The sequence below is a fragment of the Rhea americana genome, unplaced genomic scaffold (assembly GCF_003343005.1).
Source record: "Rhea americana isolate MKP2758 unplaced genomic scaffold, rheAme1 scaffold_95, whole genome shotgun sequence".
NCBI lineage: Eukaryota > Metazoa > Chordata > Aves > Rheiformes > Rheidae > Rhea > Rhea americana.
The window spans coordinates 983,657-1,055,745 of NW_028187144.1; the positions used below are offsets into that span (position 1 = coordinate 983,657).

Consider the following 72,089-nt stretch of genomic DNA (forward strand, 5'->3'; position numbering starts at 1 on the left):
ACCTAATTGTATCAGACATTGGAACCAGTGCAGATTTCTCAGCTTTTGACTTATGTATCTGGCTGGTAAAACTATGTTAAACTATGTAAAATTGAGCAATGTAAAAAGGTCTTCTGTGACCAATCCACCTTCATTAGGAATTAGATTAAGGAATAGACTGTGAATTTACTGAATTTGGCTAGACTCTTTAGGCAGCAGCTGGCTTATTAATGGAAGAAAAGAGTTAAGCAGTTTGGCCCATAAAATGAACGTTTGCATGACTGTGTCGTGCATAACTGCATAACTATAAAATAAAACTCAAATTTTAAATTTTAGCCATCAAAGTGGCTATCATTCTTACTTCTGTCCATATACGACCGTGTATGTGAATTTTCTACTGTCAAAATCTGAGGAGTCTGCAAATCATGGAAAACTGAAAATGGTTAGCATAAAAAAGGGTGCTATTTGTAGAGGCTTACCACATATTTATCACCTTACCACATAAGGCAGAGATGCCAATAGTGTGACATCATCCATGATTCCGTGCTGATACCATTATCCATGAAACTTTTGCTTCTTTTCTCTAAGTAGCTTTTGTTCACACTAAATAACAGTTCTAAAGGGACACTGTCAACCTGAAATACACTTAGTTTCAGAAATTAATTCAAGGTAATTTTAGATAGTACAGTCACTAGTCCATATTGGTAACCTGCTCCTTGATACCACTATGGCTTGTGTTAACCAGAACTCCCTTCAACAGTGCCTGGCACAATTTGGGCAACAGCACAAGCCAGAGATCTGTCCAATTGGCAAAAAGGACAAAACCACATATTCTGAGGGAAAACAGCATTTATTCAGGTGGACATTATCCATACCCTATCCATTGCCCTCAGAGCCAGAGATCAGGCTTTATAATGTTTGACGTTCCTGTACACATGTAGCCTCAGATGCCACTGGTTGACATACACACCATCTTATGTAAAATGCTCTGCAGTTCAGTGTCTCTACAGAAATGACAGTTGTAGTACTATGTGTGAGAACAATTGTAGAGATAAAGACTGGAGTATATAAAGTTTTTGCATTTTATTCAAAATTAAAGAGCAAGAAACAAGGAACTTCTTACCTTTGCCTCCAGATATTTCTGTAGCCTTATAAAAATGAGAACTAGAGACACATGAATATCAGAAATTCTTTTCATAAATAGCCTTCTGAGTTTTTAAGCAAATTTCTATAAACTGTGTTTCCTGTTAGCTTTGTCTGAGTATCGGAGTGAATTTGCTATTTACTGAAACAGTTCTCAGGATCTGATTTAGTACTCAGGACAAAGAACATCTCCTATTGATTTCACTGACATTGGCTATATGAGCCAATATGAGTTTTCTTCAAAAGCAAATTTTATGTTCATAGTCATGAGTATTCAGTAGTTCACCTCCCATTATTAAAAGATAGTTACCCACACAGAGAATACATCTCATGTCCTGAACATCTCAAATTTTGAACGTAACTCACAGTGAGCTGCTTAGAAATAAAAAGTGTTAATTCTTAAGGCGTATTTGGTGAGTAATTTCTTATAATAAATAAAAATTGAAAACTCACACTTTGTTAATGTTAAGCAGGAAACCTTTTGGGAAACTCAGTATATAGCCACCATTTATGTATCAGGGACATCAGTAGTGCGATGGGGAGCTTAATGCTAATAAAAGGAACAGCAACCTTAAGTGTATACCATTGGCGACCACCCTCTGTGAAGAGGCCGATGGGAAGATTTACATAGTCCTCATAGTTTATAGGGTTTAATCTGTGAATACCTGGGAGGTTCATGCAGTCTTATGCCTTCCATGTAAGATTTCAGTAATCTACAGAAATGCCTGAGCACAGCTAATTCTTACTTAAATATCTAACTATATATAGATAAACAACTCTTCAAGAAACTTGCGTATACAATTAAATGGTTAGGAAGCTAACAGAATAACGCTGGAGGCCAAGGCTTCCATCTAGTGGTAAAACATAAAGGTGCAAAAGTAGTTGTTCATGGGAGTGAGAACTGTCTGAGGTCCTTCTAAACAGCCACATGAGTATATAGACAGTGCAGCATCTTAGTAGATCAAGGAAGAGACTGTTGGAGAAACTGCTCCCACGGGGTTGGACCTGAGGACTACTATTACTAGGTCTCCATTCAGATATTAGTTATGGATATACTTGAAATTAGCATGCAGTCATTGAAGTAAATCACATGCTATGTTTCCCTTCCGAATAGGAGTGTTCTGTGCCTCTAACCTAGCAGGGAAGCTTTAGGAGAAACAGTGGCAAGCTTCTATTGTGAGTAGAGCTAATGGCTGAGGTACTGAGTTGATCAATATATCACTACATCACAGAGGAGACACTTGCTTAGAGGTGTTGCTGACTAAGGCGCTAGTATTACAGATTTATTAGGCTTGAGATTGCTGTTCCAAATTATAACTGATTGAGGAGAACAGCAAGAAAATAAACAGCAGAAAAAACTACAAAAAGCAGACAGACAATTCACAGTATCACTGAGGTTCAGGAGGAGCAGTGTAGTTCAAGGAGAAAGGGATTACAATTCTCTAGAGTGAGAATTGTCTTTTATTTAAAAACAAGATGACATTTTAAAGAAGTCCTGGCAGTCAAGTATACTGAATGAGCTATAAGCATGACCTGTGGCCTCAGGCATATGGCATAAAGCAACACTGATCTCTGCATGTTAATCCTGTATTTTCAAATTTCCTTTCAGAAAAATGGCACTGTCATGGAGGGTGAGGAGTATATTTTCCAAGTTAAGGTCATCCTGTCAAGAGTCGTTGATAATCTTTTCTCTCTCACATGGTTTAGAACTATAATCAGGCTCATAATCTCTTCTACAAGGATATGTGAGAGATGTAACAAATAGAGCTTTCGTGGAAACTGTAATGTCATTATGGGCTCTGGGACAGGCAGTGGATAAATGAAGAGGTTTGCAACCTTGTARAGTGTGCTTTTGCAGTATTAACCAACTTTTTTCCACTCTTCCTCCCTAAAACCAAACACCACAGGACAATTCTTGATATCCACAGACACAAATCTAGACACAGTGTGCAGGAATCTAATTGCATGTTAGATATGCATATCAATAGCCATAACCATATTCATATTCAAAGAATGAACTGTCACACAGTGATGGTTGAATGGTAAAATATAGTGTTCTGCATACTGCTGAAGTCAGTAAGGGGAGCTGAAGTGAATTGAAGTATCAAATTATTCAGTTCCTGCTGCCTCTTATTTTCAAGCAACTGGCTCTCTCTGTATGCAGGAAGAATAGGCTACAGTTCATTTCCACTGCAGCAGCTTCTTGTGGATGATTCTGTTTTATCCACTTAAATCCAGTGGATAAGTAAAGGATCCTCAATGAAGTCCTTGCTTACTGTGTTTTGAATCAGAAATCCAGTGACCTTTGCTTGCTGCCAGCTCTGACCATGATTTCATGTGTTGTTTTGGCCTGTGCACTTCCATAACTACTTCAGTTTCCTGGAGAATTTTTTTTATTAATAATAATTGTAAAAAAAAAATCTCGAGAGAAATGCTGGTTACCTCAGTCTTTTCTTTCCATTGTGATGGTCTCTTTCAGTTTGTGATAATCTCCAATGTACATACCTGTAAGTCTTGGCTGTTTCAGTTTACCAAGGTTCACATAAATATTTCCTTCAGTTTCAGTTAACCTAGCCTCACATTCCCTTGCGCCTGACCTAAAGGTCTCAAAGAAAAATATATTTAGAATCATATTTTGATCACTTTGGGGTCAAAGGCTCATGTTCTACCTGATTTTAGAGAGAAGGTGTAAATCTCTGTGTTCTTTTGAGCACCACACAAACGTACTTCAAAGATTTATAAATTTAATGAGATTATAGCTCAGCCTGGAAAGTGCCATTTGGCTTTGCAGTTTTCTGTAACCATCTTGCAACCAGCCTGGCATGCATGCCCACCACACCTACATGTCTTTTTGGTTCTCTGGCCTGACTGGAATCTTATGCATGAACCTTTTCTGAGACTTTTCAGGTTGCTTAAAGAACATGAATAGACAAAGATTTGGTAAATATTTTATTACTTCCTTTGTTACAACTATTGAGCCATCTCAGAGTTTCTTAACTCTGAGTTTCTTAAAATTCCTGAACCCATTGCAAACAGTGTGACATCTCATGTGTCCACTTTTGCATGTTGCCAAAAGGGCCTTGTACAGTCCTTCTTAATCCGGGTATTCCAGCAGCACTACACTGTGTCTTTCAAATTGAGGAATTAAAGCGATAGCTGAGGCTGGATAGCTACTTCTTCTTCTCCTTCCCACACCTTTTAAGTGTATCCTATTAGATATAGGCTGGTTTATAATAGTAGCTGAAAAGTAGGTAAGAAATGGACAGGGACAAAAAATCAAGCTAGTTAAACAACTTGTGTTTATCAGCAACAGTATTTCCTGTTAACGTTAACGTATCAGCAAGAGCAATATGAGATCTTAATTCTCCTACTCTTTTACTGAGCACTCAGTTAGCAGGGAGAAGCAACAAAAACTGCTCTTGCCCATCCTGGGAAATAATCATGGTTTTGTATATTTTGGTAGCTCCTCTTCAAAAAGAGCTACTTAGTGTTTACTCATGTAAACACTTTCCCTTTCTATTCCAGCGATGCTCGGAGTGATAGCAGCAGTAGCTGGAGCAGGCGCGTGCCGATGTGCACTCCAGTAATGATGGTAATGTAGGATTCATTCCCTGTAAGTTGTCAGTGGAGGTTGAACTTGCATTTCATCCAAAAGTGTTCTGGTTGGCTCCTTCTGCTCCTCAGTATGAGCAGTGTTGCTCCAACTGAAAATTGCTTCTGCAGATGCTAAACAGGCCATACTAGGAGATACGCTCAAGCAATGTACATGAAAGAGAATCATTCCTTTTGTTAGTTATGTCAGCCATTAATCAGGACAGGACCACTGCCCTGGTCCTGGCAGGCACTATACAGATGTATTTTTCCCAGAAACCTTGTGGTCAAAGCATAAAAATGCTTAAATTAATATGCTCAAAAGCACTATTAGAAAAGTGCTCAAGATGTATTTCTTCTTTTTTTCCACCCTGCCCAGTATTCATATAATATCTCCCTGGTACTCAATGCCTCTTTCTCAGACATCTCAGCCAGGCTCCTCCTCCTTTACTGCTCCAGCTTAGCTAGTCTTTACCATGTTTTATTGGGTCAGCAGAGTAAGGAGGAGATACGAATGGAAGGTAGGCATCCAAGGCTACCTACGAACATGTCTCTAGGTGTCCTGAGTGGGCCTTGCCTGGAGAAGACTGATAAGGTCCGGCCACTCTGTAACTTACTGAAGGGCTAGGAATCCAGACTCTCCCTTCTCATAAATCCTCCTAGGGGCTTCCTTTATTGGAAGGTTGAATAATATATTAGAATTTAATTGGAGTGAGAAACAGATCATCCAGTTAAAGATCAAGACAGACAGGTCATTAAAAAGTTTGTCTTCTATAAACTAATTTGAAGAACTGCTGCTTACAATATCCATTCTTCACTGAGCTATCTCACAAGAATCTTAACTATTTATCACCTTCTCTTGGCAAAGACTTTATCAATGGTTGATGGATGTGACAGGCAACAAGCTAGACATCACAATAATTCTTCACCCATCCTTGGAGCAAAAGACTCAAGAGGCCAGAGAATAACTAATTCTACAGAGACTAACAAAGCTTAGAAAGGTTCTAACAATGTTTATACTGAAAGGACATGAATTCTTCCAATGAAGCAAGCAACACCAACTGGTTGTCCCCTGACCCTGTGTGACAGAAGACAAGACAAAGTTCCCTTGTCAGGCTTGTCACAGAGATGGAGCTTTTACTGACAGCAGGGTTATTCTGGGAAACAAAGGGGAAGAGAAGGCTAGATACAACAGTGGATAAGTGTGGTAACCTTTCACCCTCTGAAAATGCTGCCAGGCAACAGCTATAGAATTAGCACTAAAGCAGCGGTGTTTCACTAGAGTGGATTTTATTGCTTTGTGATAAAACGAACACAAAACATTACCAAATAGAGATATCAAGGTAACTTAAATTAAAAAAAGATATTGACTGATATCTCATTTGTATAATAATTTCCTAAGCATTTCTCATACGTAAATGGCATTTCCATACATAAATGACATTTCTGAATCTTCCATACATAAATGGCATTTCTTAATCTTTTCATGCTTACTGGAAATGCAGTCACTCCTTTTGTTGGTTGAAATCAGTGCTAATGGTGCAACAAGTCCTATTCAATGAATGTAAGTGTTGCTTGCAGTGAAAATTTTTGGAGAATGTGCAGAGTCTAAGTCAAATGGAAATACTCAGATTCAAATGTAGCCTAGATGGAAAGGTGATGCTCCAGCCTAACAAAAACATTCTGTTCATCCTCTGACAAACAGAGGCCTTAATTTTATGACTCAGATGGTTTTGCAGGTCAGTGTTGCCATGGCAACAGCATGACTCAAGTGTGTACCCCCAGGAGAAAAAAAAATCACCATTAAATCTGACATGTGCAACACACCTAGATTTTACTGGGTTTACATCTAAATCAGTTTAAATGAATATCTCATATTGTAACATCTCCATTCTTAAGAAACTCATTTCTCCAGATTCATAGCTTAGAGAAGCAATAGTATCTATTTCAATTGCATGGTACTGGAATTGCTTTCTCTTCCTAAACTTTGGGAACTCCAGAAAGACAAAGAACTTTTTTCACATAAGGTGATCTATGCAATTTTCTAGGATATATCCGTGACTTGTTCTTGATAGCAATTCTGAAGAGGTGTAACTCCTCCAGACTGTTGTTTTTACAGACTGACAGAGAAGAAGAAACAATTATTTCAGAGGATTTTTGTTTGCTTGATAACAAGGTCCATTCTTCTTTTATATTCTCCTTTAGTCAATGGAAGGCAGGAATCCTGCGGTATTGTACCTCGAATATCTACTGTTTCTCACTGCCTCCAAAAAGCAATGACATTCAGCACCTGATCTATGGCTTGAGACTATCCTTCTGAAGGTGGTCCTTTCAAGTATATATAGATTTTGAAACAGTAAGAGTCATGTTAGCCGCTGTATACCTGTATCAGACTTCTTTTTAGTATTCGATTGTGGCCTCAGCATTCCTCCATTTTTTATTTTTTCATGTATCTCTGGGAGATTGTATATTTGTGTGTATGTGGTTTTGCAGAACTTAAAGGAAATATATGAAGCAGTAAGTAGTAAAGAACCAGGGAGCAAACGGAAATAGTAGATACGTATTGTGCACAGTGCTTAATTGTTCGCTGATGCTTTGGGTCTGTTTTGGACAGTTTCAACTAGGTCTGTTCTAGACAATCTGTTCTTTTATTTAGCTATATAGATGTAGCCAGAGTTTAACAGAGATTGACAACTGCACTTTAGTTTCTGAAACATATAAAATAGTACCAGGCTCAATAACTGACATTCTTTTGTATCAGTCTTTTGGGTGAAATGTTACTATTAAGAAGAATTTGTATGCATGATATCATGTTATTCTGGAGATAAGTCTAAGATCTGACAGATTATAAAATAAAAAAAGATAAAGAAGTGTGATTTTATGATTTAAGCCAGCTGACAATCAGGAAAATTTTCTATCAACCTATTATAATTTAATTGTATTTGTTTATATATTGGATTTTATGGTTTTATTCAACTGTATAGTTAATATAGCTAAACAGGACAAATCCATTTGACTGGAAACATCTAATTGGATTTTCTTCCCCAGACATGAGGGCTCAGGAAGTGCCAAAATATTCAGGGCAGATAACAAAGGCAATTCTGTGAGCTATTGGTAGGTGATCTATGTTGCTTAGACCACTCCATTAGCTACAAAGCAAAACAGAAACATTGAAAACAATAGAAGAAGGAAAGTCACTTTAAATATAAAAAATATTCAGTAAGTTAATTCAAAATCAAGTAGCCAAATGAACAAATAAGATATGAGTATTGTCTTGTCAAAGTTAGTAATCTTAGATGCCATTAAATATTTAGTGTGGTCCATCTGATCTGCTTCTCACAAGCTCCTTCTATGGGAGATCTTTATTTATGATTTAAAAGCTGCCTGTAAATTTGGTACTTAAAATTAACAGACTAAATATTCTTCAGCCATATTTGTTGCTTGATGAGTGTCTTTGTGCAGAAAGAAATGACTCTGAAATAAGAACTTGGTTTTTAATTACCAGCAGGCTTAGATGCGGTACTATATTCAGTCCCTGGCAGTAAGACTAGGGAGAGAACAGTGATATCTGCTGGCTGAATTACAAATACAAGGGGACTAGAGTTTGACCTTAAATAAGTACAATGCTATTTAAGAAACATGTTTGAATGCAAATACCTCATAAAAAAATATCTTGAAAAAATACAGCGCATTCATTTTCTCACAAAACACACAAGACAACTGTGACCTTTAAAAATATCCATAGTTTTGCCATTTAACTTCCTGAATCCATGGAGTTATTTAAATTACACTAGACTGAAGAATACAAATTGATTTTCATTTTTACAATAGAAGAAGATCCTGTATTCCCACTGCCCTTAAGCAATGTACAGAATAAAATACTAATGTCTGAAATAATTGTAAATGACCTTTTATTTACTTCAAGGGAAATTCTAGTATATAATTCAGTTACTCTATTGTCTCATGGGTTTATTAAGCTCTCCTTCTTTTAAAACCAGTGACCAGCAGGAACCACACACATGTTGGGACAGAATGAATCTGGCACAGCAAGCTTTTCTAAAAATTGAGAATGAGCTTACTTGAAATTGAGAACCCTCTTAAGAGTCTGAAAGCTTTTGAAATCAGTAAGATGTCAGCATTAGTTGTAAATATTTTGTTGAAGCAGGATAGGAAAACTTATGACTCATATTAAAAGTTTTTCAAATTGTGGTGTATAACATCAGATTTACTCTTCACAGTACATGATGCATTTTTTTTGTTGCTTAGATTTTTTTTGCTATTCTCTGTAGCTCTTGGTAAATCTAGATGAGCTTAGAAATCAATCTACTATTGAAAGGCAATGTCTGTCCTATAAGCAGTTTCTCTATGGAGTTTCCATTGCCATTACTAATTCCAGTCTTTCTTTGTCAATAATTCCTTGAGCTCCCAGTGGTTATCTTGAATCACAGGTTTCGTGGTTTAAGTGACTACAAGATCAGTTAGAGAGTTCCTCTCTAAGGCTCACTGGTACACTCTCTGGCACTTCAGTGGAGTCTGCAGGGTCATATGCACGGGCTTTCAAAATAAAGACTTTTTTTCTCAAGCTGCCAAAGCTTGAACAATATGATTTATCAAAACTCTTTTGCACATGTTGATCCTGGACATTCCTGCTTAGTTTAAAGAAGTTCTTGACTGTCTTAGCAGTGAGAGTTGACCACATTCACTGTACTTCTGCCTGATGCATTCATCGTGGTGTTCTGCTATCACATGTATTAGCAGTGCTTGAATATACCAATAATACTTAATGTTCTCTGTATATGTACATACCCTGCATATGCTGGCAAAATTACAAAAATGGGATTGTTCCAGAACATCTCTGTTAAAAAAGACTTCAATTTGCTATACTTGCTGCTGGCTTTGGCTATAGACAATGTTAATGTTCTCTGTAGTTTTCAGTCAAAAACCAGTCATCAGAACCGCTTATTAAAGTGCTCGCAAAAAGAACTAATGTGGAAAGATACGAATGCATTGGTTTCTTCTCATTATTTTGACAGCTGAGTGTTTTGGAACAGTGTTTTATTTTACAGCATCTCTTACACAGTGAAGCTTTGTATTGAGTGTAATAGATCCTGATATCTGAATCCACGTCGTTCCTAGCAATGTGGTGGTGTCGGGTAGCTGTAACCTTCTCCTGGTTACCACAGGGTGAAACCCAGAACGGCTGCTCTCAGCAGCCGAATTCCACCCGACAGAAGCGATTCCCCCGCAGTCAGTCGCTTGCCCCTGTTGATCGAGGCTGATCTCAGCAAGCTCTTCCGGGAAAATACCCGGCCGAGGCCTGCCGCGCCGCCCGCGCGGGGCTCGCAGGGGCCGCGGGACGGCGGAGGCGCTTCAGCACCACGGCCAGCGCCAGGAGAGCGAGACCGCAGCGCGGCGCTGAGGCGGACCGAGAAAGGCGAGGGACGCGCTGAGGAGCGGAGTTCCGACGGGTGCCGATGTTTTGTCTGGGGAGCAATCAAAGAAAAGGACGCAGAATGACATTTCACCTCCTCTACTCTATTTTAATCCGAGAAAAGGGCAAAGCTTTTTAACTGTCACAAATGGAATGGAAAGCTCACTTCTGAGCTGCCATCATGCTTTTCACAATGTACTAGATTGAAAGCAGTTGAACAGTATTAGATATTTCATCCTCGTTTAGTAAGTGACAAAGTTCCCTGTCAGTTGAAGGCAAGAGTTTCAGCTACTGGATACCAGGTCTTTGGTTAAAATTAAGAAGCTCGAAGAGAGGAGGTACAAAGAGGAGGAAGTGACACTATGTTCAAAAAGATCCATTCTATATTTCACCCCAACTCCCACCGAAGAAATGTGACAGACAACATCCCATACTGCGATGGTACAGGTTCTGCAGTGAGACTGATCCGCAGCACTTCCATGTACATTCTTGGTGGTGAGCAGGAGAAAATTAGTGAACCACTGAAAAAATGCAAAAGTACAACCAGCATAGACTCCTGTGCTTACTTCCAGCCAAAAGAGGAAGACAGAGATTGGATGTACTCCAAGACTCAGGACTGCTTGAAGTACTTACAGGATCTGTTAGCCTTGAGGAAAAAATACCTTGACAGTATCAATAACTTAAAATCCATGCATATGGCTACAGATTCTCCAATGTCCACAAAATCATCTAAAACAGGAAAAAAGTTATTACCTCCTCTTCCTTCCAAAGAGTCTTCTAAGGTAATTCCTAAGAACTTTTGCCATGTGATTCATCTTAAGTTGTGAAGCACTTAGTTGTGTAACCTGTGATTTTCTGCCTTATTGGTCTCCTGCTGATTGTCTTCTTACTGTCACATCATCTGAAATGCTACTAAATACCTTAAAGATTCTTTTAGCTTAGTGTGAAGTCAAATATGAATGACTGATCATGGAAAGATATGTCTCTGTGTGTGAGAGAAAAAAAGAGGAGAAGAAAACAGGTCTGAGACTATGCGAAGTATGTGAAAACACTCTCTGAAAGATAGCTGTTTTCTCAGTACTCTGACTGGCTACAGAATTCTATGCTATGGTTATTTATAGCTGTTACTGACTGACAAACATAGTAATCCCTGGGTTTATGGGCAGCCCTTTTATTGGCTTTAAAATTACTTACACAAAGCAGTTTTAAATACATTGAAACAAGTAGGATTTCCTATGACTCATCAGATAGCTTGTCAATGCTACTTTTATCGTGAGTGCAAGCTTAACTGATAGGTGGTAGGACACAAAGCATTCTTAGGGCTCCCTTCTCTGTTAGTTAAGAAACTGACAGGAAGTCTTGAGACAGACAGTGTGGTTCCTCACCCTTTAGTATAGCGACACCACAAATAGCTTTGAAATATTGTCTTTGAGATCTCCATATATGCTAGAGAGGAAATGACTGCAAAACTTCCTCCTAACTGCATTTTATGAAATGCGTGTGGCTGGAAAGTTCAGAGGCTGATCTGACTCTGGACATGATTCAGTGGGGACAAAGGAAGGAATTCCAGCAGGAGGGGTGATCTGTTTGGTTACATGATCACAAACATGTCTTTGACAGCAGACTCACAGCTTATTCAGTGCAGCCCTTAAACTGCATACCAATAGGGATAATAGGAAGAAGGGACATATGGCTGATTTTCTGAATAGCCCAGGTAGGCATTACCAAAAAGGTATTGCTGCACTTATATGTTCTTTTACTGCAGAATCTCAAAATAGCTGAAAGAGAGCTCTGTTACAGACATTGATTAGCCAAAGCACAAGCCTCATATTTTTAGGACTAAACATCACGTATTTTATTTTAAATTTTGATCTACTACACATTTAGTCAATAGGAATCTTCCATTTAGTTTTATTGAGCTTTGTGTCATCTTTATAATGCTTTGAACAGTGACTCTCAGAATCTAGGAATAATAGTAGGAAACAATGTTTAGCTTTCTGGACTGGAGGAGATAGTTTTTATAAAGATGTTTTATAAAAAGTTTTACAAGTTTTATAAGTAAAGTTTTTACAATTTATAAAATTATTTAGGGCTAGGGAAACATCTAGAGGAATGACTGATATATAGAAGAGTGGCTTGCATGGTGGTGCTAGGTGCCAGGAGATGATTCTTACACTATCAGTACAGTGTTTGTGAACTGCCATTGTGTCCTGTTATGCAAAGATGGGCGTGATGAAGAGGAGATTTACAGCATGCCAGTTCCCCTGGTGAGCTCAGTGGTAATATATCAGAGCAGTATGTGACTAACCAAAGGGCCAGGTGGAGAAGAAAGAGTGGGAAAGGATACTCAAACTATGGGCCAAGATCCTGTAAAACAGACTGTGCACATCTAGGCTTCATGAAGAATTGTAACTTCCTGAGGTTTGCTACTGAAAATTCCACTTAAAAAATGCCAAAACCTTCAGTTTAGCAAACAAATGAATATCCCAGAGGCTGCGGCTGTCATCTAACTATGGTTGATTAGCTCTTATGTGTGAACAGCCCTGATACAGGCTGGCACTGTAACTCCAGCAGCCTACCCCTCTGGAACAGAGAGGAACATCAGCAAGATATGCCGTACAGTGAGTCATTCTTGCTGACACACATAGCAAGTCCAGAGCAGCACAGTGCTAGCTTTGCAAAAATTAGAGAGAGATTAAGAATACTTCCAGAATATCTAGATGTCTCACTTGATTCCTAACTGCAAATTTGTTTTACATTCACAGATTGCAAGGTTCATTTTATCAACAGGCTTGAATGGTTTTGTACCTAACTACCTGTTTGTGTTAAATTACCTGTCAGTAGAAATTCACTTGTTCTCTATACCTGCTGCATGATTAATAGGAATGTACTTTGTCCAGATATCCCTATCCTCAGGTCCCCAAGATTTTACTCCATAAAAAATGAGCTGAACTAAACCCTGGGTTCTGAATGGGGCCTGGGCTTCAAGGCTAACTGTAGCTTCAAAATTTGCTACTTGGGTCTAGTGAGAGAGAGAAATAGAGAGTTGTATCAGATTCTTGAAAGCGTTTCTTTGAAATGTCTTTTAATCAATAAGGGCTTAGTTGTGATAGCAGTCACTATTCTCAGTGTGGTAACAATTATCTTTTAGCACTTCTGAGAATGCCAATCAACGTGTAATAGTAGGAGGGGAATAAGCTAGTTCATCTCTCTGCCCCCATCATCTCACAGAATGGGGAGCAAGCTGATCCTTCTGAGATGTGATACAGCACGTACCTTTTCCTTGTAGGTTTGAAACTCAAGGCAGTAATTTTCTGACTTCATATTTCTGTCTGGCAATTTGCCTGGCTTGGACTCTCAGAGAAAATATACAGCCCTTTATTAGGTAGAACCCCTGTGAATGGCAGAAAGAGTTCATCCTACATGGACCCACAGAATTGCTAATCAAGGCTTTATGACTGTTTCAGAGTTTATAGACAGGCCTTTGCTTTTTTATTAAGACAGGCTCCTAATTTTAAACCCCATGGCTTTCCTGTAGGAATTACCATTGCAGAGTTGAATGACTTGTATTTAATGTACACAGTGTTTTTCCATTTCAAAAAGATTCCAGCAATTTAGATCTGGATTCATTTCACCTAACCTAGGCATTTTAATGAGGTGCTTAAATTAGTAACCAAGTTACCCTACAATTCCTCTGCAGTTAACAGAAAGAGCTGCCTGCAGAGGGGAATTCAGCCTACTAAGGCCTGACTCATCTGCTGAGGTACTGGAGCCTTGCATTAATTACAGAAGAAACCCTGTGTAACTACAGTTCTAATATGTGTATCTCATTAGGTACCTACTGCTAGGCAGAATAAATTTGGCCACAAAGCTCAGCTGTCACTTAGGCACCCAATTAAATGGCCTGGTATTGGGATTTGGGGGGATTTTAGAAAACCTGTTCAGCAATGTTCAAGTGGAAAATGTTTGGTGTCAAGCATGTGACAAGATGGACTGCTCTACTGCTTTCTTTGATGGCTACAAACTGGAGTAGTCTGTGTATCATTTTCTGACAGCTTAAAATACAGAATCAAATACAATTTTTGCAACTTCTTTGTACAGTTCACTCACTTTGCCCGACTGTCAGCTAACTCTTACCTATCTGTTCAACAGACACCTATGGAAAGAAAAGTCCCACAGTCCAGTTCAGATGTAAGAGAAGCAATAGCTTTCTTCGACTCAGTTATTGCAGACCTGGATTCAGAGAGATGGCGGAGAGTTCCTGACATGGATCTGCCAAATGTGGATGTTGATTTTGATGGTGCAGTATAAAACAGCCAAAATATGATTACTCTTGCTGAGCAGAGAGTAGAGGGAGGGGTGGTAATGTGAGACCATATTTGTTTATTTAATAGAGTTATTTCTATCCTAATTTTACTTCACAAATCTAGGATCGCTATGTGGGGGCTCCCCAGGACAAGAGAGGCATGGAGCTACTGGAGAGAGTCCAGCATAGGGCTACGAAGATGATCAGAGGGCTGGAGCACCTGCCCTATGAGGAACAGCTGCGAGAGCTGGGCCTCTTCAGCCTGGGGAAGAGAAGACTTAGGGGGGATCTTATCAATGTGTATAAGTATCTGAAGGGAGGGTGTCAAGGGGACAGGGACAAACTCTTTTCAGTTGTCCCATGTGACAGGACAAGAGGCAATGGGCAGAAATTGAAGCACAGGCAGTTCTGCCTGACTGTGAGGGGGAATTTCTTCCCTGTGAGAGTGATGGAGCACTGGCACAGGTTGCCCAGAGAGGCTGTGGAGTCTCCTTCTCTGGAGATCTTCAAGGCCCACCTGGATGCAACCATGTCTACCATGCTCTAGGTGACCCTGCTGAGCAGGGAGGTTGGACTAGATGATCTCCAGAGGTCCCTTCCTTACTGATTCTATGATTCTGTGTGCATCTATGTGAAACTATAGTAGTGCACTGCTTGTTCATCACTGAAAGGGTGCACTATTTTATGTGTGGCCATTACATGAGGAAATGTAGCATATGGAATGCTGGAGTAGTGTTCACCTTCTGCCCAGGGCTGAATTCCACTCTTGCATCTCAACCCTCAGCCATCTTTGCAGAAGAGCTATAAAAAATGTAAAGATAATTTTTTCTACATCTGTTTTTCATTTTCCTCATTGAGAAATGGCTGGATAATTTCTCTCCAACCAGCAGAATAGAAGGCATTTAGAGAGTAGGTTAAATAGTGATGTATTTCTATTAGAAAGGATGAGATTTGCCTGAGTAAATGAAGATGTGCCCATCTGAGCTCTTCATCCATCCTATATAATCATTGGAGAGAAATAGTCATTTGTAAGTGCTTTGTCCTAGGCTAAAGTAGATATCTGAAATAGGTCAGATTAACTGTGCCCTAAAAGTGCCTATGAAGAGAGTAGTAGAGACTGATATACTGAAGTACATTTGTACTTCAAGCATCAAAATATTAGATAAGGTGAATCTCATCTCAAGGGGTATCCTGAACTGAAAACAGGTTGAAAGCCATTAGTAAGTGTTTGATTATTCAGTGTTACCTCGAGGAAGGTCGTAGCAGGCACCCTGTTCTTCCATGGTGCATGTAAAAATATCACTCTTGAACTCTGCTAACTCCAGATTGTCTTCTGTTTTTCAGTTGCTACTAGCACAAGTGAACATAGTTTACATTCAAACTGGATCCTTCGTGCTCCCCGGCGATACTCACAAGATACTGCCCAAACAGCAAAGGCTGCAAACCAATCTCAAGAAAACAGCCAGTGGAGAACCACTGGCTCTAGAAAGAGATTGGAAAGACATCCCATGTACTTGCCCAAAGCTGTGGAAGGGGCATATAACACTTTAAAATTTAAGCCCAAAACACATAAGAAAGAATTTTGAAAGACTATTCCATCTTCAACTGAAGATATATATGAGACTGTGTGTGTAAGACTTGCTTCTTTTTTTACCACTGGCCTGTATCTTACTCTGTAGAAGTGATACGTGCAGTCACTGAAGGTTCTTTGGGATATATTCTAAGCCATGGTTATTCCAATTTTGTACTCATATATATGAGTGTTTAACTCATCGAGTTCATTGTGCCTAACAGTATTGCTTTATCATCGAGCTTGGGGGGAACTCCAGCTTGACAAGCCTTTTTCTAGTTCTGTTATTGAAAGCAATTATTCAAAGATTGCCTGGTGCAGTAATTTTTCTTCTGATTCCAGCACTGCAAAACAATTCAGCTAATACATTGTGAGCTTTTGCATCAATGTCTCCAACTTCAGAGCAGCAAAGCAGAGTTTTCTTTTTTTTTTGCACGTGAAAATTAGAATGTGCCATCATTTACTCTGTGATCTGAGAGTATCCAGTGGCACTGACAAGAGGCTGTGGTACAAGCAGAAAGAGCTACAGTGAAGGAACCAGCAATGAGGAATATTTTTGAGGAATTTCTCCAGTGTGTTTTGAAAACACAAGGTATCTTGTACTCTACTTGCTAACAGGAAAGGTTGTGTTCTGAGATGAAACATCAAGGGAATGTAACATGCATTCATTGCATGCAAAAATTTATACAGCGTTTTTTAATATGGTTGCACCCCCTCTTAGTTTTCATTTATTTCAACACCAGAATTAACCTTATTTAAATGCTAGGAATCTAAAACATCCCAGTGTACACTAGAAAAGCTTATTAATATCTTGGAGCAGTACAGTTTTAGCAAATTGGAGCATAGGTTGTTCTCACGGACAGGAGGCAATTCACAGACAAATGCCATTACATCAGCATTAGATTATACCCAGTAGTGGATTTCTGCATAGTTCATCATTAAAGACTAAACATTAGGAAAAACACAGTCAAGAGGTGTTCCTCTTCAGGCTCTTTCATCTTAGAGGTGAGATGTCTTTGATGTGAACTTGGAATTGTTATGCCCTGTTCTCTGCCTATTTCACTGAGGTACAGCAGTTTAAAAATGCATGGACTGCGGCAAGGACCTAGAATCCTGCAGAAGTACTAACTTGCTGCCCTTCAGATAGGGCAGTACCATTTGTAAATCACTGGCATCAGTCTGAGCCAAATCCCCCAGCTCAAGCTTTGTCTTAAGAATTTGCTGAGATGTTTGGGAGCAAGCCTTTGTTTACTCAGATACATTTTTTTTTTTTCAACTGATGTTCAGTCCGTGTTGCTCTGTGGCAGAATGATCATGGCAACACTGATAAAACCAGCTAATGATTCACTGGGGATTTCCTGTTTCTATGTTCAGTAGTTTTTGTGTCCAAACACTTGGATAAATTTCTAAGGCACTAACCATTAATGTAACCCATCTGATACATCATAGTCTTCATAAACCTTGTGCCCTCTACACAGAACATTTGGCAGATGGCAATTTTTGTTGATCTATGTTCTTAATCTTTGGGACTGATTTATTCAACCAGCATTTCTGCCATTATGTGGAAGTACCTCTCTCAAATCTTGCTGATCTGGGACACTTTCTGTCATGAGATAGGAAAGTGCCAAGATAATATGTGTTCATCTATTTAGAACTGTCATCTCCTGACTGAATAAAACTTTTTGTTCTTTTTCTAGTGGTGTTCATGAAGGGGAGGGGGAAAATATTTCTGTAATTCTTGAGTTCTAAAAGTGCTCTTGCAACTCTCACTCTAGCCTATATCCTCCTCAAAATGACCAGTTTAACTAACATCATTGATACATCATGGTGAAAAGTTGAAATGAAGGTCTTGCTTCATTTGCTTTGCTTTTGCTTCCCCACCATTGGTGCTTCTCAGCTAATCAGTATTCTCTATGCAGATGGTGCTGCTGCCTTTGTAACTCCTCAGTTCTGTCCTTGCTGCCCTGAACTGAACATCATAACTGTTCTTAAAGCTGTTTCAGCTTTGACATATGTCTGTTCAAGACAACTCAGCTAGATTGGATGGTCAGAGCACAACATGCTCCAAAACCCTTGTCTTCCTGGGGTGCCTCAAGGCTGGAGCTCTGTGTATGTGAGAAGGAGGAGGGTACTTAAAGCTGCATTATTTTGGAAACTCTAACACCCTGAAATCCCTCTCAGAATCTCATGCTGAAATTTTTGAGGAACACTTTTAATGAGTCTATGGTCACCTTTCCTGCTACTAGAACCTGCAACAGGGATGTTGACAGAAAACCTCACCATCATTTTGAAGAACTATAGCAGAATTAGACATGTATAAGGTCAATTGATTTAGCTCTGTTGGTTAGAGCATGGTGCTAATAATGCCAAGGTTGCGGGTTTGATCCCCATACATGCCACTCGCTTGTGGGTTGGACTAGATGATCTCCAGAGGTCCCTTTCAGTCTTACCAATTCTATGATTCTATGTATGTCATTAAAATATTGAAGGAAGAAGGTTTCCAGTGGTGTTCTACCCTGGGCTGTGCTTCTTACTCATAGTGCCAAAGTTTTACTCATTGGAATGGTCAACCTTTTTGCTGTTGATTTAAGGATGCGCTATGACGTGCAAAACCAGACCACTCCAGCAGTTGTATCTGCCCTGCAACTTCTTGTTTGTCCTTGTAAGCTGAGGTATCTCTGGTCACTATTGCTGTGGCAGAGAGTAAGGGTCCCCCTGCTGTCCAGCACACAAATTCCAGTGTGAAATATGTGTTTACTGTTACGAATAAGAGACAGAGAAAAAAATATTTGTAATTTTATTTTGGATTCTGTGTTTCCTTGTTTTTGTTCTTTTCTTAAAGCTCACTTCAAACCTGTTATTATCTTAGGAAATTTAAATTAAGCAAGGAAAATAAATATATCTTTGAGGACATCTTCTGCATCCTAGCCCACAAACTCAGGCCTCTTTGTTTTCTATCTGGCTTCTGAACCTCTACTGCGCTCCTAGAGGGACATGGCCCAGCTCCAATAGAGCTATGGAGAGTGGCCCTAGCCTGTTAATTAGGACAGTTTCTGGAGAGTGGGAGCTGAGGGCTCAAACTAGCCAAAAAGAGCCCAGGAGGCAGGCCGCCCACTCCCGTGCTGGAATGGGGCTGCTGTGCAGAAGGGGAGTGGGGGAGAGGAAAAGGGGACAGTTCTTCTCTCATCTCCCAGACAATGTTAGCTGCCTCCTCAGAGAAGGATTTGCTGTGGATGTAAGCACCCTCTGTCTTGCCCTGAGACAGAAACATGCCTCTGCCTAACATGCTCTAGACAGCTTCCAACTACGTTTCCAGGAGCAGTCAGTTGTCCTACAAAGGTGCCTCACTTACTGCTCTGAATTGTTTCCATATGGCCTTTGGAGACTGAGGAATCTCTCTGTCTTCTAAATCACCTTGTGGTGACATGCAGCTGTTTTGAGGTATTGCAATGTTGAAATTAAGTACTTACTGCAGGTGCTCTGACTATGCAAATCATACAGCAGAATTATTCATGACCAGCAGATCTCTATATGACCTAGATCCCTTGCAGAGATCATTAGTGAGCTTTTTCATTCATATCCCCAGGCTCTGATAATGAAGTGCATAAACTAGGAGCTCTGTTGATTAAGGCTGCTGTGTGTCAGCATTCCTTGTAGCACTAATTTCCAAAAGCTGTTTCCCACAATGCATTGGAGTAATAGGCAAAATCTTTAGGAGAGCATCTCTTATTTTGTTGTTTAGAGTCCAGCTCAGCTGAAGTACTGGGATATTTCAAGTTCCTCTAGCTAGAGCACTAGCACTGGAGGGCTGCTGAGCATGAATTTCTCTCATGCCACATCTCCAACCATCTGTGAGAAACTAAAGACACTGTACACAAGAATCCAATAATTTAAAGAGAGATGAAGTCTGTTAAAGAAATCATTTCCTGAGGGATTCAAAATCATTTTATTTATAATGTCTTTTTGTGTCCAGTAACTTACTGTAACCATGATGGTGTAAGCACGCAAGTGAGCCGAAATCATAAGCGTCTCTTTGACAGAAACGAAGAAATATAGGCAGCTAATGGAAATTTGGCAACTGGACAAGATGTGCACTCTGGTTTGAATCTTTCAGTGCCATAAAGTTATAATGAAGGCAGAAGGTGTCAGCACTGCATTAAGCAATGCAGGAAGTCCTCCAAGGTAATGCATAACAAAGATATATGGTTATCTGCTGCTCAGGAGTGAGTGGGATGTGTGAAAAATATTAGATTAGCACTTAGCAGCTGTATTCAAAATTCTGTCAACTGTGGGGCCCTTCCTAATCCTTGTTGTGCACGTTCAGGAGTACACCAGTTCTGTTTCCGTGACTGGGCAAGTCCACACAGAGATGTAGGCAATACAAAGCTGGACAGCCACAGCAGCCTTTGTTTAGGGGCCTTTGTCACCTTTCAGGCCTTTAGCTCTGAGTTTTGACCATGGTGAAGTGGAACCAAGTTGCATCAAATAAGTGGAGTTACTCTTGACTTGTTTTGAGCTAGAATAGAATTCTGTTCTGAAAGAATTTTGAGGGTAGATCAGAGGATGTGAGCTCAGATGCTTCCAACTGGGCTGAGAAGGAGAGAGTAGAGTCTGTTACACAATTAGGAGTTATTTAGTGCATTGTGGGAAGTTTCCTTCTAATAAGAATGTCATATTAAAAATTCATCAGTCTTTCCTAAGCAAGACTAGGCATCATCACTTAAATGGCTCAGTGATTATGATACCTTGAAACCTGGCAAGAAGTGAAAGGACCCATTAGAGACAATATAAAAAGGATTTATAGAATAAAAGGATATACATTCCACTTCTTCAAATGAGAATAAGAAAGGAATAAGACCCCCACAAAGAAGGCTGTGGTCACTGCTAGTGAGCCACCACACAGCAAGTACTACTGAAGTGAAGTAAGTGAATAAGTAGAGATCTTTCACTAGTAAGTGCTCTGGACTGCTATTGATCTTAGAGTAACAGCTCTTGTAGATTTCTATAAAATAGCTAGAGCTGTCACTTGGCCACATGGTGGCACTTCATTCCTAGCTATTCTGTAGCCCTCCTATTTCTATGATCAGCAAGAGAACTGAAAACGATAGGGAAATTGAAGTGTTCTGTCCTGCTTCATCAACAGAAGATCAGTGTGTATGTCTATTATTCACTTCTTCATAAGTGTTTATTGGGCAGTTTGCAATTTACATTAGTTCTTTAAATGAGCTTAATCTTCCAGGGAGATGATTTCCAAAGGAAATAAATAAACATGACATCATAGGAGACACTGAGACCTCAGTAAATCATTTCCGAGATGCTGACCACTTGCCTCTGACTGTGTCTGGAAGCAAATGGAGGAAGTATTGCCACTGCCAAAAACAGTAAACTTTTTGACCCAGAAAATATGGAGATAGATTAAAAATAATGAGCAGATGATTTGAATATTCAAAAGTTCAGTCTTGAAAAAGGTCTTAGCTAAGAGTTTCTGACCTGATTCTGAAGTTCCTTCCAAAGCCCGTGAGAATCAATATCTGAGGTTTCCAGCTTCTTAGAGCCTACAATACCATTATTCCAGAATTTACTAATCCAAGCAGCTCAATTAGTCAAAAGCTAACCTGCTCCTGCGTCAGCTCCTGCTGTGGCTTCCAGGAGAATGTTTATATTTAGTGCACACCCTCTAAACTTCTTGAGGTTTTTTGCTTTGTTTTATGCCAAAATACTCATTTGCAGAAAAAAAGGAATATGCCCTGGCGCTAGTTATGACTACACACCAGCAACAGGAACTTTCATTAATTCAGACGGTTCTGTGGTCCCAAAGTGTTCAGATTAATGAGGTTCTCTGCATTAATAAGGCCCAGGTATGACCTCAGCGCTGGGACTGCTCACATGCAGGCTTTCAGCCTGGGCTTGCCTCTGGTTTGATGTATGACACTGTGTCCTTGTTAACTAACAAACACAGTACCGTTGTCTCCAGATATTTGCATGGGGAACAGCAAAGGGAGAAGGGGATTGATGAACAATAAAATACTTTGTGCTATTCATAAGTTAGAACTAGCTTTAGTATCACTTCACTGTATAGAACTGATTCATCACATTCTTATCCTTCAATAGATTCACTTTTCAGTTTCCAATATGCAGAATTAATTTTTGCCCCCTCACCACAATGGTATAAATCTTTGCTGTGCCAGGAAAGTGAGCAGTTCAATGGAAGGACTCCAGTGTGAGCAGAGCTGACCCATAATTACAGCTGAGTAAACTGACGTGAGTATACTCAGGGCCAGAATTTCAGTGGTCCTTAGTGAGATTTTTCAAAAGGCACGTAACTAGCATCAGTGGGAGTTAGGTGACTCTCACAATTACAGTGGTGCCTGACTTCTTTTGGAAAAGATGGTCTGCAGCCAGGTTTCAACAGACACAGCCCCACTTATAGGTATGAGATTGGACTCACAAGAAGTCCAGAATTAGCCCATTCTGTCTGTTTCTAAGACTGCTAATGTGAACTCTGGAGTGGTGTAATTCTGAAAGAAAGGATTATCCCACAGCTTTGCTAGATTTCCACAGACTGTACCACTTTCTTCCTGTGGTGCTGTTATTTGTTTCTGATGCTCTCGTGCAGCTTAGGCCCTACAGGATTTGCTGATAATATTCCTAGAAGTGCTATCACTCTCAAAAGCAGAACTTCTATAATGCCATGTGGATATCAGAACAGCTACTGCTCTTATATTTGCCTGTTAAGTCCAGGTGCACTTACAAAACTAACCCTCTGCCAGGAGATACTTGCATGTGGCAGCACGACATTTTCCACAGACCTGCTGTCCCATTAGGGCAATATCACCACACATCCCTTTCCTCAGGGGAAGATTTCAGACTTGTTATTCTACAGCGAAGTCAGGTATTAAGGAGCAGATTCTGATCACTGTTACTATGGTAAATCTGAATCTCTTCTGTTGCCTTCAGGAGGCTAAAAGGAAATAGAGGACAGGAAGGAATAAATACACCTAGGGAAAGATCCAAAGATGAAGAGATTCAGTGCAAATAATTGTGTTTTTAAACACAGTATTTGGTCTTTCTACTTCTCACATGATATGAGAGGCAAGTATCAACAGAACCTACCAGATGCATTTGGTGTGCATCTGCATGGCTTCTGGATAGTATCTGATCAGCTGAGAGGCTGGGCAAGCAATGACCTGCACCCACCTGGACAGACATACCCTGAGACAGGCACAAATGAACAACATTTGATCCAGCTTAACAGCAGCACTTTAAAGGATGAGCAGCATGCTTCCAGAATCCATGGATTTCCAAACAGACTATTCTATTAGTAATAGACACCATCATGAGCACAAATAACTCCTAAGTTTAGGTTTTCACCTTGAAACATTTAGTTCAAACTCAGACAAAGAGAAATACTCTTCTCTCTGTTTTCTTCAGAGCAATATGTTCTGCTTTCTTGGAAGAGGATATACAGAAAGGCAAATGCTGGGAGTTTTATATCCCTATGAATCTTTCAGTCCTGTGTACCATGGGCTCTAGACATTCAAAATTGATACACTTAAATGAAGAATAAAGAAGAAAAAAACCCTCACAGTTGGTGTGGCAGAACAGCAACAAGCAGGAGCAATTCATTTGCTGCAGAGAGCTAAGAGCACCTGCCTTGCAGAAGCTGAGAGCAGACAGCCAAACCATGGTAAGCTTCTTTCAGCATCACTGCTTAAGATGAAAATATGCAGTGAGAGAACACTTAAAAAAATTCAATAGCAAGCTTTGTAAGACAGATTTAAATGCCAATTGCAGTATGGTTTTACCAAACAAAACAGTTGCCTTTCACCCAAGTCTGATATGAGATCCATTAATTTCCCCTTTTTATCCTGTCAGAAGTTTAGCCATATTGGTTCTAAAAGGATTCAAATTGCCCAGGGATGATTTCCTTGTAACTATCTTTAATTACACTCTGTCTTCAAAATTTAATATATCTCCTCTATGGAAACTGTAATTAATTATGTGAAGAATTTAAGATTGGGTGTAAAAATGAGCAGAGCTATTAAAAAAACCCAAATGCATACAAAATGAGGACATTATTGTTTCTTTTAAAGGATTGCCATTACATTTTCTTTAACTAGCACTTAAAGAGCTCTGTTCTTTTCCCTTCTATTCCATGAGTGTAATATCTTGTTTTTCCTCCTTTTAGGAAGGATTTATCAATTTCTGTCTGAAATTTCTTATTATAGAGAGATTTGTTAGAGAGACCTGGGGAAAAAGTATTTTGTCCTTCAGAGGAGAAACACTGTTTCTGGATGAAGACTTTCAGATTGAATGGGATTAAAATCTGATTATGGTGTGAAAAGTTTTATCAATAGAATTGGGGGCCCCACAGTTCTGTACTTCACAATTATAATTAATTATGAGCAACCTGTGCCAAAATTCAGTGCTGAGTCATATCCCCACAGAAGCTGAACGGGTTGTGCTCAGCATAAATCTGGAAAGAACCAGAAGAAGCAAAGACATCCCACATCAGTGGTGACAGGTACATTTTTCCATGAGATTAATAATGCCTTTACCTTTTACCACATCTGTTTTTTCCCCTCTGGTATTAAATTTGTTGCATATCATAAAACAGACTTATTTCTTCAGATCTCCTCCTTTACAACATGCACTGGAAAGTGGTGAACAGCTGATAGAGACCCTGCTAGCTTGGTAGTGACCTTCCACTGCTGTCTTGGGTGGGGGAAAACAGTAAGCCAAGGCCACACTAAATGCAGAGCTTGTTTTAGAATTATGTGGCCATTGATGAGAAGGATTTTCTGAACCAGCGAAGCGGTAGGGGCTTCCGTGCAGATAGCCTTGCGCTGTGCCTCTAGCAGGTCTCTTACTGCCTATGCAGCTACTGGCAGAACAGAGACTCTGTGTGTGTGTGTGTGTGTGTGTGTGTAAAGCAAGGAGGATGGATCTGGAAGCCCCTGGTGGAACGGGCTAAGAAAAATTCCATAAGGGAAATCTCATGCAGTTTGCCTCCCCGCAACCTTAGTTCTTTGCCAGAAAGGATGATTTTGTTAACAAACCATGGAAAGTATATTTATAGCCCCCACCCCCCAAAAAATCACAAGGTTCACAGCATATCATTAAGAGGGCGTATTGCTTTTTTATATGTTCTTGTTCAGCAGAAATGCTATGTAACAGGCCCATGGTAATGGGCATCCTAGAAGTGCAGAAACGTGGAAAAATGAGCAGTGAGCTTTATCACTAATAGTTTTTGAAACAACAATTTCAGCGTCTCCTAGGTGGTTTGCATGGCACACGGCTCTTCCTCAGGAAAGAATTTCCATCTCAATCTGCATTTCTTGCCTTAATTATTAATATGAAGACTAAACACAGACAGATGGCAAAATAAACTCTGTTAGGTTGGTGTGAATCTGGAGTTCCTTCCACCAACATAACTGGGAGCAGATACTGAGCCAAAACATATAGAGAGCTCTTGATGTGAGTCTGAGTTGTCACAGTTTGCACAAAAAGATCCGAGAGTGAAGTTCTTGGCCTCTGGGGCCTGTATAGTAAAACGGAGTGGATACTGACATTTGTAGAGATTTCCTGGCTCCTTTCAGCATGCACACACATGCTTAGGTTGGGCCTCGCACTCATTTTTGTCTGAATCTGGCAAACTCTTTCTATGCTGAGCCGATAGTAGTTTTGTCTTTCAGATATTTACTAGTGTTGTGCCTGCAAGCATGCCAGAAACATGCAGACTGTTCTGCCTGTACTCTGATTTTCTGCTCTCAACCTCTGAAATGGGTTTACACACAGCTATTTGTATTTGATTGTGTTTTATTCTTCCTCCTTCTCCTAGTACAACTGTATTTCTCTGGTTGTGTTACAGCATTGAGGTCAGCAGAATGGGAGGGGAAATGTAATGATAGATGTAGCCAAAATAAAAGAGCGTGAAGAGAAAAAGGAGTGATTTGTATAAGCATTCTCTATTAAATATAAGAAAATGCTATGCCTGGACTCTTCTGAGCAGGGTACATGGGCCTTCTTCACATTCAGAGCTAGATGGGATTCAGCTCATCTAGCTCTGGCTGGGATGACTCTTACTACCTAACATTTTATGCACCTAGTCTAAGGGACAGGGAGCTTAGGCCCCCTGTGCAGTTACTGGAGGCTGACAGCCATTCTCACAGGCTATTCATCCTGCCTCGCTGAGGCACCTGTCTTAGGGTAGGATGAATCACCTTCTGAAAATACCTCTCTCTCACAGCCTATAAAAAGATCTGGCCAATTAGCTCAAACTATATGTATAAGCTTTAGCTAGCTACAGTTAGTTGAAACGAATGGCAAATTTGTCTTTGCAACATCTAAAGCAATGCACCATTCAGCCTGCCTGCTGCCCAGAGCTGCTCAAATCCAATCCTCTTGAGCGTAAGTAGAAAGGATGTCATATGCTTAAATTAGAACTCTGCTGTGGGTGGTCTGAATATACCTCTGTCCCTTTCTCTGTAGTTTTCATGCTGCTTTTATGATGCTTACAGGGACAGCAGTAAAGGATTGAAATTTAGATCAACCTCAGTAGCTTCCCTGGGAAGAAATACGAATTTACTGATGGCTGCTTTATGTCATTATCTGCTCAGATCTAGAGAGTAATCATGAAACTCCATCAGAAGCTTCCCTAGGAAGATATGAGTAAAATTTAATGTAGGGTAAGGCAGATGAGCATTTGATCCTGAATGTTCCCTGTGTAGAGGAAATATTAATGTTTGACTTTTGCTGATCATAACACAGTGGTATAGGTCAAGGTTTTTCAAAACTTCTAGTAATTTTGGTGGTTCAGCTTAAGACACTTGATGATCAGGGCCTTTGAAATATTTCAAACTAGGAGTCAGAGTCAGAAACCTGGTTTTGAACCTTGGTGGTAATCACTCCTCTAAACTCATGCATATCTGTCTTCTCAGCCTCTGCCTGCCCCCACCAGGCCAGAGGCTCTCTCTTATGCATGTGTTGTAGCATCTGACACACCAGTGTCAGTGTCTTCAGTGTCTTGGTTGAGCCCCCTAGATGAGTACAAGTGCAGGATATGCAGAGGAATGCAGGCTACCCAGATTCTCTGAGCAATTATTGTTTATGGCTTTCTGCCTAGTTTTCTTAACTAGAGCATCTAGGGACTTTTTTATTAATAGGGAAAGAATAGAGAGCTCTGTACACAGATGAGAATGCCTAGGATGAACAGAGATAAAATCTGCACTCTAGAGAGATAAGGCTAAAGAACTGTACTTTCCTTTTGGAGGCACATCCGACCTTTGTTCTACCTGCATTTCTGTTTTAGGAACTGTACCTCCTGGACAAAGCACAGAGCAGCGCTTTCACCCTCCTGAAATTCCCTGTAGCCACCACTCCAGAAATTTCTTGGCAGGGATTGATTCATTTTCCTTTTAGCTCCTTGGGATTTGCTTTTATAATCAAGGAGTTTAGAGTATGATGCTTTCTGGTTCTTCTCTGTTCAGTCCTATCAATAGCTGCCTCATTTTCAAGAGGAAACTAGGCTGGATGATTTTTCTTTTATGTTACCTGAAGTCATCACCATCTGTATTTTTCAGAACCCAGGCAGGAATCAAAAACATCTTCATGACTTGTATTGTGTATGATGATGCTATGTGATACTCTGACTGATTCAAGAAGCCTGTGAGTTGCTAAGTGAAGACTTCTCACTGCTTCTCTATGGTTTAAAGAATACTAACATCCAGCTCCGGGCCTCCTGGTAAACCTTGCTGTTATGCCAAGATTGTGGTAGATCTGCCATAGCCTCTCTCTAAGGGCAAGAGAAATCATTTCCCATTCCAGGGCAAGCCTTGTGAGGATTTGCACTCCAGAAAGAGAGGATATGCAAAGGACGTGGACTGTAGAGGTAGGATATATATTCTCCCTTTGCTCCTTTGCAAAGGAGCCTTTGCATTAGACCCTGCAAGGTCCCAGGCCTTTCCCTCTGTTGCCAAAGTGATACAACTAGATGGCCAGCAGCCGAGTAGTTATTTCTCTTACAGATAAGTTTCACAGGACATCATCACTACTGTGCAAAACTAAGCAGTGAAATATAGCCCCCATTCATAAAATCTTTCCTGTCTGTTGGCCAGACACCCTTGGAATATAATCCTGAATATGGTATTCTTCAGAGCTCTGTCCTGATTGCTCAGTGTTCCCAAGTCCAAAAGTATTCACAGATTGTTTATTCCTGTCATGCTTTATCGTTTCAGTTCTCTGTCTGAGGCCTGCTTACCTGGCCTTATCTTCTCTGCTTACCTCATCAGTTGCTTTTCCTGCTTCAGCAGTAACATTCCCTTCTTTATCTTTCCAAAGACACCTCTGTCAGCTTTCCTTACCCCATTGCCTTCTGCTTAGGGAGTTATCCCATGGCAGTTACTCTTCTTGTTACTTGGTGGGGAGAAATCTATGCATAACAAATTATGGATAATAAGTTATAATAATTATGGATTATTATGCTAACTGTTGCTCATACCAGCTAGGTTACTTGGCCTACACCTGCTTCCTTTGAAACCTCTTCCATGGAACTCATTTCAAACAATCGTTATGCTTTGTTTCTAGAGTTTACACAGAGCTGCTTTACCAGGTTCTAAACAAGGACATATTAATTGATAAAGACCCAAAGAGCTCTTTTCAGTTGTTCACATCAAGATGTCTGCTTTCGTTTCAGGTGCCTTGGGCTGTGCTTCCTAGCCTCCAGCTGCTATTCTAAAAGGTCAGCTCCCAGAGACCTACCGGGCTCCCACAGCTGTGTCATACCTGTCCACAATATGTGGATGTTTCACACACCCTACAGCACCTAAATGGCATGAGACACCAATGAGTTGGCAACTGAACTGAGCCCAAAGTGTAGGCTGCAACTTCAGATTTTACCCACTTAAGTTTAGATGTCTGTATCGAGATGTCCACACGTAAGTTAGATGACAAAGTTCCCATGGTGTGACACTACATCTCCCAGTGGAGATATAGTCAATTGAGCTCATGGAGTCTGCGGTTATTCAGCTGACTGAATGTACATATCTTCCTGCAGGTTAGCTGAATAGCTCTCCAGACTGCTACTATTCAACTCCTCTGTTTACTCATTGACTAGGAGCTCAGTTCAATTAGGCACCTTCTTTCATTTGAGATGTTCTTAATATCCCAGGCATGTTCACACATGCTGGAGAATATGGCACACAATCTGTGTGATACTCACACTCTGGAGCAGCAGTGGCAGGCTAAGTGGGAACCTAGGATATCTTAAATTGCACTAAACACCTATGCTCAGGCATGGAAAAAGCCTGAACTCTCTGTTGACTCTCATGGGAGTTTATTTTAGAATCTAGGTCACAAGCAGAAACCTGCACATAAACACTGAATGAAGGTGCCTTAAAGCTGGCTTTAATCCTGCCCATAGATCTGTTTGACTGGGAGAAAACAGACATAAACTAAAGAAGATTGCTTCTCAGGTCTAATTTTGATCTTGTTTATATAGATGTAAACAAGGTTTAACTCTACCAAACTCAGTGCAATTCCTGCAGTTATAAAATAGATCCCAGTATTTTCCATTTTCCACAGGGCTTCCTGACTACCTTCAGGAAAACCAGCTACATTAATAACAGTTAAGAAAACTATTGCTAGAAAGATTGTAGATCACATTCGGCATCTAACCTGTTTGTCCATATCTCATTCAGCCCCCAAAAGCACTTCAATGAAAAAAGATGTGGCTAGTTAAGTCAGAGCTATCGTTCTGAGCATCTGCTTTACACAGATATGTCTAAAGAAGATACTACAAAACTTCTGAGAATACTTCATCACTTCTCTAAGACCTCAGGATATGACTGAATGTTGCAGACACTGGGAGAGAACCTGGAAGAATTCACTGAGAAACTAGAAGCCCTTTATAGCTACCTTGCTAAAGGGTGGGCAGTGAGTATCCCTTGGAGCCCATTCTCGAGACCACCCCTACAGCATGATGGAGAATTGGACAACATGGCCCAGTCAGGCAAACGACCAGGGCAGCACCTCTGCATGAAGAGGCAGTGCCTCATTCTCTGGATTCACACTTTCACTAATTCCAAGGCCTTCTCTATGTCTCCCTGGCAACAATAGGAGCTCGTGACAGATAGGCAGCAGTTTTGTGTGGTCTGCCCCAAATTAGCCTTGAATTTCATTAGTAATATCTCAAAATACAGATGAAGTCCATGAAGTAAACAAAAGAGGATGCCTTATTCCACTAAGTTAAGTTATTTTTCTGACCTTTGGTCAAGGCATCTTGTCTTTGCAGATCAAACAAGTGCTATGCTAATTTCACCATCAAATGATGTGCCCAAGGTATTTTTAGTGTCTGTAGTCCTTTGGAAAGGTTATGAAGTTTTTCTGTGAAAAAATCTGGATCTTCTTACCTTTCTGCACTAGAAAATGAATGCACCATCATTTCACATGGAAAAGAGCACAGACAGAGCAATTCTCTACCACAATCTGACAAAGGAGGCCTTTGTCCTATCATGCCCAGTAGGATGGACAGAAGTGCTATCTCACCGGCACTGCACCTGGCCAGGCATGCCCTTGCTTCGGGGAAACCTGTGAATAAAGGACACTTTTGGAGATGGTGCAGTTACATGCGGAGATCTATAATGCTAAAATACTTAATTCTTTTACCACTGAGATCCCCACTACTGTTCCATCTTCTTTTTCCTTCTGAATTGGCAAGCTATTTCTACATGTCTGGCTTGGATGAAATATATAGAGAGCAATCACAGAAGCAGCCCAGCTGGCAGATCTGACCTGCAGGTGGGATGGTGATACACTTTTTGGGCAGGCTGGTCCCTTTATAAGCACAACTGCAACTGGAAGAGGCTGTATAAACCAACTTTAAACTGCTCTCTGTCTAGAAATGCTCTGCATTGGATTCAACTATATTTGCATTATCTGTCCTCAGAATGTGCCCGAGATCCTAGATCTTTGTTAGTATTTAAGACCTATCCACCTGCAAGGAGGTAGCACTGTCATGCAATAAGATTGTTCATCTGAAGGTCAGGATTTAGTTTCTGTACGTATGTATGTGTTACTGTGAGCATCGCATTGTTGTGGGCACTGGGAATTATAACAGAAACTAATGATTACTCCTCTTAGTGCTATGGCTTTGACTTGATCGTATCCAAAGTGCTGGGGTTTTGCAGCTGGTGCCTGTGTGCAGTGACAGAAACTCAATAAATACCATAGTTAGATAGAAAATAATTGAAATAGCCTTTTAAAAGTCAGGAGAATATTGTGTTTGGGGTTTAAAATCTTATGTTGAGTGTAGGATACACAACTTGTTTTCCCAGCTTTTAATAATGTAATTATAAAATTGCCCAGTGATTTCATTTGAAAAAGTCACACATTTTCTTGCTCTTTCCACCCCCATCAACATATGCCAATAGAAGCTTCCCATTTTGGACCATTCTTACTCTGAATTAAATTCTGAGCCAGATGCTGACTTCGGTTCTTCTGGTGTAAATCTGGAAGTATTCTGCCTTGGCTAAAATTCTTTAAGATTTACAAAGTTGCAAGAATGTAAATCAGTATTGAATCTGATTATAATTCTCCTTTATAGAGCATATTTTATATCAAATAATGCTGTTGCTGAGCTAGATAACAGCAGAGATTACTGAGAAATGCAGGCTAAGCCAGAGAGAGAAAAGATATTTCATAAATAAATATAAAAAATGGAAGGGTTTATTGTAGGATAATGTTGCTTAAATTATTAGGGCACAATACAAAGCTGTGATTTTTTTTTAAATCAGATATCCTAGTCAGTTGCCAGAGAAGTGACAATGGTAATTCTTAATCAAGGAGAAGAAAAGGAGCATACAGGGGAAAAGGAGCAGGTGATATTCCTTGTGCTACAGAAGTTTAACAGCCCAGAGAGGAAAACAAGAATGGATACAAATTCAGAAAGTGGAGCCTTTCATAAAGATAATGAGGTGCATTCAATGATTTACAGAAATCAGGAAAATTGCTTACAATTTCTGTGCCAGTTTGGCTTTCTTTTCATCTATCAGAAATATTTAAGAGATAACATGTTACAGACTTGAAGTTTAAAGAGAGGTGGAGATGGACGATTCAGATTGTCCTTTATCTTGCTGTTCACACAGAGGAATTGCCTGTAAGCTAAATGAGGCCAAATGACAATATTTTATGCAGGTGTAGATGACTGAAGGGTACTTTTCAAGTGCGATTCATCTGTCATATTTTAGACGTCTATTTTCAGATAAGATGAATTGCATTGTAAAAGTGCCTGTTTCTTCTTACTGACTGTAAAGGGTGCCTGCGGTAACCAGCTCAGATAATAGGAAAGCATAACAAAAAATGTGAGAGAATATTTGAGAAAGAGCGTATGAGCATGTAATGATAGAAAGCATCACCACTCCTTCACAGACTGAAGCAAAATGAATATTGCATGCATTGATGCCATTTCATGCTTAGTGAGTGCTTATCTTTCAGCCTTTATGTTATCCTAGTGTATCATGTTAAAAAAGTCTACCAAGATGATTCATGTCATACACATGACACACATGAGCACACTCACATATGTTTTTCCGTATGCTAGTCCTTAAACAGCACAAGATGAAGCTTCTCAGCAGACAAAGAACTGTTCACAATGTAATGAAATTGAGAGAAGAAATCCTACCGGGATATTGTGCAAAAAGTGTTGTGAAATTAAGACAAGGTGAGAGTACATCCTCTTTACCTCTTCTACAGGGATGAGAGTGAGATATGGATCTCAGCTGTACAGACACTTTCCCATGAGGGAGACAGCCTGCTGAATATAAATATTGTAGGCAGTGAGTCACTAAAGATGATGTCATTGATTTATGCAGGGACTGCAGTTTGGATTTGGTGGGAGAGGTTTTCTTGTCTAAATACAGCCAGACCATGATATGCAGTGAGTTTATTTTTTTCTGTTTGTAGTAGATCTTTTGCTTCATTTTCATTTGTATACTGAGATGCATTGAGATAGTCACTGAGAAAAAATATATATTCTAGATCTCCTTTTGTTTCTTTCAATATTTTATGTACATTTTGCCCTGAAAGAGGATTGGTTTTTCAGCAGTTACATAATAATAGCTGTGGTTGCTTATACAACCAGGGGACACAAGAACTGTTTCATTTAGCTTTCCAGAGAAGTGTCCAAAGTGAAAAAAAATGGAACACAGACAGCATCTTTGATAGTGGTCTCAGAGGAGATACTGATGTTTGGAAAGATGATGAAGAGGAAGGACCAGTTCTTTCCTCATCAGAATGATAGCCCCTCATATATCGGATTTGAAGTATTGATGCATTGTCTACTACCGCTGCCAGTATATATAAATATGTGTATGCTAGCTAAAGATGAGATCTCAGTTTTGAGGAGCATGGGTCTACAGCATGGCTGAATTCATATACAACAAAAACAAAGTGTATAAATGTAGTTTTTAACACTGATGCTATAGTAACACTAATGCATGCTATAGTTGGAACAGTCTTCATATCCATTTTCTATAGGCATCTCTCTATTTGCTTCTTAAATTGGGATAAATCCGAGTCTTTTTTAATGCAAGGCAGTCAGCTGTTCTGCAGGTACTGTGAGCCCTAACTAGGGTAAAACCATCGCTTTGTTCTCCTTAGTAGTGGGAGACAGGATGCCAGGAGGTGAAAAGCTAATGGACTAATTCACTCCCTGGACGCTTAATCCCAGATGTGCTGCAGTTCTGTGTTTGTTTGGGACTCTCTTTGGCTTCTCTTTGAACTCCTCCACTGGCAATGAGAAAATAACTCCACTCTTGGTCAGCCACAGGATTTTAATAGGAGCCAAGGTTTTCAAAAGGGTGCCAAGTTATTGCCGTTCCTCCCAAGCCACATGAATTGCTACTAATGCCTTTCTGTGTTCTCTAGACCATTTATAATGACAAAAGTATCATCTCAGAAGTCACTGAGGTAGCCTCGGGTGTTACACAAAGCAGTTTTGCCTAGCAATAATAATCCTGTTTGTATTATTAGGGGCAGGATCTTTTTCTGACAGCATTTTCACAAAACTTATGTTCTGAACTTACTACGTTTTCCATAAAACCATGCTGTTAGGAGAAATGTGGTATCAGAGGAGCAGTTTCAGCATGATAACTATGGCTTTCTAGTGTTTTGTTTTTATTTTTACTTTGAGAAATTAAAATTAATTTGGTCATTGCTAAGTTGCATATGACTCTGCCTTGGTTCAGGCAGGCACAGATTTCATCTTCCCTGTGATGCTTTTATGGCTCTTCCTCGGAGCACCAGTATGAACCTGACACTTTAAAGTCTACATTCTTCAAAAATAAGACAATATACCTGTACCTTGTCAAAACAATTGAAAAAAAAATCACATTCAGCCTCCTAAATGTAAATATTTCAAACTATTGCATTAGCTTGTGTTTCTCTCTCAGAATATATTAGCTAGCTACATTTTCAATTCATTCCTTTGATGAAGGGTGTAACAAAAATATTTCTGCAAGTAAAGTAAAATGAAGATATACTGAAATCTGAAATATCTGAATATCTGAAAACAAAAATATTTTCAATTGTCCCATAAAAATCACCCATGGAAAAGTTTGACAAGTCTCTACTTGTTAAGATTTTTTTTGGTTTTTGGAAAATAAAATTATTTCTTGATTAATCATCTGATTCTCTGTGACTAGTTTATTATAGATAAAGATGGTTTCTGAAGACATAAGAGCAGAAAGGCATCAAATATCTTTTCAAATTCAGCAAGTTTTTTTTGCCTTGGCACCATTTATGCCTTTTAAAATCCTCTTCTTGTCCACACAGTGTCTATTTTGTCTTGTTTTGTTGTTTAACTGAGAACTTGTTACTTATTTTTGATCCTGTTTATCCAGAGAGGCTTTGGGTTGAAGAAATAACATTCTGCTGTGCTTTTCCTTTCCTTCTTGTGTTTAATCAAGCAGTAAAGCAGCTTTCTTGGTCTGAACACAGTGTCACACTGTTGACTTGATGCTTGCATTTGTATAATTAAAAAGGGAAATGAAAACTAGTTGAGGTGATGTTCTCAAATGGAGATCTGCTTCCCCTCCAGGGAGGCTGGGGCTTTGTGATCTTCACCATTAAATGCTACAGTCGTGACTCCCAAACAAAGGGGCCGAGGCCAAAGCAGAGCTATGGCATCTGTGAAATCATGAATCTGTCAAAAGTTGAAGGACAAAAGTTAAGAGTTTCGTCACCTGAGGGCTGTGCTATAGTCAGAGGGGGGAGAGATCTCCAGAATACTCAGAAGTAGAGTAGATCAGTTGAGGCACCACCCTCTTTAGGTGCCTGTCTTTATCCCTTGATTGCACAGGGAACTTAGAGTGACTGTATCCCTACATTAAGTGCCTTAGTTTGGTGTGAGCAGTCCTGATATAAATATCTGACCCCTGAGATCTTCCTTGAGGCAATAATAGCGGCAAACTCTTCTCCCAAAGTGAAGATGAGAAACAGAGTTGCACACCGTCTAGAGTGTCTTCCTTCCCTCTCTAACCATGATCTTACACTTCTCTCTTCTTTCTACAAACATCTGCAGACACACATTGTGGTATTATCTTATGCTCCTTTTGAAAGAGGACTTTTTTTATCTGTATTCATAATTAGAATTCTTTCCCTTAGCTGTAGATCAGGCAAGCATGTGTGAATATTCAGAAGTTCGTATCAGGAATACGGAACCCAGCAATCTATTTAAATAAATATTTTGCCATCATCCATCTACAAGATACCATCACCATTTTCAGCATAAGGATCAATAAGCATCAATGGTTAGTTTGTTTTCAAAACAAAAGGAGAAAAATTCATCTAAATCATGGAGAAACCAATCTGTGCTGAAGCTCAGAGATCTTGTTGTACTGCTGTCTTTGTGGACTGAAAGCAGGGAGAGGAGAAAATTAAAAAAAAAAAAAAAAAAAANAAAAAAAAGAAACATGGAGCAAGATGAACTTTTGTGAATGTATGTCTTGTTGGAAAAAAAAAAAGCCTAACATAGTGTATCAAACCTTCTGGAGATTTTGTTCTTGTTAGCCTCCTTCCTTCCCAACCACCCAAAATCCCAAATATCATTTTCTGGTATGTTCAGATTCTCTTTGCATTGCCGGAGCTCTCCCAGTGAGCATTTTAGTGCTGACTTCGGTGGGAACAAAGGCAACTCACCCATGAACACACTGGAAAAACCTTTCATTAATGTATTGTTACAGTGGTGTTAGCGCTCATCTTATTCCTGATAGTTTCTTTTAAATGACACCTTGTCCTTCTTTCCTTGAAGATAATAGATGTTTGTTAAAACATCTCAAAAGCTTTCCAAGTGTCTTTTCTCTACTCCATGAGACAGGTCCTGCATTGGTTAAGCGAGAGGGCAGGGACTGAAAATGCTAGGTTGCACCAAGGGTAGACGGGTTTCTTTGGAAGGCTCTTTGGTGTAGGAAGCTGCTCCTAGATGGCTGATCATGGTGTATTCCATGGCCAGATGTAGCAGTCCAAATGTATCTATGACATGGAAACTGGGAGACAGCATTGTGTTGCCGGTGGATGAGGTATAGCTCTGTCTGTGGCAGAGTGTGATGACAGAAAGTCAAGGCTATGCCTCAGCCTGTGCAGGAGGCATGACTGAGTTATTTATACTAGCCTGTTACTGCAGCTTTCCAGTCTCAGTATGTCGTGAGAAGCAATACGAGACATGTCTGAAAAATACTAAACTTTGCTAGATTGTGTATGTTTTTTTCTATCATAGACTAATCCACAGGTTTGTGAGGTGTAAAGGAGAAAATGTATGTGTCGGTAATGTCATTGGCCCATGCGTGATTTACTTGTGCTCCCCCAGGTTCCACAGGTTTGAGGAACTGGAGGAACTAAAGATGTACCTCTCTGACATTGCACCTTATGACATAGTAAGGGTGCTTATCCTGTTGCACCTGACAGAGTCAGAGATGTCCAGCCAGCTGGAGAGAAGAAGGAAGAGCTCAGGAGCTTTTCCAAGAATTCAGAGTCAGAAAAGAAGACAACAGAGAATTTACTGTATGCCATGCTGCCAAAACATATTGCCAGTCAACATAAGGAAGGGAAAAAGGTGGATGCCAGTACTGGAGTTTACTTTCTATTCTTCTCTTATCATTCTAGTGTGTCTGATCTGAAACTCTGCAGCTCCCTTTATAACAATGTAGTAACAGAGTAGTCTCTTTTTCTAGGTGATATTTTACAATGCAGAGAGAATATAAGCATCATCAGGGACCCTTACAGCTGTAATGATAGAGCACAGATGGCTGCACATGAAAAGTGTGCCTTGTCTGTGAACTACAGCTATGGGTAAGGGCCCTTCATAAATTCAAGCCTGAATACCATCGATATAAAGCTTTAAAGAGAGAGCCCTGTTGTGAAGAAGTGGAGACCTAGTTTGCAGCAGGAAAGGAGGGCATTTGCAGAGTATGTGTTGCTTTATTTTCAATCTGGAATCTACTAGCTCAGCGAAGTCCTATCCAACACTTGCTAAGCAAATACTTTTCTAGCCACTCCAGAGAGATGTCTGCTCCTTAGCATATGTATTTTGCTGCCCAGTTTGCATGGGCTTATTTGCCTTGAAACTCTGTGTTTCAAAGCTTGACTGCACAAAATGGTGACTATGAATTTGGAGTTACTTCTGAAAATTTGCTCCTTTACTTCTTCACTGAAAATAGGGGTTCGAAGAGATTCTCTGATAAGGGATAAACTGGGAGGTAAAGAGTGCTTGTAATTTCTGGATCCAGATCTGTGTCCTGGTCCTTCCCAACTCCACAACATGCACAAATCATCTTCCCTATCTTCACCCCACCCCCAACTCACTGGTTTCCACAGAGAGAAAAAATCACAGATCCAGGAAAGAACTGAGCTATCTTGTTAGCTCATCCCTAGCTCCTTAGTCTGTGACTCCGCAGCACACCTCCACAGCACAACATGAGGTCTGATCTGTGGCTCTAGCCACTAGCACTTCTTAAAAAGAATTCTATCTGAACAGGTAGCTTTGTAAACGGATGCAAAGTAGAAATGACTCAAATGCTGTCCAATATATCTCAGTATGTTAGAATAATCAAGCTAGGATGTCAAAAGAAATTTGAAAAGTGAGGTGTCCACACCTCAAGTCAGTATAATCCAGGTGCCAACAAAAGTGGGGGAGGATGGGAGTCTTTCCTATGGCCACAGAGAGCACATAAACTAAAAGAAACTAAAAATTTGTCACTGGGGGATCTCTGAAAGAGTAAGAAAACATCTTTGTATCTCCAAGATACAGGTCACTTCCTCCTGTAAGTAAGTGAATATCCACACCATCAAAGCAAGATGGAGGCACTTGGCCCAGATGTAAGTCCTTCTTACATCTATGGGAGCTTTTCCATTGACTTCAGTGAGTTGTAGGTATCAGACATTTTATGACTATATTATTTCTTGCTGTCTGTCAGTTTGAAACAATAGCAGATGCATATATGGTGGTCAGGTCAGAGAAGTCCCATTCCCCATCACTAGCTGTACAGCAAGAGTAGCCAATCTAGTGCTTACTATAGCAGTTGCATCTCAAGAGATGATGAATCCCATCACTGAGGAGCCCTTTTAGGTAGGGATTGGTGAAGTATTACCTTGAAATATATGCTATATGTCAGTAGATGCTTCAAGGAAGACCTCAAGTTCCACTGAAAGTCAATAGAATTATGCTTCATGTTAATATTAACATAAATGCTTTGCCGAATTCAAACTATGGTGCTTTAATTTTGCAGCAAGCAGAACTTTGCAGTCTAGAATCCAGTAATAATACAGAAGCATGCATTTAACAGTAGTAGTCAGTTCATTGACAACTTCAAGAAGTGAGTACTCTTTATTGGAATTTGTGTTCATAGATAATTAGAAAGTCTCTTAGTAACTCCTATGTGCACACAAAAATAATTGCCTTGACAATTTATCTTGAACTTGCTTCTCTTTTGTAAAAGCTGCTTGAACAAGGGCAGGTATTAAATTGTTCATTGATAATATACATTTTTACAACACTTCATTGACTCACTATAGTAGCATAACATTAACTGTGTATTACACAGAGCACAGACTCTGAGGAACTAGATAATGGGAAGAAAGAAACAGTTCAGTGGAAAAGTGTCCAAAGTAGTATTTACCATGGATACAGTGAGGCTGTAATCTTTCTTTTTTTTTCTCTCTCTCTCTCTGCTGATTACTACCACCAGTGCGACAATCACAAGACCAGGGAGGTCACAGAATTGGGAAACAGCTAAACTGCTTCCCAACACTTCCTCATCCTCTTCTACTCCTTACAAACAACGCAATCTCTACCAACAACCCAGGGCTATATTCTGGCTTCTGTGAGCAAGAGCATGGATTCATGTGGATGAGTAAGCTGCTGTTTAGTCCCCAGAATGGGAGGTGGAGAAGAGTCTGCTCGAGGTTGTGCCTGGCATGGTGGCTCAAGAATGACTGCTAAAGTATTCTAGTTAGTGACGATGAGAAGCCAGTTCCATCAACCAGATTTACTATTTGAATCATAATGACAGATCAGAGGTGAGATCCACTCCGGACCAGTCCTGGCTGGGGCTGCTGGTAAGAAAATGCCAAGGTACTGCTTGTGTGGAGACACTGTCAACACAGCTGCACAGATGGAGAGTCACAGCCTTCCCAACAGCGTCCGTATCAGCTCAGCAGTGTTTAAGTAGGGTAAAAAAGTATCAAATGAAACAAAGTCAACCTGAGTATTTTCTTCTCCATTATTTCTGCCTAGAACAGTTTAACATGGGAGGTTTTGGTATTACTTAGAGCAGGCTACTTTGGAGATGTCACTTAGGATGGTTTAGAACATCAGTCAACACTTGAATCAGTGGAAAAAAGTAAGTGCTTCTGGAGGACAATCCAGAATATCTAAGAGAAACCTCAGGGGATTCTTAAGTGGAAGTATGAATGCTGCCACCCACAGACAAACATGCATACAAACAGCACAATTTTCACATTGCTTATTATCTCCATCCACCACCTAAAATCCGGACGTTTAAACAGAGGAGCAAGATTCTACTAACCCTTGCTTTGTAAAAAATCCTAGAAAATGCTGTACACACACGAGTCAATTGTTGGCTGAAAGATCCAGACCTTTGTAGTGTGTTTCCCTGTCTGGATAGATTTTCTTGGGCTCAAAGCCTCTCAGAGCAACAGGCTGTACTGAATGAAATATTAACTTAGAAAGAGTATAACATCCACTGCCTTATCCGTCCTTCTCTTTCTATACAAGCTTTTACCTGGAGAAAGTTGAGCTACGGATAATCTAGAGAGTCCTTGAACAACTTGGCCTTGTCCTCTCTAGGGCAGCACAGAAGAAGATTAGCTGCATTACAGTAGTGCTAAATGTGGGGCAATAAGCTGGAACCAGGTTTTCTGTGTACACACAGTAAACTGAGAGCATGGAATAGAGGGAACAAGGATGCAAAATAAATAGAGGATGTAGGGAAGTTCTTTGGGCACATAAACTTGCACTTTTTTGCAAGCATCTTCTGTGAAATAATCGAGGTGACCTCTTTGAAAACCCACCCTCAGAATTTACACATCTGTACCTGCAGAAGAAAAAGGAATCCCTTCCTCCCCAGTTATATCCTAATACTCCTGATTTTGGTTTCCTATTTTATACTTAGGTTCTCCAGTAAGAACATGCTGGCTCTGATTTATGGTTCTCACATTTTTATTGGTCATGGTCTTTCAAAATAATTCACAGCTAAAGCAATTTTGGGGCATTCAATGCTTAAAAATAAAATTTCCATGACCTGCAGTGATTTAGTACCTGGCACTAGTCCTAACCAACCCTAAACTCAGCAATAAATAACTTATAAGAACAGTTTTCTTCCTGTAGCATTACTTCCTCCCCTAGTGAACAAATAAAGAGTCCTACTCTGCATTCCATACTCAGAATTTCTGTTGGAGTTAATGAGACTTTCGCCTAATTAGGCTAAAATATGTTCAACAGTTGTCATAATTGTGACATTGCTGATTGAAAATAGTCTGCTCAGCTCCCTCCTCAACTGGCTATCTTACGCTGTAGTCACTTCAGGCATCGCTTCACATTGTACAACCCAGAATGATTGCTGCTGGCTTTAAAACAATGCAGGAAAAACAATGCATTGTTTGTCAGATCTTAACATTTACTTGTTGTTACTCAAAACAGGAAAAATGCTATTGCAATGTGATTTGAGTATTCAGCAACATAGAGCCTCTTCGACTCGCATTGTGTATTAGACACGGGCTCCCCCGAAAACACAGAAATACTCATTAAATATAGAACCAAGAAATTTTGCATGCTAAGTGCTATACATATAACAACTCCACATATTTCACACCAGAAACAACTTCTGTAAAGTGTAATGTCAAAGAGCAAAAGAAGTGTGCAAATGAAGTCTTAAATGCTCAGACCAGATCCCTCTCTGAGAAGTCTTGCAAAGCTCTTCTCTGCTCAAAAAAATTGCTAACAAGAAATAATTTTTATTAGCGCTGCAGAGCTAATGGAGCTCTAGGAAAGAACTCTAGATTCCTTTCTGATTCATGCCTCGCAGTGGAATTGTTAAGTTCCAGTTGCAACATTTTTTATTACTGGTGATGATGCACGAGCCAGAAAAGAGCAGAGGTTGAATAGTTGCAGAGCTGGCATTCCCAAAAGAGATTTCTTGGTTAAAAAATGGGCAAATCACATTAGAAGCCACCAAAGTGGACCCTCACACTCTTTTGTTACAGGCTTGTTTTTCTTTTTTCTTTTTTTCTTTTGTTTTATGTGTGGATTTTGGATTCTTAAATCAAATATGCCATTGCAGAAGGATTCACCGAACCCCTATCCTGCAACACGTAACACTTGGGCAGAGTACTACCCCATGCACAGGGAGGAAAACAGGAGGCTCCATGTGGTTTAGCTGTCTACTCATGTGCTGTACATGATGAACTAGGCTTTGGGGCTTTCTGTTTGGAACATGGCTTGAATTCATCTCCACAGCTATTTAATATCAGGAGAACCCACTCTCCCTCCAGCGTTTCAAAAATTGTCTTCCTTCTCAAAGTAAACAAACTTCTGACATCTCTTCCAGTCCAGCTGGGCCCTTATTGAAAGTAGGAATCTGTGGTATATTGAGGACTTGGAGGAGTGGGGCTTTTATGTACTATTAGGTGCTTTTATATAATGCTATGAAATATAGCATATAGCATATAGTACAGAGGGAGCTACACCACCCAGAACCGATTGCAGCACAGGTAGCCAACTTAGAACAATAAACTATTACTCTGAGTACCATTGTTCTGACCATCAGACTGTATCCAGTACTAATGATTCTGTACTGTCATTTTGTTTTTAATCTCCTTTTGATCATTCTCGGTCCCAGAGTCACTGTAGGCCTCTTTGTCCTAACCACTGTGTTTTTTATTGTGCCAATCTATGCAAAACCAAGGCTCCAAAATAGGTAAGAAGAGAAACTGAAGTGAAAGGGAAAGGTAAAATGACCACATGCTTCCGGAGGAAGAATCTACATGCAAGCAAAAATCATGGGGAGAAAGAAAGAGCCTCACAACAGACAGGCTGACCAGAATAGGATGCAGAGGGAGCCTGCCAGCCCAGTATGCCACAGATAAAACAATATTGCTCTGAATTCCAGGAAACAGTAGCAAGCTCATTTTTTTTTAAGTCTCAGGTAATTCAGTCATTCTTCATTTAAGGTTCAAAGAAAATCCTTCAAGGAATTCAATTTACATCACAGCAGCCAGATAGACCTTGCTTTTCCCTTCCCCTTTGGCTGTCAGTAAGCACTTCGGATGGAGGTAGCAGGGTATGTTTTTAAAGTAGATGGAGAGGTAAATGTAAGCAGTAGACGTGGAATTAGATCTATACCTCCCCATGTTTGAGAAACCATTTACATAAAAAAGGAAATGCTCTCCTGGCCTAAAACAGATAGAGCCAAAGAGAGGACTTGGAACTGGAGGACACAATACAAAATCAACATGTGTGTTTGCCCAGAAAGGCACGTCTCCCTGGGCTGCACATTGTTTGCACTCCGTACATCATCAGTCTGCCTCTGCCAGCAGGAGCCAGGCAAAATCCATGGCTAGCACACCTCTGCCATGGAGAGGAGGGGATTTCACTTCAGAATGAGCTCAGCTGCTTGTCTTCGAAATGTCTATCAACGGGATATTTGTTCCTACTCTGCGGTAAACAAGGAGAAAACAAAATGTCAGCAACATGCCATGAAGTAGCCTGTGAACCTTAGTCCAGATGCAATCGCTTTGCCTGTTCATTGGCTCATACTTCACTCCATGCAAAGATGGGACTTCGCCACACTGAAAGAGTGAACTACTGACAGAGTGGGAACATCCATGGCAGAAAGCAAGTCAGTAGGATCCCACTTCCCATCCAGAGAAACGAAAAGACTATTGTTTCTGGCAAAAACTACATTTTAAACCCCAGGAGTGTGAAAACAGTAACAGATTTATGAATTCCTCCTTGATGCATGTAGCTGTTAACCTTTAGCCAGCCAATGCTAAGCCTGTGGTGCCTGGGCATGCCGGCAGTAGAGCTGGGATTGATGCTCAGAAAACAGAGGACAGCTAAGCTCATTTCCCGCTTTCGTGCCCAAGTTACATAAGAAAATAACAACATGAAGGCAGAGGAACATGGTCAGATCGAAGGTCCATCTAAATGAGTATCCTAATAGGGGCCAGCGGAAAATCCTTAGGGAAGACCCTTAAGAATGGGAAATGCAGAGACTGAGGCTCTACTTGGCATACTCTCCTGGCTTTCAGCAGCCATCAACTTAAAGACTCTCTAGGCCTGGGGTTGTGTCCAGACCACCAAGTTTAAGAGCCACCATGGACTTACCCTCTCTGAATTTGTCTAATCCCTTCTTGGACCCATTACTTCATAACTCTGTGATAGCTGAACACACAAACGCAACTTGGCAACTACACACACGCCCTTGTGTGTATGTGAGAATCCAAGCAAGTCTGTGCTTGTTAAAATAAAACAAAAACAGAAAAAAGTCTGGCCCTTAAGAGCCTTCCTTTCCTCTCACTCCTCTTTTCAGGCTTTCAGGCCTTGGTTTCTAAGCTCCTCAGCCTACTATGGAGTGCGCTTGTTGTCACCTCTGCTTTCTTCCTCCTCTCGCTCGTAGAGGCAGATGCTGTGGGAATCTGCAGCAGCAAGATGGTCACTGTTATGAAGCACACTGATGATGACCAGCTGCTCACCACAAGTGGCACTGCCGGCAGTCAGTATGTCAAAGGCTCATTTTTAAATGGTCCTGACACTCTATTTCACACAAGGGGAGGTGGGCTGAAGATGATCCAGATGAGCCTAGTAAAAGCCAGGTCATACCTCATCTGGTTACCATGGCAAATAGTACCCCGGTGGCCAGATTTTTTCCAAAGCATTTATGTGCTGCAGTCTACCTGATTGCCCTGGGAGAGAGGCAGCTAAGTCCCTTTAAAAATCTGGCCTTTAGGCTTTGCGACTGGAGCACCCACATCCCTGCCGATTTACCTCTGCGTGTTGCTGGCAGAAGCTGTAGCTTTGTTTTCTGACTTGAATTTGCACCTGGTCCCTGGCTGTTCCCAGGGCAAATATTCATGACTTTGATGCCAGTAAAAGTGGTGCTTCAGCCTGATGGGCTGGCACAGCAGCAATGGAGTTTGACAGCAGGGGGTTTTGTCAAACCCAACTGTAGCTAAGGGGTATCACTACTATGTTCCCACCATAGCAACCTGTGCTAAAAGCCAGATTGCCCTGAATGGGACCTCTAACACAAGTTAAAGCAGTTTTATAAGCTGATTTGGCCTTATTCACTCTGAATGCTGCTATCATCAAATGCAGCAGTAATCTGGTCTGGTCACAGCAGAGCTCAGACTTTTATGGGTTGATGATGAGTTACTATGAGGGTCATTTACTTTCGTGTAGAACAAACCGTCACCTGCCAGGCTGCAGCAGCAGCCGGTCACGCAAATGTCAAATCACCTGCCTCCCAAACAGTCATTTGCCCTGCAGCAACCTCCCTTCAAAATCATGAGTCATCTTTATCACTGAGTTTTAAAGAGTTTTTTTGTTTATTCCACATGTCTCTTCCTGACACGTGGAACAAATCTGCTAGGAACATCATACAATCACTATTGGCTTCATGGTGAAATGGAGACAGATGAGTCAGTACAAATTCAAAAAAGAAAATGGGATGTAAGAATGCAGATGTCCTATGTTTTTGTAATATTATTCCTCAGCCCATCATCCTCACCTCTGCTCTGCTAGGGAAACATTGCTAAGCAGGAGGGGAATTATCCTCAGGATTTTGCCCTCTGCTTTTATATTCTGGTGCCTTTCTTCAGTTCCCTTCACACTCACTTTCTGTCCGTTGTTTTGTTCCAGCCTTCTTGTCTTCTTCCTTCTCCCATAAACGAGTTTCTAACACACTTTTGCTCTGAGGCTTCTGGTTTTGTCATTGCTTTTTTTGCTACATGGTCTGCAGAATGTGCAATGTGGTAGATGACAGTAGAAATCAGAAGTGAAGTAACAGCTCTGTCAGATAAAGCTGTACTCAAAGCACCAGCCATGACCAGGAGAATAAACAATTCTCCCGGGACAGCACAGGCAGGGGATTGTCAACTTCGCTGGGTTTTCTGCTGGGACGACTAACAAGCTGGATCTGTTCACACTGAGAACTGCTTGGAGATTTTCCTGGCTCTTTTTTTTTTTACACCTCTTTTAGTTCTCACTTGTTATCTGTCAGAAGCTGAAGCCAGTTGGCTTAATGGAGAGTGTACGAAAGGGAACAATGAAGAGTGGCTTTCCAATCAGACAAGAACACAGCATTTTTGCGATGGCAACAGATATCCTAGCTTTTGTGTTTTGTTGTAACACACGGCAAATAAGGAACAATAAAATGCAGAAAACCCGATATTGAGAATTTTAATGAAAAAAGATAGTGAGTTTTCAGTCCAGGCTTTAAGAATGCCAGTATTATGTAATAAGAAAAGGTAAACAGCAATGTTCAGTGCTTTTGCTATAGAACCCCAGAATGAAAAAAGATGATGTTTTATTATTTATTTTTAAAAAAGTGAATACAGTCTAGGGCCTTTCTTTTTGGCTGTTAATATAAAGATGATGAGATATGATGCTATGACACAGCAATTGCCTTTTAAATGAGGAAAGAGCCCTTGAATCTTGGTTTACCAGTATGACATTCACTGAGAGACTATTTTAATATAAAACATAGAGAATAAGGGCAGGTATCTGTAAGCTGGATCTGGATTCATAATTCAAGTCCTCTGCTTTATACAGAAGATTCAGAGGTAACATTGACCAAGGACTTTGGCGCCTTATGCTTGATTTCATTCACAAGTGAAGCACAGCATGAAGTTGAGCATGGGGAGCCAGAGATCCGGCAGTAGACGGCCCATGTAATACTTTGGCTAAGAATCCATGATTGTGTCCTCCTCTGAGGTCTGGAACAGCGAGTACCCAAGACTTATTACTTACAGCTATTGCAGATATTTTCAGCCTGGGTTCTCTGTGACCTATGGAAATGAGGAATGCCTTTTGTGCATGGACTTAAATTCCCTAAACAGCAATATGTCCTTCCTATAGAAAAACTTCTAGGGGTCTGCAAACAGGGAAGCAAAAGACTGGAAACCACAAATTTACAGAATTAAGTAAAGCTGTGATTTCTGGCCCTAAGATTTTCTTCAATTCCATGACGATGGTGTCTGTCCCCACCTTATGTCTGGACAACCCATCTGAGTATTTTGCCTGTGATTTTTTTATTTTTTTTTCCTTCTGCACATGTTCCTAAGGTCAGTTCTAATAAACAGCTCTCAGTACCTTGGTTACTCCTTGACACAATTTAGTCCCTTTCATTGTAAGAGCACCAGATGCCTCATTAAACTGCATAAGCACTGTTTGTTTTAGTGCAAGAGGAAGCAGACAAAGACAAAATCACACAATCACAGAATGGTTGTGGTTGGGAGGGGTCTCTGGAGATTACCTAGTCTACCCCCCCTGCTCAAGCAGGGTCACCTTGCACAGAGCACGTTGCACAGGATCACAACCAGGTGGGTTTCAAATATCATCAGAGAATGAGACTCCACAACCTCTCTGGGCAACCTGTGCCAGTGCTCTGTCACTCACAGTAGAGAAGATTTTCCTCATGTTCTGATGGAACTTGAGTTTGTGTTTCAATTTGTGCCCATTGCCTCTTGTCCTGTCGCATGGCACTACTGAAAAGAGTCTGGCCCCATTCTCTTGCTACCCTGCCTTAAGGTATTTGTATACACTGACAAGATTCCCCCCTCAGTCTTCTCTTCCCCAGGCTGAAGAGGCCCAGCTCTCACAGCCGTTCCTCATAGGGCAGGTGCTCCAGCCCTCTGAGCATCTTTGTAGCCCTAAGCTGGACTCTCTCCAGCAGCTCCATGTCTCTCTTGTCCCGGGGAGCCCAGAACTGGACACAGTACTCGAGATGAGGCCTCACCAGGGCTGAGTAGAGCGGCAGGATCACCTCCCCTGACCTGCTGGCAACACTCTTCCCAATGCACCCCAGGAGACCAATTGGCCTTCTTGGCCACAAGGACACATTCTTGGCTCATGGTCAATTTGTCATCCACCAGCACTCCCAGGTCCTTCTCTGCAGAGCTGCTCTCCACAAAGTCAGCCCCCAGCTTGTACTGGTGCCTAGCGTTATTTCTCCCTAGGTGCAGGACTCTGCACTTGCCCTTGTTGAACCTCAGGAGGTTCCTCTCTGCCCAGCTCTCCAGCCTGTCCAGGTCTCTCTGAATGGCAGCACAGCCCTCTGGTGTATCAGCCGCTCCTCCCAGCTTGGGATCATCAGCAAACTTGCTGAGGAGGCACTCTGTCCCCTCACCCAGGTCATTGATGAAGAAGTTGAACGGGATGGGACCCAGTACTGAGCCCTGGGGGATGCCACTAGCCACAGGCCTCCAACTAGACTCCACGCCACTGATGACAACTCTCTGAGCTCTGTCTTTCAGACAGTTCTCAATCCACCTCACTGTCCACTCATCTAACCCACACTTCCTGAGCTTGTCTAGGAGGATGTTATGGGAGACAGTGTCAAAAGCCTTGCTGAAGTCAAGGTACACAACGTCCACTGCTCTGTCCTCACCTACCCAGCCAGTCATTCCATCCTAGAAGGCTATCAGATTGGTTAAGCAGGATTTCCCCTTCGTGAATCCATGCTGGCTACTCCTGATCACCTTCTTTTCCTTTATATGCCTGGAGATGACATCCAGAATTAGCTGTTCCATCACCTTTCCAAGGATGGAGGTGAGGCTGACTGGCCTATAGTTTCCTATAGCTGCCTGTATAGTTGCCTCCTTCTTGCCCTTTTTGAAGACTGGAGTGACACTGGCTTTCTTCCAGTCCTCAGGCACCTCTTCATTTCTCCAGGACCTTTCAAAGATGATGGAGAGCGGCCTGGCAACAACATCCACCAGCTACCTCAACACTGGTGGGTGCTTCCCATCCGGGCCCATAGATTTGTGGGTGTCAGGTTTGCCTAAATGATCTCTAACTCTATCCTCCTCAACCAAAGGAAAGTCTTCCTTTCTCCAGACTTTCTCTCTCATCTCCAGGCTCTGAGATTCCTGAGGGCTCCCGCCCCATTCAGTAGCAGGCCCACATTTTCCCTAGTCCTCCTCTTGCTGCTGATGTATTTGAAGAAGCTCTTCTTGTTGTCCTTGCTGGATTTAATTACAAACGGGCCTTAGTCTTTCTCATTGCGTCCCTGCATACTCTGACAACATTCTTATAATCCTCCAAGTGGCCTGTCCCTTTTTCCACATTCTGTGTATTTTCTTCTTCTGTCTGAATTTTGCCAAGAGCTCCTTGCTCATCCATGCAGGTCTCCTGCCCCCTTTGCTTGACTTCTTACTCATAGGGATGCACCGCTCTTGAGCTTGGAGGAAGTGATGCTTGAATATTAACCAGCTCTCTTGGACCTCCACAAATGACTTGGCAAAGGTCAGGATCTGAACAAGGGAAAGAGCTGGGGCTCTCAACATCCACAATCCCTTCCATTTTGTGTGGTAATCTGGAAAAAAGGCCCCACAAGCACATGTAGGCCTGGCCCTGGAAGATATTAGAAGACAAAAGTGTTCATATCCTCTGGAACAGGGAAACATTAACTCACTCCATCCTATCTCCATTTGGCCATGAGTTCATTACACCCTTCCTGGCTTGAAATCATGTGAATTTAGCGCTGAGCGGGGATTATTATTATGGGCTGTTTTAGCTCACTGCGTTAACAGCATCCATACAACTTCCAACCAGTTTGGAGGCCGGCAGAGCCACGTGCCCCAGCCCACAACAGATCGTATAGCCATACCCTCACTGATATCACTGCATGCAGTAGGTTGGGCATTTAGCAGCAGAATATTTATCTGACCCAGATAAAGGACGCAGGGAAGAGGGGAGAGAGGGAAAGTTGCCATCTCACCTCATCCCTTTGTACTTCTGAATAATGCAGGTGTGAGCTGAGAAGTGAATAGGGCCTTGCCTTGGGAGGGTTTATGGGCTCTAACGGGGCTAGAGCAGCAGGAGACCTATCAGTAGCATTAGTGTGGATCATAGCAATTCCCATGCTAGAGACTATGCAAGAGGACAGGGGAGGGAGGAGGAAGGAGTTTGGAAGGAGGCTCCCTGCAAGACCACACCTGGCTCAAGGCTGCCAGTTTGCTAGTTCGTTTGAATTCTTCGTGGCTATTCAGTGAGATCACAAGTCACAGGCTAACTGTGGAGAGTCACAGTAAATAGGACCAAGTGTGCTTGGATGGCCATTGCACTTTGGTGAATAAGCAGCCAGCAGCAGGAAGTAAGTGATGGACCCTGAACTTTAGGTAGGAGATTGAGACATTCACCTCCTGCAGCCCAGAACTTCTGCCTCTTTGTTAGGCTTTAAGCCTGCTTGAGTCATTTTACATATGTGTTAAATGATCATCTGTATCTTCTACCACCCAGTGTAAAGACCATTTTGAAGGCTATTCCAAGGAAGTTCCTCAGGCTGTTCCATAACCTATGTGAAGATAACCTGTCCTCCCATCCTTGGAGGAATGTTATCTACATCCAAATGACACAAGGAAAGAAGATGAGGACTTCACCATCACTAAAGCAAGCACTTATTCCTAAAGAGCCCATCTCCACCTCAGTGTTGAAGAGGGATATTAGCCCTTAAGGGTATATAATAACCTTAAGGGTATTTTACCTTCTAGGATGCCCCATTTCTATTTTCTCCTTGATGTCCTACAAGAGAAATGATGATTAAATATTTGAATTATTTCTGCTATTTTTAACACAGCTGATAGTTAAGCTGCACTATTAAATTGCAATATTAAATCATGTGTTACCATGAGCATGAAACCTCTCTCACTGGACTTAAAAATACCTTCTGTACTAACAAAACATGGCACATCATTGACTAGTCAGGTGATAGAGCAAAGGCTGCAGCCTTAGCTTGCAGGAGGACTCCTCTGGGAGTCAGGAGCTCATTAACAGGATAACCCTCAGCTGTTTTGTGGCCACAGGATGAAGATAAGCTGCTCACAGCTTGCCCTTGGAAAGGGAGATCAGAGAGTGGGAGAGCACTACAGAGCAGCACTGCAAATGTGTGACTTATGGCTGAGGCTGCAAAATGACTAGGTCCTGAAGGGGAAGCTGGCTGTGGGATTTGCCTACTTGGAAAATGAAATACAGTACGTTTACACCCACAATATTTGCTCACAACCCTTTTGTGGTGGCCTCAATGAGCTTGGGCCATTAGAGTCCTCTTGGAGCCAAGGGACTACATACCTTCTAACTAGAAAGGAATTGCTGGAGTGCCTTGGGATGTTCTCTGCTCAGCAGAGCAGAAAGACACCTTCCCACCCATCTACCCTTCCATCCTGTGGACCATATCAGACCTTTACCAAATGGTAGCCTGGTAATGACTGTACTTTGTTGACAACTACTGAGAATAACTGGCAGGGGAGAATGTGGATGGAACTGAAACAAAAAGAAAAATTTCTCAAATATTTAGCAAATTGAAATAATTAATTCTGACAGACTAAAGTGAGCCCAAACAAATGTTTTTCTTTCATTGTTCGGGGTTTAAAATGAGGCAAAAAAAGATAGTCAAATGGGATGGTTTGGTGCAGAGGCAAAGCCATTGAAAGAAATGTTGCTTTCTCCCCAGTTTGTGGCTAAAGGTCCTAAACAGTAGTGATTGGGGCTCTTGCCTGGGAGATGGATGAATAAGCTTCAAATCTTTGGTCTGTGCTGTTCAGACTAGAGGATTTGCATTGGTATCTCAGGAGAGGGTGATAAAATGGACACACCCATTGAGTGCTGATGTTTTTCCAGTTTCTAAAAATAGTTACTTGAAGGGCAGGAGGAAGCAAATGTGTGAGGATAACTTGAAGCTGGAGCCGAAGGACGTGAGCTCCAGGGAAGTTCTTGCACCTGCCACCAAGAACGATTGAAAACTAGAATCGAATCCCATTGGCTTCAGCCGGGACACCGGGAAGAATATACTGATGGTGAGAGGATTCAGTCGGGGAGCCTCTGTTCAGAGCCCTGGTCTGAATCAGGCAGCAAAGGCATTTTAACTCAGATCAAAAGCATTTGAACCTGTTGCCTGCGCGCTAGGAGGCCGTGGGGAGCTCCAACAACAACCCCCCGTTGCAAAGGGGATCCAAGTCCTCCTGGGAAAGCTGCCTCTTCAGATGGAAATGGGTCATAGTGGAAATGTCAGCACTGAGCATAAATAACGTCGGCGGCCACCCGCTGCGGGCATTTGGCAAATTAAAGGTGTGTCCAACTCCTTACACATTCTTTTTACCAGCATCGTCTCAGATATAAAATAAAGGACAAGCATAACATGGGAAGTGACAGAGCCTTTGAAAACACAGTGTGATGGCATGTTCATTTATTACCTAGGCTCACTGGAGGTTGTGTCGTTTAGTTCGGTTGCTTGTTCTGCCAAGTTCACATAAGTCATCAGGAGAAATACAAACACATTTCCAATTTTTTATGTGAAGTAGAGTCATAGCATAGGCTCTCTTACACTTTGCTTCTATGGAAAATAATTGTTATTTTATTTTGTACCCAACAGTTTTCATCCTACACATTGTGCAGACAAATAAACAGCCATATAATCTAGCCAGGGAGGTTAGCAGCCTTGATACTGTGCTGTGTTTAACTGAGCCAGTCTTTTACATATGTTATATATTCACCTTTTCTCTGGCATCTGCATTGCACTTGGGAAAACACTCGCACGCAAAGGGATGGGCTCTGGGGAATGGAGAAACATTATCTAGCACGGGAATACTCAATTAGTTTTCAGCAAGCAGCTTTTATAATACATAACATACACTTAACATAATACACTTTGGTTTTGTGCCAGAGATTCTAAATGATTAGGCTGTATCAATTTACTCTTGAAACACTGATTAAAATCTCAAAACTTTCATAGCAAATGATGCATGAACCAGAATCTGAAATGTGATGATTGAAATATTGCAATGTCACAGATTCATCACACAGCCTTTCCAAATCGACTCTCTGTTTCAGCTGGCCTCTTAAATGTTCTGCTCACACGTCCTAGTGATCAGTTCTTTCTCTCTCACTCTGTCTCCCCCTCCCCAGCCCTCTGTCTCTTGGAAAGATAATAGCCAGGCCTTAATTGAAGCAAACAGGTCATTAAAATAGTAATTTTGTAGACATTTGCAATGACAGATATTCAGTCACTGCCAAAGACAAGCAAAGAATCAAGGCCTGGATATTCCATGCCTATTAATTCTACCATAGACCCAACTGAAGTTAAACATCCTCCCTTACAGTGAGAAGTTTCCACTGGGCACAGAATTTAAACAAAGAAAAAAAAAACTATTCAGCTCTTGCTCTGTGAATCATACTCTAGCCTTGATGCAGATTTGACAAATGATGTTACACTTTCTCCAATAAGAAGGAGGACTCAACTCCTGTTTCTTGTTGCCTTCTCATATCTCATCCTTTGTTGCAGATAAGACAGGTCAAACCACCCTGATTACTTTTACAACCTCCCTGTAGAACAGTGCTCATCACACTGTCCCTAAAATGCATTTCATTCTCACTGGAATCCATAAACTCCAAGCCAAATTGCCCACTCTGCAAAGCACATCGTCCAAAGAAGATGCCTGACCCAGAAACCACTGTATCAGAGTTTTCTTGAAATCACAGTTTAGCAGCAGGCCATTGCCATAAATCTAGTATTAGGTCTCAAAAGACTGTAAAGATAAGAACAGTTGGCCTTCTTCAAACTGCCAATTACATGTCCCTCACTTTGACTCACTGCTGTCAAACCTGTGCTGTCTTCAATGAGAAGTGCTGTGTAATTCAGATAGCCTGCTTGTGAGGGCATCCTGACCTGCAAAGGGGAGACATCGCTGCCCTGAAGGTTGACATTTGAGCCTGGATTCATCCTGTTTAACTTCAGACCAGACTGAGAGTGTTATTACACTGAGACTTTTTCCCCACAATCAATAGAAAGATGTACTACAAAAAGGCCTCCATCAGCACTCAGCTGAAGACATGTTTCCGTCTCCAGTGACTCAAAGAGGGAACTGAGCTCCTAACATGAGCATTCCAGTTAAATGCCTAAAAAGAGGTGGGATAACCTTGGACCACACAATAAACTCATGTGACTGCCTCCACATGAACTGCCTATATGCTCCTTTGCCATGACCAAGTACCTTGGTGAATCAGGACCACTTTATAAAAGTCTAGGTGCCTCTGCCATCGCTTTAGCAGCTAAAGAGCGCAACCAGGGCCAGGGAAGGTGGCCTCACCTCTGAATGGTTTAGGGGTTACACAAATGTGAGAGAAGTAGGAGGAAAAGCTTATCATCCCTTCAAGCATAGATAGCAGTCCTGGTATCCGCACCCGATGGCTGCGCCAAGGCTTGCTCAGGTAAGGCTGTGCTTCGACAAGGCTTCTCCTCCAACTGTGAGCATGGGCACCCAGCCAGCGCACTGCCACTGCTGCGCTCCTGAGCTTGTCTCCAAGCGGTACGGCTGCCCCAAGGTGCCGCGCGTCCCGTTACGTCTTGGGCGAACCGCTCCTCAGAGGGGTCCCTGGAAGTGCTAAAGACACAGCGGAAGTAACACGCGGGCTCCCCTCCTCCCCGCACTCTCAGCTCTCCCCTCGTAATCTCAGTGCTTTCACACTATGCTTTCTGCATGTTTGAACCCTTGCTGCTGGCTTTCCTGGTCCATCTTGTCTCACACACCACTGTTAAGGGACAACTTCTGTGTTCTTCTCAGACCTGTTTCTTTGCTCCAGCTCAAGCTGTATGTATGCAAGAGGAAAAAAAAATAGCTGAATGAGATCATTTTTCTCTTCTCATCTCAGACATTCAGCCTGCTAGCCAGAGTTACTGGAATAAAGCAGGGAAGCTCTTTTTCCATAGCAAGCCATCTGGTTGACATAGACTCACACTGATGCTAATCTGTTGGTTTCTTTCTCTTTATTATTTTTTTTCCTGAGGAACACTTCATCTGCAGCTGTAAATTCAGACCTGCTCCCTCTGTGTGCAGAGCATTCATTTTGCACACATATTTATTACCGCATTATGCCCCATTGTAGGTGTCAGGAAATCATTGTTATCCTTGGTGTGTCTACGTTGTTCTAATGTCAGGGATGTACTTTCAAATGGAAATTAAGCAATTATGTTTCACATGGGGAAACCTGACAGACGCATAGATTTTTACACCACTGGCAATGTCGCTGTCACAAAAGCAGACATTGTTCTCGGCGGACTGTCAAAGAAATATAATGTATTTCAAGAGCGGAGCGGGAAGGGGAAGGGAGCGAGGAGGGGGAAAGCAGGGGTAATTAACTGTGTGATTTGAGTTCATAGATCACGTAGCTGTTTAACTTCAAAATGCAGTAATGACAGGACAACGAGACTGCTTAACTCATCCTGGAAAAGGCGGTTTCGAGTAGCCTTTTAAGACACCAATAAATGCTTTCAACTCTATCTTCGCCTCCACTCCAGGTTAAACCAGGATGCTACCTACTGTGTGTTTGCTATTTGCACCGTTTTGCTAGGAACCGGTTTAAGTAGCTGTAAGAGCTGGGAGCCGCGCTGCCTCCCGGTTTGTCGCAGATCAGCTCTCCAGCTCTGCTAGCAGCGTAGCTTCCTCGGGGCAGGGAACTCGGGATCACTCGTCCGGCAAGAACCGCGCGCGCCGTCTGCTACGCGGTCGCGGGTGCTTTCTGCTTACCCCTGCGGCTTGCGTCGTTGCAATGCAGCACGCAGCGCCGGCCCAGAACCTCGCGCTGCACAGCCCACCCTCCCTCCTCCTCCTCCTCCTCTCCTTCCCCTAGTCATTTTTTTTTTACGGGCTTTATTCAGCAGTCTTTTGTGTAACTCTCCTCTGCCCTTGGTCATTAGCTTCCTACTACTCCCCAGGGCGTAATAGACCAACAGCAGTAGGAAGCCGGCAGCCAGCGAGTGCAGACGAGGGGCTGTGCTCCCATCCAGCTGAAATCAACAGGAACCTGGGGGCCAAGGAACAGAGTACGTTGAAAAATAAAATATTTTTTAATGTTTCAATCAAATATTCACCAGTACACACACGTGTTATACAGCAAGGGCAGTAAAGCAGTATAGTAGTGTAAATACAAAACTAAGCATCCAATTAAACCACTGGATTAACACCACAGGGTTCCATAAAAAAGGAAGGAAAATAGATGCGCCACAGAGTAGGTGGATAAAGTAACAAACTTTAAACAACAGAGCTCTCTGCAAGTGCAGAAGTGCCATCAGCATCAGCTGGGCTTCTTTCTAGTGAGGTAGGAGGGAGGCAGAAGGACTTTTTTGGCCCTCTGCAAATACGTATTTTACCAACAAGTCAGCAAAATGCACTAAATCCTTCCTAGGAATATTTTCAACTGATACAATGTCTCATAGAGTGCTTAAAAAGACCAACAAGTCAGTGACACCGACTGTCAAGACAAGGGGCCACAAACAGTCACTACGGGTGGTAGCGCTGCCACTGCGGAACAGGGAACGAAGAGCTCACGCCATCCTGGGAAGCAGCGAATCAGAAAAAATCGCGCGGTGTGTGGCTGGGTGGACTGTTGATATACTGTTGTAACCCATGCAGCATTGTGGCCCAAGACCACGAGAACCCAGAGAGCAAGAAAATAGGTTTTAATGATGAAAGTCTGCAATCTATCAGCTTCCCTGAAGGAAGTTGAGAGATGACAACACGTAAGAGCAGTAATATGTTTTCCACAAAGGAAGAAGAAATCCAGTGACTGGAAGGTAAAGCCTAAAATATTTAGGATAAAAATAAAGTGCATACTTCTAACTGTTAGGGAACACAAGAACACCTCGCCAAGGACTGTATGAGCAAATCAATGTTGGATGCTTCTTATTCTCCTAATAATGGTAGTTTAATTTACATGGAAGTCCATCCAGGTCCTATATTATCATAGGACCACAGGAAAATTCAGGTTGGGAGAGACCTCAGGAGGTTTCTAGTCCAATCTCCTGCTCAGACAGGGCCAGCTGTGAGATCAGATCAGGTTGCTCAGGGTTTTATTCAGTCAGGTCTTGAAACTTTCAAGGGTGGAGATTTCACAACCTCTTTCCTGTTCCAGTGCAGGACCGTCCTCATGGGGAAAAAAGTTTTTCCTTACATGCAGTTAGAAACACTCTTGTGTCCATAGACTTTTGTTTTCTTTTGTTTTTTACCATGGTGAAGAGGCTGGCTCCATCCTCTCGATGAACTCCCTGAATGCATGAGGCTGCTGCTGGGTCCCACTGAAGCTGTCTCTTCTCCAGGCTGAACTAGTCCAGCTCTCTTGCTCTTTCCTCAAAGGGAAGTGCTCCAGCCCCCAAACAGCTTGGTGGCCTCTGCTGGACTTACTCTAGTTTGCTGACATCTTTCTTGTCCTGAGGGAACCAAACTGGATGCAGTATGCAGACACAGTCTAACGACTGATGATTAGAGGGGGATAATCCCCCTCGCTGTAGCTGCTCTGCTCCTGTCAATGCAGCCCAGGATGCTGTTGCCCTTCTGTGGTGCCAAGCTGCCGGCTCCCATGCAGCTCGCTGTTCCCTGGCCCCCAGGTACTTTCCGTAAAGCTGGTCCCCAGCCAGGCCATCCCTCCCTGTGTCACTGCAGGGGACTCTTCCTTCAGGGGGCAGGACTTTGCATTTGTCCTTATTGAATTTCAAAAGGTTCCTGTCAGCCCATTCCTCTGGGATGTACCGGTGCCTCTGAATGGCAGCCTCCCTGAAGCGTATCAACTCATCCTCCCAGTCTGGTGTCAGCTGCAAACTTCATGAGAACATACTCCTTCACCTCCTCCCAGTCACTGAAGAAACTGTTAAACATGGCAGATCTCAGAATAGACCCCAGCAGTACCCCACTTTCACAAACATCTAGGTAGGATACAACCCATTAAGCATGACCCTCTGAGCCTGGCTGTCCAACCGCGTTTTTAACTAGCTGGTTGTTCACCCATCCAGACCATAGTGTCCCGACTGGATACAGTAATACTATAGAAGATGGTGTCAAAAGCCTTGCTAAAGTCAAGATAAATGACATCACTGCTCTTCCCTCAACCACAAATCTGATCATTGTCAGGCAAGATTTACTATTGGTAAATCCATGCTGATTGTTCCCCATCATCTTCTCCTTCATGTGATGAGAAATGTGCTCCAGAAGGACTTGCTCCCTAATTTTTCCTGGAATTGCAGTGAGCCCAACCTGCTTGTAGTTTCCCAGATTGCTGTTTCAGCTATTTTTGAAGATTGGTGTGACATTTGCCTTCATCTGGGAGACCTCCTTCAGTCCCAACTGCCTTTCCAAATTGACAGAGAGAGGCCTTGCAAGGACATCAGCCAAATCTCTCAGTCTCCTTGAATGCAGCCTGTTGGTCCCATGGACTTGTATGGGTTGGGTTCACTCAAGTAATCCCTGACTCAGTCATGTACTGGTGGTTGTTTTTCTCCTTTTTGAGCCCTTTCACTAAGTGCTGAGGTCTGGGAGACCTTTTTTCGGTGAAGACTAATGCAAAGAAGCCATAGAGCACCTCAGCCCTGTTGGTATCTGCTGTCACTAAATCATCTGCCCCATTCAGCAATGAGCCAACATTTTCTTTGTTCAGCCTTTTACTACCAATGTCACGGTAGAAGCTCTTGTCTGTCATGTCTCTTGCAAGTGTCAATTCCAGTTATGCTTTGTTTTTTCTGACACCATCCCTACATGCCTTGGCAACGTTTCTGAATTCCTCCCTGGTCGTCTGCCCTGCTTCTATTTCCTGTATGCTGTCTTTTGCATTGGGAGCTGTGCCAGGAGTTCCCCAATTAGCCAGGCCAGTCTCCTGACATGTCTGCCTGGTTTCGAGAGCTTTGCGATGACCTGTTTCTGTGCTTGGAGGATGTTGTCCTTAAAGACCTGCCAGCTTTCCTGAACTCCATTGCCCTGCAGAGCAGCCCCCATGGGATCTCACTTACCAGTTCCCAGAATAAACTGAATTCTGCTTGCCTGAAGTCCAGGGCCTGTACTCTGCAACTCTCTCTCTTCACTTCCAACAGGATCTTGAACTCCACTGTTTCACAATCATTACACTCAAAGCTGCCATTGATTACCACATCCACAGCCAGATCTTCTTTGTTAGAGATCAGCAGATCCAGCTGTGCATCATCACTGCTTGGCCCATCCAATTCCTGTAACAAAGAGTTCTCCTGGACACCATCCCGAAATCCTCTTAACTGCTTGCATCCATCTGAGCTGCCCTTCTAGTAGATGTCAGGAAGGTTAAAGTCCCCCATGAGAACTCATCGGTTTCCTCAAATTGTTTAGACAAGGAAGCCTTCATAGGTTTCCTTTCCCTTATCAGGTGTGCTGTACACATTCCCACCACGATGTCACACTTACTGATCTTTCTTCTGGTCCTAACACACAAGCTCTCCACTGGCCTGTCATCAGTCCCACAAAGGAGCTCCATACATCTGAGCTGCTCCCTCACATAGAGAGGATAGTCCCCCTTCTCATCTTTCCTGCTTGTCTTTCCTGAAGAGCTTTTATCAGTCCATCACATGACTCCAGAACTCTAGTTCCTCCTGCTTATACACATCATTGAGATGGATATCTCTTTGTCCTGCTTTCTCATTTCCTGAAGTCTTTCTTGTACCCAAGACCCTGGACATTTTGCTTTTGAGCCCTGTACACTGCTACTTCACTCGCCTGTGGGTCATCATCTCCCTCCCCCATCCTTCCTGGTTCAAAGTTCTCCTCACCAGGTTGGACAGGCTGTTGGCAAAGATGCTTTTGCATCCCTTTGTCAGGTGGATTCCACCTCTCCCAAGCAGTCCTCAGTCCTCAGAGTCAGTCCATGGTTGTAAATGCCAAATCCCTGTTGATAACACCATGTGTGCAAATGGGTGTTGACCTACAGGATCCCTCTACTCCTCCCTAAGCCTTTCCCCTCCACTGACAGAGACCATCTTGAGTATAATGGCTTAGGCTCTGCCAATCTATAAACATACTAGCAGTATGTTAATACCAAGTATTCCTTTAAAGTCAATACTTCCAAACCCCATGACAGAATTTAGCCACACAACTCCTGTTCCATTCAGTAAGATTTGTGTGGATAAATTTTGCCAAAGTTGAAAACACTGTAACACACATGTACAGCAGAACACATGGAGACAACTATGGGGACGCTGAAAATGTCACTGTCTGGAATTATTCTGCAATTCCTTTGGAACAGATAGCTCAGTTCCAAAGGAATCTTCTCAGTTGTCTTCAAAGCCAAGCAGGATGTTTTTCTACACTGTGAAGATAAACTGTCCTGTACGAATAACTGCTGAAAAGAGCTCAGGAAAACTCTGGACCCAGAATCTCTCTGATATGTGTAAGTGCTACTGGCAAACTCATTCCTGTAGTCGTTTTAACTTTAAAAAGTCCACTAACATTTTCTTCCTGCCATGGAAGCATGTCCATTCTAGTAAGTTACTGTTTTTCAGTATTTTTCTGATAACTAGTGGTTTTCATATACCCTTGGCATTGGTAGAGAACATTTACTGCACAACTCCTACACAGAATCAGATGATGGAAAGGAGCTAAAATGAGTTCTTCTCTCCCTTGTGCTGTTCAAGCTCTCTCTCTGCCATCTGCCCTTCCTGCCTCTGCTCCTTCATTTTGTATCTTGAGCCTTTTACCCCCCTTAACAGCCTATAAAGCATACTCTGAACTCTGTAGGAGAGTATTTGTCCCATGCTACAGGCCACTAAGCAGTAGCACTGAAAGGGAAATTTCAATCTTTTCAACCTCCCCATAAGCAGTGACAACTTAGCTTGGAAATAAGAACTCAACAGACAACCCTCTCTGAGGGCATTTCTCTGCCAAAGCTGCACTTTGCAACCAAATTGTTGGAGAAAAAGGGCGGCAAACTCAGCACATCACTGTTGCAATACCTCCATCACAGATTTCCCCACCTTATTCAATTCCTACTTCTCTATTTTAATTTAACTTCAATTCTCCACCTGATGGCTATGCCTGTGCTGGGTGTGGATTGATTGCAAAGGTTAAAATCCTGTCCTGCCTGGGAGGGGTTGCAGAGGAAATCTCTCCCTGACTTCAGAGATCTTGCAAGTTGCCCAGTTAATGTGTCAGTCAATATGGTATCTTGGGAACAACCACTCTGCTACAGCCTTGTGAACGTGATCTTTGCTGGGTTCATGGCATGATCCCATGCCATGGGATCACAACAACCACTGTGTACTTTGGAGGAGGAACATACTTTGAGAAGGCAGGCAAAAAGCTAAAATCTGTGCTTACTAAAGCCACAACCATACCAAGGCAGCACAAGAACTATAGGAGCCTTTGTTTGTGGGAACAAATTGTAGCATTAAATCCTCCTCTGCAAATCTTATAGAGTCCAGCCTATGCCAGTAACTCAGAGCCTGGATCTAGAAAAAAACTTCACCAAGATTTTGGGGGCCTGGGTCAGGACTCAGTTACTCTGTAACAGGTTGTCTCCCTCAGAGTGCTATGAACGAAGAGGTAATCTTGCTTTGTCCAAAATTAGAGCAAATCAATGTGTCTGCGCAGCTCTGTTCTCCAAAGAGATATTTTTCCTTTTGGTAGGCATATGGGAATTCAGAAAAGTTCAGGTTGAGTTCACTGGATTCAATTTTAAATATATTTTCATTTAAGCTGTAATCCTGTGAGCTAGTAACTGTCACAACTTACCGTGATGAGGCAGGGAGACATAATTCACAGTTTATAGATGGAAGGCTGAGGGACAGAGTTTAAAGGTACACTTGGATATACTCTTTCAGTTAGGCATTAACAGCTTAAACAGTTACAATCCTTTGGCTGTTGGTTGCTATTTCAGTTCACACTGAAGGGCTGACTGTACCTCACACAGTAAGTCACAGCATCGCAGCCAAAGGGGTGGGGGACAGTTAACAGCTGAGAAACAGTAACTGGAAATTAGGGAGCTAAAACTCCTTAAAATCAGTCGCAAGAGTACATCTGGAAAGCGGGGTCCAGACCAACTTGCCTAACCTCACCACCTGCAAATTAAGCAAATAGTTTAGTCTGGTTTCTTAGCGCTTGTGGGCGAATGGAAGCATTTTAGGCATTTGAAAGTGGACTGCAAAATTATTACAATTTTTTTCCCTCTGACACACAGAAGTGTAACATGGGGGAACAAAAGTAATAGGGCAAAGTCTGAATGATCGTTTTTATTGTGCTGTAAAGGGAAATCACATGGCAACACCGCACAAGATCTGGTGGGTAGAGGGTGAAGGTTTCCCCTCCCAATGGAACAGGTTAAAAATTAAGTTGATTATGCATTTATAAAAAGAGACACACACACACACACACACACACACACACAGAGGGGGAGAGAGAGGGAGAGAGAGAGAATACTTACTGGCAAGCTAACGAGATCTTGAGAGACTTTCCTATATTGTTCAGTCTGTCCAGCCTGGAGGTAAATTCAATACCTCAAATACAGGACTGTCTCCAACTCTTGAAGACAAGTACAGCGATACTGCAGACAGCCATCTACAAATTTTGTGTGCAGGCACACAAAGTTGTCTAGGCTCATCTTACAGTAAATGAGAAAAAGCCATAGCTCCAGTGGATGATTCTTTCTGGAATAACAAAAGTCACCTTTTCAGGATGCTCTCTATTAATAACAGAGAAACGATGTTGTGAGTAGATACCTAACTTTCAGAGGGTTAAAATGAGGTGGAATGACTCCTTAATGACTTACTACAATGCCAGGTATGTAATCTTTGGAAGATTAAGACCTGGAATCTCTCACACCCCAATGCATCCCTTTACCAAAGAGCCAGCCTTCCTGTCTTTGTCAAATGAGCTACTTTTTTTAACCTATATGCTACATTTGAGAAAGGCAAACCTACCAGTATGTAGTGATGCTTCCTGTTTTGTAACAAATAAGGAACCAAGGCACCATCTGATTCATTGCCAGTATCTTTTCAGTGTTTGTCTTTCTGTTCCTAAGTCATGGAGATGCGTGTGTGCTGCTTATGTTGTGTTTGTCAACACCAAAACCTCCCAAGGATGAATCTTCAATCCTCATTAGCTACCAATCTCTGTAAGCATTCTGCTCAGCTTCCCAGATGTAGGCCTACGAGATCAGACAGTACACCAACCACTTTGGGCTGGTTCAACTGCTATTGTATCAAGCTTGAACAGCTTGTGAAGAACCTACCGTGATGCTGATTGCGAACAGGGACTTCCAAGAGTGAGGCTAAATGAAGTGGCTGGTGGCTCCACTCACAGCCAGGACCAGTTCTGCTCATTTGCAGGCTTGAGGCAAGCTTCAATTTTGGTTATTTTGATAAATGTGGTTGCCTGTTTTAAGTAAGTCTGCTCAGCCTGCCTGAAGATGGGGGAGCTGGGGCTGCACCAATTTAGCATCTTCTGAGAAAAAACCCTTTTCACTCTTCTATTAGCTTCCCCCTTTGAGACTGCTGAGCCTCACTGGGGCATTGTTTTAGCTGGGACKACACTGCTTGCTTTGCTTTGCAACCATTTGGTACCTTTGCTCAAGGTACCAAACATACTTTAAAAGAGATTTTTGGAAAAATTAAGGCAATTTGCAGTATAACTGACCCTAAGAGACTTAACTGCTGTGCACGAAGAGGATACTGGAGAGCTAAGCTTAGACACTCGAGCTGTGGCAATTCTTTGAAGATGTAAAAGCAACGTGCTATTTTCTTTAGTCTTTGCATTACTTAGAGAATTGACTTTATTGAGCTCAGCAGTGTAAATGCTATTTCCTGTTAAAATAGAAGCTGCCTTAGTGCTTTGTCCGTAGCACTGGTAATTCTGTTTCTACAGGTAAGTGCAGGTGGGTGATGGGTTTATGAAAAGGTACAAAACTTACTGTGTTTCCTGCTTGGTTCTCAGTAAAACCAATAAACACACTCGACCACCAAATAAACACCACTGCCACCTTTGCTTTGCCCCTTGTTCTCTGGCTTTTTCAAATAAGATGGCAATAAATTAAATCTCCTAAGTGCCTTGGTACCTCATGTCAGCGCTTCACACAGCATCATGTAAACACCAAAGTGTTTTGGCAAAAGAACAACTTGTCCCCTGTGTCTGATTAACTGTCTGGTTACGAAAACCAGGGGAGAGAACTGGCTATCAGTTCTGCACAGTCCTGTGGCTGAACACCCATGTACTACGTATATGATGGTGAAGTATGTAAAAAAATGACCAAATACTGCTTAATTCTCTCCGTGTCCACTCTTCTCACCCTCTTACCCCTGAGATTTACTGCCATGTTCATAAGAAACAAAATGGCCAATGTACACAGGCCAACAACTGTAATATACGTACATACAAATTTTCACCAGAACATCTGTACAATAAGGTCCTCAAGGATTAGCCTAACGGCTGCACTGAATCTGCCTTAATGAACTTTTAGATTTAGATCTACTTATCTCAGAACTAATTTTTCCCCCTCAACTGAAAGAATTATTTACCCATTAACTTGTGGAGACTAGCAGCACTAGTAGTTTGATTGCACTGTACTTCTCTGCGAAATTAATGAAATAATAATCAATAAAATTATTCCAAAGGTATTTGTTTCACATGAATTAAAAAAGAAACTCTGAAATAAAAATTTAACCACATTCTTTATTGAAATATATAATCTTTTTTAGACTTCAAATATTTTTTGAATATAGGCTAGAAAAAGAGAAATTTCAACTTGCATCTATTTAATATTCCTGTAGTAGTGCTTAGAAACCTATATAAAAATAAGTATTTTTTTCATTGAAAAGGGATAGTGCACATCGCTTAACCGGACAAGTGTAAAGGTAACAGAGAAAATTCAGGGTAGATTTTTTAAGTAAGCATTCAGATTACACTTATTTTCATACATGATTTCTATATGGTCAACAGCTCAGTTCTTTCATATTCCAAACTGAAGTTGATCAGAAACTGAAAAGAAATCTGAATAAGCTACTGCCCCTACCTCTTGGAATTTAGTTTTCAGAAATATCCTAATAAATTATATTCTGAACTCTCACGTGACTTTAATGAAGTTAGGCAGGATTTGCTAGAGTGGAAGCAAAATACATTTTATCTGGAATGCTTCAAATATAATTAAGTTTTACATTAACATTTTGGCCATCTGCTGTACACGTCTGTGAATGTAGGGTCACAGTTAAAGTTTACAGAAATACACACCTAAAATCCTATCTAATATTACTTTAAAAAAATAGTCATTTAACAAAGATTTAGATATTAATGGTAACCAGGTATTTAAGTTAAAAATATCAAGATTATGCATCTGACAGAGCAGTTAAGCATCTCATAAGCATTATTATTTCCTGTTAGCTTTCTGTAGTTTCACACTGACATTTTGGTTGAAGTACACTCCTTTGAAAGTGTCTCATTTATGAGAAAAAAATAAAATAGTAAAATTAAGTCTCTTTTTTTTTACTTGCAAGATTCATAGGACAACAAGAACTGAAAGAAACACACTATTAGTTGTTCTCAAAAATAAAAATGAAACCTTCTGATTCTCAGCACAAAATGTACAAATATTCTATGCATGTTTAGGTACCAATCTCTTAAAAATAAAGTAAAATAAAAACACAACTTCTCCATCCTTTTTGTTATTTTTATACAGTTTCCTTTCTCAACACATATCCTAGCTCAAGACTTAGCACTTCAAGAATCAGACAGCTCACAGAGTCAGAGCTAGGTGACATTTTCTGGATAGCAAGTCAGGGTTGGCCAAAACTATTCAGGTAAAATTCAGTGAAATAGCGGTCAGAAAAATTGAAATATCTTAGAAATATTTTTTTTGATTATTCTAAGACTGAATATTTGGACTTTTTAGTCTAAAAGGGCATTTTGCTGAATTTGGCTAATTTTGAAAAAAAATTTGGAAAATTGCATAAAACGTATTTTATTATGTAGCTTCCAAAACTTGAAATTATGGTCACCAAAATCATATACCCTCCTAAAATACAACAAATAAAAATAATACAAAATCAAGTAATTATTTAAGACTTGAAGATGCTGTTAGTCTGACCTTGCAAAATATTTAGGCAGGTGCTTAACTTTAAGCATGTGAGTCATTGTGCCAAGAGAGATTTTATGGAGAACACTAATGCACAAATATTAGTTAGACCGGCTCTTCCACTTCAAGATAAGCATGGACGTAAGTGCTTTGCTGGATATAGATCAGGATGCTCAGCACCTAACAGGACTTTAGGCGCTGATCCAGCAAAGCACTTACCCACATGAACAACACTGCTGACTTTAAGATCACTGCTCATGTGCTTAACATTAGGCATGCTCGTAAGTGCTTTCCTGGAAGGGCCCGATAGACCAATAGTGTATGAGCTATAAAATTTGAAGCAGTGTATGTTTAACACAGTGCATATTTAACAATGCTAATCTGCTGAGATTTGCTTTTTCTTGGAACAGGACATGTCTAACTTTAAGCATTTATTTCAGAAAGTGCGTAAAAAAAGCCTTTAAAGGCTGCTTTGAGATTATGGCGAGTTAAAACAATATTAGCAAGTCTCCTTATGCTCCTTTCACTTCTTCTTTGAACGTCTTTCCACAGGCATCTAAAAAGAGAAGAAAAAACCCTAGGCATAAATATCAATCTACTCAAATAAGCACCCATGCATTGTTTCCTTCTAAAAAGCTTAAAGGCAGATACAATTGAATACCTGAAAACAAGAATCACCGAATCCTCCTAACTTTCAGATTTGAATCCAAATTTTGCCAATTGTGCCACCTCTTCCACTGAAAATATTCAAGTCACCAACAGTCACTTCTACAAATAGAACTAAGTTTACTACTTAAGACTGAAAACGATGTGTGTCCAACTCTGAAATGTCCCCAAGTCAGTATTGGTATTTCTGTATGAAGTTTTCCATACCCAGTGATGTCAATTCTTTTGCAATGAGAAGTCTAAAAAAGTGCAAATGTAAGAGCTGCTTAATTCCCAAACAGCAACCATAAAAGCAACACAAGTCATCAGATATTTACATGAACACACACAGACAACATGTTAATCCTGGAAAAGAAATAAAATAAGACCACATTTCTACAATGGTGCCAGCATGTTGTTTCATACTAAACTAACCAAGCAAGAAATAGCAAAGCAGCACTTCATAATGACTTACTGCTACTGCTGGCCAGTCATAGTAACTATATTTAAATCCTCATTGTGGTAGAAAATATTGTTTTGTGCATTTGGCACCACATGCTTTTCATAACTTCTTACAGCTACATGCTAAGGAAGTTTCAAAGTTACTAAACGTATTTCATTCTTTTCTAAAGGGAGAAGAGTTTTTGTTTTCAAGTGAAAGCTCTAATGGTTCTTGGAAACAGCTTGTGTTTTTTTGTCATTCACAAATTTCTACTCAACCAGAGACACAATCACTAATAAAATTACTACTGTTGTAAGTTACGGCATAGCTGACAATTGGAAGTTGAGATGTGACACACTAAAGCACAAAGCATCTACGCATGGAGGAAGAACTCTAGACTAGTCCTCATGTGCAGAGAGGGATGTGAAAGTCACATACAGAAAAAAAAAAGTATCAAAGATCAGAAGTCAAAATAAAGCCCTTCCATCTGTATCAGGATTGTCCTCCTTCCAGAGAAGCAGCACCTTTATTATTAGCAGAAACGTTCTCAAACTGTTCAGTCAGTCACAAGCTATGTTTCTAAAATTTATTTCACAAAATATTTGAATTGTTAAAACCAAAATCTTAAAACTAGCATGCATCTGTCTCACCTCACAGCTCCTGGTTTCTAGTGCAACTATCTACTTTTCTTGGTTTTCCATTCAAGTGTCATCCTATGCTTGCTTGCTTTCTCATCATCTTCCAGTGCCTGAAATTGCTTTTTCATTAACAGAAACACAATTCATTTCTTCTCATTTACCAAAAAACTCCCTAACATGCTGTTTACTGCACACTTCTCTACTAAAATGACAGTATGTACCATTTTTTTTTCATAATATTGTCTTGTAATTCGAGTTGTGATTTTCGAAGGAAGAGATACACCCTTAGTGGATCTCTTCTGCAGCTGATCTGAATTGGGACGGGGGAGAAAGACTTCAAAGGGAACTGCTGGATTAGGCCGAACGCTTTTCAAAATCTCACCTTTCTAGTTTATGAGCACATTTGCTGATTCCGGGCTCACCAAATGCTAGCTATTTCCAATTCATATCAAGGACCTATGTGTTAATGCAATATATGCTGCTACAGAGCAGGCCCTGACTTACAGCCTAGACAAGTAAGGTAGAAAAAAGCAAGATAGCAATTCTTAAGGCAGCGCACATAGAAAAATGTCACATGCAATAACACTTGTCATTAATTTTTAAACTTGTCTGATAACTAATGTCAGAATAGGAAACTCTACTGATAGAGCTGCTGAAATTCTGGTTAAGATAGCTGAAGACCAAGGCAATGTGGTATAACAGGAATTTTCCTATGGCTCAATATAGCACTTCCCATGTTCTTCTGTCCCCTTTTGCTCCCATCTTACATTGTTTTAAAAAGTTATCTTTAATGAGTAGAATTTTATTAAAACACCAAATGACTTGGGGAAATGATTTTATCTGAACTATCAATAAAATCTCTGCATCTAAATCACAGACTTTTTGATCTACATTCAAACACTTTGATACTATGGGCTGATTTTCAGAGATAAAGAAGACTTATAGTAATGATTCCTCAGAATGACCAAAAAGCATTTTATTAGGCAACTTAATTTTAGGTCCAGATAATCCACTTTAGACAAACATTTTAAAAACTAGGAGCATTCTTTATATACTTGTTCTCTGTTCAGTCTAATTTCATTGGGAATATATGACTCAATACCTTTAAGAGGGCATCCACAAATTTTCCCATAATCAGAGAGAATGATTTTAAAGCAGATTTCCAAATATTATCCTCCATCTGAAACTCCATCCATACTGACTTCCAAATTAACAAACTACATACAAAACTTTAGAAAGCACTAGTTTGGAAGCCATACAAACCACAACAAACTGCAACTGAAAAACAGTGCACAATACTCAGCAAAGGTTTTCATTCATTTGTAGTTGGAAAAAAAATGCCACAGAGCTCTTTAACCTATCAGATAAAACACGGTAATGCAACGGTTGTAAACCGTGGACAAATAAGTTTGAAGTGGAAAAATGGTATAATTATTAAGAATGAAGAAATTCTTACTTTCTCTGAAACTCCCATTGTCAAGGGATACAAGCAGATGCTCTACTGAGTTGAAGAAGCAAATAACGAAGTATTTAAAGTTGGCTGTCCTTTTAAAACACGCATTGTAATTCATCCACAGTTAAGGCTCAAAGGAAGAACTGCTGGACAAGACTAAGAGCCAGTATTGTGCCGGACTGCGGGTCGATCTAGATAAATGATCCCAGTGGCTCCCTTTCTTTTCATTTCTGTGAACTGAGGAAGTTACAACATAGCAGGTAACTATCCTCTTGCCTATACAGGAATACTCTATAATGAGGGAGGAATACACCCAAGAGCGAATACGGCTTTTTAAATAATGATCTTATCTTGTGCATTTCTTCGTAAAGCTAAATCTTATCTAAGATATCCACGCTTAAGCTTTTGAACTATGCATCCAGCTCCAAACAGATGTCTTCAAAATGCTCAGCTTTGTCTTTAAATAAATCTTCTTCTCATTATTTTTGTAAGGACCTATGCACCTTGGAACTAAACATAAAAATACCTCTAGATTGCTATGTGTCAAGATATTTATCACATAAGACCACCGTGATATTTTAAGTCTTTAAAGATTTACACACAGGGAAATACCAAAAGCCCATAACTAATGTCCTGAAGCCTAACTGAACTCTCGAAACAAACAGTAAGCACAACATGCACAAATTTGTTACATAAAGCAGTTTATTGTATTATATTCATACTGACACTTATTACAATTTGTTTTTGGCAAAATCAAAATCAAAATCTCAATATAGGTATTCTGTTTGCCTGAATAAATTGCCACCAACAGCAATGCTTACATCAGCATTTAGATTTGGGGTCAGCATAGAAATCTGAATATGCCATCCCACTCTGGTCTTACACTTGGCGTAACAGTCTCAAAAATAATGCTACTAATGAATCAAAACACTCTCCTCTAAAATACATCACAAGGAAGGGCAGGTCTCCTGCACAGAATGGAGTGCAATGGAGAAAACTCTGTGGTGGCGGCTTTGACTGAGCTTGCCCTGGGATAAGAAGCAGTACAGCCACACTGTACGGTGCCACGCTAAGCCCTGCTTCTCAGCACACAGCACCACTCTAACGCAGCTACGCTCTCTTCCAGACCCAGGCTGGATGTCTGCACGGCACTGCCTTGAACCGATGAGACATAAAAGCTCTGCCTGCACTAGCTCACACATCTCTTCATTGCATTCCACTGTGTATGCAGATATACCCTGAATATACTAACAACAAAAATCTCTTTAGCTTAATGTAAAAAAAAAACCACTGTATAAAACTGTTTCAGGAACAAGCCTTTATTTTGATGCCTTAGGTTTGGAGCTGAAGAAAGCAGAAATGGATTTCATTCCACTCTTATCAACTTTGGCCAGAGCCTTCTGAGCTGCAGACATCTTGCTGTTTGCCTGTTAGTGAAATGAAAAACAGAGAAAGTTAAGCAGCATCTCCATAGGAGGGGAGTGTAAGCTATAAACTCTTAGATACAGAAGTCAAGCAAGAAGTTGAAGTACTTTTTTAGTATGCAGCAGTAAAGATAATGTTATATAGGATATTAATTTGCAAGGGAAAAACCTTACAAAACAAATTTGAGATTATTCAGATAGAAAAATACTTGTCATGAATTACTTAACCTCAGACAAAGACAGGAATCAATTACAAGGACAAGGAGGTGAAACATCTTTCCCTTCTGCAGAATGAGGTATCCTGACTCAAACATTTACTTTGGAATAATCCCTGAGTGTACATTAAGAGGAATAATGCATCCAATATAACAGATGCATACTGTACCCTCCGACTCAATCTCATGATTATGTTGTCAGCAGGCTGAATTACAGCCTTGCATTAGAGATGATGAATAATTCACACAGAATTATTATGAAAGTCTCCCAGTACAGTGAAATAAAGGGAAAAGAGACAGAAGAACTAAGACTGAAGAAGGTAACCGACACTTGCAAAACACTTTGAGGCCACTGGGATAACTTCCCAGACTTTTACACCTAACACATTTTATGAGCCACGTTTTATAGAGCTGACCTCTTTTCTTTCTTACATTTTGAAATGTTACATCTTAAATTTCTAGCTGCTTTCCCTATTAAGAAATCTTTGCCTCGACCTTTTCCTATGATAGATCTCAGACCGTAGGACTTCACAATTCCACTTCTTTGGATCAGCTCGAAGGTTCTGGATAGGATAGAGATATGCAACTACAGTATAATTGTCTGTGATGCTTACTGTACAAACAAAAACTCTGCCTAAGTGTTTAGAAAAGAGTGGTATACTGTACAGAATTCAAGTACATTATGGGCAGAAGGTGGAAAAAACATGCATATTTTAAACTATTTATCTCCTTCACCAAGGGGGCAATCCTTTTCTCACTTCAAAACTAGTGTGTGCCCCACATACAAAAAAGTTTGGGGGCAGGGTGGGCAGAAGGGGAGGAATGCATCTGTCACCAGCTGCTGCTCTTTCTAAAGAAATAAAAAGTAGTCAGCATTTGTCTGAAGGTCACAAGAGCAGTGCAGAGGGCCTTTTTGGTTCCCAATGGACTGGAGAAGGATTCCTTTTCCTTCAGTGTTCAGAGAAACAACCCAGTGCAAGCCTCATAAGCTTGGCATATACAAACAGAATCCATTTCTTTTCACATCTCTGTTGCTCCCCTAGGAATGATACAGTGGCAGACACTACTGGACTCAGATTTGAACTGGCCTCAAAACTTGTGCTGAAGTTGGCAATCAGCAAGCTTCATGTTAACTTCATTAAATTGACATAAATAAGTTCACAAGCAACATTTCTGGTAAAAATAAGGCCTGTCTTAAAATCCCTGTGAATTTAAGTGAATGCTGCCATCTTCGTTTCTTTTTCAAATAACTGAAATTTAACAGTTGCTAACACTAAGCTGCAGGATTTCTCATCTAAAGAACTCAGAGTTTTGCAAACATTAGCTGAGAGGTTCACTAGAAGTTTCATAGATAAAATATATTCAAATAGTGACAGTACAGAGGAGTTCAGAGGGTGATACTAAGAGCATCAAGGTCAAATTAAAATTGAAAGAAAAGTTCAAGGAGACAGTATTGTCAGTTCTGTGTTTCTCCCAGCACTCTGAAATCAGTATCACTAACCATAGCTTTAAAAGAGATAGGAAATGTTACCATTTTCCCATTTTTAGATATCTCCTACTTAAACTGGCCACCACCAAACATTTCAAAACACTGGTTCAGAAAAATTTGCTATGTTGAGGCCATG

At 41.0% G+C, this 72,089-nt stretch overlaps 2 protein-coding genes across 2 annotated transcripts in view; one reads left to right on the plus strand and one right to left on the minus strand.

Moving 5' to 3' along the window:
* The first annotated feature begins 10,506 nt into the window (after positions 1–10,506).
* Positions 10,507–16,036, plus strand: CUNH13orf42 (chromosome unknown C13orf42 homolog). Its single transcript, XM_085325044.1, has 3 exons — positions 10,507–10,926; positions 14,297–14,444; positions 15,795–16,036. The coding sequence occupies exons 1-3, from the start codon at positions 10,507–10,509 to the stop codon at positions 16,034–16,036; spliced, it is 810 nt and encodes a 269-aa protein (XP_085181170.1).
* A 54,092-nt stretch (positions 16,037–70,128) lies between these two features.
* The window catches only part of RNASEH2B (ribonuclease H2 subunit B), a 59,680-nt gene continuing 57,719 nt past the window's right edge, over positions 70,129–72,089 (minus strand). The window contains exon 12 of the mRNA XM_085325000.1: positions 70,129–70,252. Coding sequence (XP_085181126.1) covers positions 70,145–70,252 — 108 coding nt within the window. The 3' untranslated portion in view covers positions 70,129–70,144. The remainder of the gene's footprint in view (positions 70,253–72,089) is intronic.

Excerpts from the sequence above, each read along its gene's own strand:
- CUNH13orf42 (XM_085325044.1), top strand. The coding sequence starts at position 10,507 with ATGTTCAAAAAGATCCATTCTATATTTCACCCCAACTCCCACCGAAGA. Across the intron at positions 10,927-14,296 it reads CTTCCAAAGAGTCTTCTAAG|ACACCTATGGAAAGAAAAGT; the intron begins GTAATTCCTAAG and ends TCTGTTCAACAG. Across the intron at positions 14,445-15,794 it reads TGTGGATGTTGATTTTGATG|TTGCTACTAGCACAAGTGAA; the intron begins GTGCAGTATAAA and ends TCTGTTTTTCAG.